The sequence below is a fragment of the Gymnoscopelus braueri genome (genome assembly GCF_963280865.1).
Source record: "Gymnoscopelus braueri genome assembly, chromosome: 7".
NCBI classification, from domain to species: Eukaryota; Metazoa; Chordata; class Actinopteri; order Myctophiformes; family Myctophidae; genus Gymnoscopelus; species Gymnoscopelus braueri.
This window is the reverse complement of record NC_137608.1, coordinates 20963537-21035625: the sequence shown is the minus strand read 5'-3', so window position 1 is coordinate 21035625 and position 72089 is coordinate 20963537. Positions and strand designations below refer to the sequence as shown.

General features: G+C 41.3%; 2 protein-coding genes across 3 annotated transcripts; one reads left to right on the top strand and one right to left on the bottom strand.

Annotated features, from left to right (window-relative positions):
- Positions 1-1088: 1088 nt before the first annotated feature.
- On the bottom strand, positions 1089-22572 carry agpat9l (1-acylglycerol-3-phosphate O-acyltransferase 9, like). Of its 2 annotated transcripts, none has more exons than XM_080433313.1 (14): positions 22521-22572; positions 21747-21933; positions 21315-21381; positions 16125-16273; positions 15280-15425; positions 15095-15169; positions 13359-13448; positions 13163-13256; positions 12964-13079; positions 12152-12207; positions 11888-11973; positions 3821-3949; positions 3151-3230; positions 1089-2769 (listed from the first exon to the last, which is right to left on the bottom strand). In XM_080433313.1, exons 2-14 carry the CDS (start codon positions 21888-21890, stop codon positions 2664-2666), a joined length of 1338 nt encoding a protein of 445 aa, XP_080289439.1. In that variant the 5' UTR covers positions 21891-21933; positions 22521-22572; the 3' UTR covers positions 1089-2663. The 2 variants fall into 2 exon arrangements, with proteins under 2 accessions (XP_080289439.1, XP_080289440.1); XM_080433314.1 differs by having other exon boundaries at positions 21747-21915; positions 22521-22570.
- Positions 22573-31386: 8814 nt separating this feature from the next.
- Positions 31387-70391, top strand: LOC308088424 (A disintegrin and metalloproteinase with thrombospondin motifs 12-like). Its single transcript, XM_080432875.1, has 24 exons — positions 31387-31685; positions 32108-32472; positions 40432-40606; positions 40985-41187; positions 42335-42418; positions 43097-43221; positions 43540-43689; positions 44288-44431; positions 46102-46246; positions 47082-47174; positions 48099-48244; positions 49754-49923; positions 52221-52354; positions 52911-53031; positions 56830-57074; positions 58493-58634; positions 58863-58989; positions 60228-60438; positions 62052-63212; positions 65133-65285; positions 66873-67049; positions 67919-68065; positions 68723-68876; positions 69367-70391. Exons 1-24 carry the CDS (start codon positions 31559-31561, stop codon positions 69480-69482), a joined length of 4815 nt encoding a protein of 1604 aa, XP_080289001.1. The 5' UTR covers positions 31387-31558; the 3' UTR covers positions 69483-70391.
- The last annotated feature ends 1698 nt before the right edge of the window (positions 70392-72089 follow it).

Below are 72089 nucleotides of genomic sequence, written 5' to 3'. Positions count from 1 at the left end.
GGGAACTATATCTATATATCTATATATATATATCTATATCTATATAATGCCATTAGACTGCATTTCTGAATATTTCATATTTCATGAATTAAAAACATCACTATATGTTGTAATATTGCAATCTGCTACTGGGAGTTGTCTATGCAACTAAATGTGGTATACTGTTGAATATGTGATGAGTTGAAAACTATGTTATACACACACCAGGACAGAAATGGTTCCACTTACAGACCAACTTCAGATTTAGGGTCTCAAAATGCTGAGCAATGAAACCATGTTAGTGTTAACACTCTGTCAACATAAATAGCAACCAGTTTGTCATCTGAACTGTGCAATGGAGAGATAAGGATGTCAAGCACTAAAACAGGCTCATAAATGGTTCACCTGATCAAGTTTGTCCTGGCCGCTTCTGTAAACAAGATGGTCTGAGGACCGATGGCACGTACTCACTTCCTTAACTCTTATTTATATAGTTTCCGATTTTTGAGCACATTTCACCTTAGATTAAGCCATTAAGACCGGGAACGCATCGGTGTCACTTTGATTTCTTTGGCTATTAAAAAAATAGCAGATATACAAGCTCATAGCGATAGAGAGCTTGTAGATCTGCCATTTTTTAGACAAAAAAAAAAGGAGTGAAAATGTGTGAAAATCTTTGAATGAATATATATATATATATATATATATATATATATATATACACATACACACATTTTTAACTAAAATCTTTGCTTCTGGGGGTCCCTGGAACAAAATATTTTCAGATGGGGATCCGCGGCCAAATACATATAATTTTTTTTTTTGGGGGGGGGGGGGTCCTTGACATGAGAACCACTGATATATAGCAACATAAGTTTAGAAGACATCCCCAGAAGCAAAGATTTGAGTTAAAAATGTTCGCTTTGAAAGAGTTTATATATATATATATAAGATATATATATAAGATTTTGCGGATCTACAAGCTCATAGTGCCGTGCTATGAGCTTGTAGATCTGCTATTTTTTTATAGCCAAAGAAATCTAAAAATGACACAGATGCGTTCCCGGTCTTAATGGGTTAAGTATGCATCACCATTTTCTACAGTTAAATGAATAATAAACACTCCCGATTTTAATGTGGACACTCATTTGTTCATTCTACCAGGTATCTGGAATCCACACAGAAAACAGAGCAAAAAGGTAACTCACCTGGGGTAAGTGCAGTCATTAGTTAGAAAGAATAGTTGGAGTTTGTAATATAGTTGGGAGTTTGTAATATTCTGGGACATGGTAACACTATGGTAACTAACTTGCGTTCCCATGTCTATGTGATTTAACATACAGAATGACAGGCTTCCCCCTAATGGAGAGATTAATGGTGAGAGCACTTGATTATTTGAAAAACGATATCAATATACAATTGAGGATGACTTCAGTACATGCACCATGCATGTATCCATTGCCATTCCTGTTTCACTCTGTTTAAAGGAACAAGAGAAGGAACCACACAAGAGAATGGAAGCAGCGACTGTGACACCTCAGGAAAGCAGTCCAGCCAAGAAAGCTCCAAAAAGTCCAAGACTTGTACTCTCCTTTAAGGCCATCACATTTCATTATGGATTCATCTAGAATTCATGTGCCAAACCCTTGTGCCTCCGTCTTGAAATTAACACTTTAACCACTTAAACCTTACATAGTATACTTAGTTGACCGGTGTCCACCAGGGACCTGTAGTGGGCGGGCCATCTCCTTTTTTCCCCCCCCACTACACCAAATCTCTTTGCTGAACATCGCTGATCTACAAGCTCACAATATGTCGCATCGTGAGCTTGTAGATTGGCTATTTTCAGCAAATAGTTGGCCGTTTTAACCAAATGTTCGTCTACTGTGACAGGCCCAGATTGAAGAGATAGTTGCACTGATGACTGCTTCTTAACTGAAAATTATGTTCCATCGTTGAAAATTTGCGAAACAAACATTCAAAAGCCTAAATGCATCTCAACTGCAGGATTTTCATAATCAGCACCATGAGGCGTAATCCAAAAATGCTGCTTATTTATAAAAAAACAACAACTATGAACAGTGCATGCATACAGTAAGTGAAATCCTTATGAATGTACAGCAACGACACTCACAGTCAACACAAGACAATTATCATTGCAGTGTGTCTATCAAGTGGTTTAAAGTCTTTCACACTTTTGTTTTCGATCTGAGAGAATTACAGTATTCACAGTTTACCATTCAATTAAAACACTGGCTACCGAGTACCTACAGACAGAAACAACCACTTCACAGCAATTATTCTCTTTCATGCAGGGAGATTGCACTTGTACCTCATGCACATAAATAAGGATCCTGATTTTTTTTCTTAGTTGTGCACCGAAAAAAAATCTGATCTACAGGCTCATGGCGCAGCTAATTGAGACACACCGTGAGCTTGTAGATAGACTAATTTTGATGCGTGACACGGCCCACAACCAAGTATAAATCCGGCATTAGTCATAATGAGTTCATCACAGGCAGCTAAAGGCTCAGAGTCCATTCAGTGTTATTCCAGAACTGGTACAGCCGGTGAGACAGTCCAGAGGCAGCGATGCCCCTTTCCAGTGTTTCTATTCTCCTGTGGGCATGCACCGTACTGTATTGTAAGGCTAACGGGTTCGGCTGGCATACTGAACGAAGGTGTCAGTCACTGTTGCTGCTGTCGTCTCCCACCACCATGCTGCTGAACTGTTTTTGCTGTTGCTCTTTAAACGAGTCCTTCACCTTTCCCCTCTTCAGTCCCCCATCCCTGCAAAGGCAGAAAGGAGGCATTTACAATAAGGCTGTGTGTTAACCAAAGCGTTTTTCCTTCCTCAAAACGCTCTTCTAAGACACTCGGCCAAATGGCCAAAGTTGAAAATATTCCAGATAAAAATGTGCAGTGCAGAATCTTCCAGCATAGTGTAAATACGCAACATTCCCATAGAAAACTATTCAAAACATACGCTGCATGTAGGAAATAACGCAGTGGTGGAAACAGCCCCTTAACCCTGGTAATCACCGAGCCATTTGCAATTCACTGTGCACTTAGTATTATAAGTGTGTGTGTCCACACAGTATGTGTACTGTATGTGAAATCTAAGAACTGTAAATACATCAAAAATGACATAACAAAACATTATAATCTTACCACTGGAGGTCTACCAGCCCTCCCTGTGCAGCGATGGCTGCTTTAACTCTGTTGGCAAACTGGACAGCATTCTCTCCTTCCTGTCATATTAAAACAAACAATTTCTTAAAATATATGTACGTGTCTGAGTTTGTCAGTCTGCACGCGTGTGTGTGCGGCATGGTACAGTACACTGTGTACACATGGGGCCAGTTGCACCACCTCACACTAAGTTCAAACTTAGCCTAGTTATAGCTTAAAAAAAGCCATTTAACCAATTTAGCCGGGAAAGTGTCTGTGTCATTTTTATATTTCTTTGGCTATTAAAAAATAGCAGACATACAAGCTCATAGCGCGCTATGAGCTTGTATGTCTGCTATTTTTAGTTTTTTAAATTTGTGCAAATCTTTAAATATATATATATACATTTTAAAAATATATATTCAAAGATTTGCACTCATTTTCACGATTTTTCAAAAAATAGCAGATATACAAGCTCGTAGCGCGGCGCTATGAGCTTGTATATCTGCTATTTTTTTTTTATAGCCAAAGAAATCTAAAAATGACACAGATACTTTCCCGGATTGAATGTGTTTAAGCTATAACTAGGCTAAGTTTGAACTTAGTGTGAGGTGGTGCAACTGGCCCCTGGTCTGTACGGTCACATGCATGGGGCACAGGTTGTGCACACCTGTTGGTCCATGGCTGGCAGATACCACACGTTGAGGACCAGGGCCCAGCTGGTCATCATCCTGAGCAGGTAACTGACCATGCTGTACTTGGAACTGTTCCAGAAGGCGTCTCCAAACTTGGGGTCATACTAAAAAAGGCAGAATACATAAACGTATAGTTAAAACATTATAACAAATGTATTCAAAGTGTAACAAAATGTGAAGAGAAAAGAAAATACCTTAAAAGTTTTAAAAAGTTGAGTTAAGTACAGTATGATTTTAGTCATGCTTAACCAAACCAAGCCTAATTGACTGTACAATTATTTTAATTTGTGGCACCCCCTGGGGGTAGAAGACACATTAGAAGGAATGTTCTTTAACCCCTCCTCAATGTGCTATTCAAATTTGGGACTGATAGCTTAATGTGTTCATTAGTTATGACAGTTTTTGCTAAATAGGCTGTGCCCCAAAAACTTCAGAAGCCAATGGAAAAACAGTACTGAATATTAAAAAGCTGTGTAAGGGAGGCGCTAACGAGCAAACAATGGAGTAGGTTGTGTGTTTGACAGGCTCCGCCAAAATCCGTTTTAAAAGGTTATTTTCTAGGCACAACTCGACCATAAAAGACCATAAACTATCACCAAACCTGTTAACTTTAGTTTACACTTGTTGAATCCTGGCTTTGTTACCATATGGAATATAATTTGCGAAAATTCAGTTTCGGGCCTTCCGGAGTGGGAACCCCCGCTCCTAAGCCTAAAGCCACGAAATCAGTTGTCTCTACCACCCGCGAAGAAAGCCACTCCTCTCCGCCAGATAGTGCAATGGCTGACGCAACAGACCTGAAAACTGAAATCCTTTCCTCACTGAAAAAAGACATCGCTGATTTGATCAGGTCTGAAATAACATCTGTGATGGCTAAGGAATTTGAGAGTGTCAAGTCTGAGTTACACTTGTTTAAAACAGAAGTGGCAAATAATACTGCAAAAATTAGTTCAGAGGTGGCGGAGATAAAGACGACCGTAGCCGACATGGAGCGGGGCTTAACAACGTGTTCAGACGACGTGACATTGATGCAGACCCAAATAAGCAAACTTGAGACAGAAGTCCTAGCTTTACAGGGGAAATGTCTCGACATGGAGGGGAGACAGAGACGCTCAAACGTCAGAATATCGAACGTCAAGGAGACCCCAGGTTCAAGCTCACCAGCAGCAGTTTCCAAACTATTGAGAGAAATCTTGAACTTGGACCATGACGTTTTGGTTGACCGATCGCACAGAGGGTACCAGGCAAAGGGAATGGAGGGTAAACCCCGTGTTATCGTGGCGAAGATGCACTACTATCAAGATCGTGTCGACGTCATTAAACGTGCCAGGGAAACTGGACCCCTCCACTTCAAAGGAAGCGTCATTTCCATAAACGAAGATTTCCCCCCGTCTGTGGCCAAGGCCAGGCTCAAATACAGAGAGGTGAAACGTCTCATCCGCGACCGAGGAATTAAGGATTATGGCATCATCTACCCATCACGCTTCTTCATAAAGCATAATGGAACTGAGAGGCAGTTCCAGAATGCTGAGGAGGCCATGAAATATGCCCAGTCCAATATCCAGCGGGAGGAACCAACACGAGAAGAACCAACACAAGAAGAACCAACACAAGGCGATCCTGCATAAAGCACAAATTAGAGAGATTCAATCTCTCACACTGGAATTATTCATGGTGTTTTCCCTGCCTGGTGAGTAAATAATATGCACTATGACGACTGCAACCCTTCTAAATACGGCCCGTTTTATGTTCTGATCAGCCACACTAAGGAACTGAGATGAATATGGACGGCTTGAAGTTAAGCCACTATTCGTGTGAGAACACTTTTTTTTTTCTTTTTTCCCTCTCTCTCTCCCCCCGTTTTTTTTTCCCATCATAATGACTTTTCAAAGTGTTATTTCCTGGGGGGATTAAGATGGACGATATTTGACAATGGACTGTTCTTTCCCTATTTTTTTAAAAATTATTTCCACAATATTTGGTTCTCTTATATTTACATAAATATTTCTTTTCATGTCCATGATTTTTGGTTTTACTGTTGGCTGATTAATATGGAAATATATAAATAACTGTTGGGCCCCTTCTCTTTTTTTTCCCTCTCCCCATAATTATTTATTTAAACTTTATATCAGGATAAATAACACCAGTGTAGTGCGGTCATTTCTACAATTAATCATTCCGTTTGTGTGGGAGAGATTGCATCATTAGTTCGATGCTGATCCCTTCGCGTGTGGTTCTCCTCTTTTCTTTTTTTTTCCTCTCTCTGGTGTTTTTCATGGGCCTATCCGGCCGCGCTTGCTCTTTACTGATCGACGTGCTGTTTTTTACTTTTCTGTTTCATAAGAGCGATACAGCGCTACGCCGCTACTGTCATTTGACGATGTCGTTGTTCTGCTGCGGGGTCCGGGGGGGCGGGGCGGGGTGGGGCGGCGGTCCCGTGTGTCTACTACTCTGGGCTTTAGACCTGGGTGGGGGGGGCACGGGCGGCCGCCTCTCGCTGTCTCTCCCTCCGGACTTTGCGTGAATATATTTTGTTTCCCTCTTTTTTTTTCATGTTCTTTCTATTGGCTGTATTGAAATTGTGATAGTATGGTTTATGTTTTTTTTATGGAGATCTAGTCTTGACCTTGAATGTATCCCCAATTGTTTTATTATTTTTTCAAAAGGAAATCTTGGTTTAAGGTTGGCCTGTATATATATGTATGCTATATATGAGTGTGGGTGGCTGTGTGTGTGTGCGTGTGCGTGTGCGTGTGTGTGTGTGTGTGTGTGTAAGAGAGAGAGTCAGAGAGTGAGTGGGGGTGCACAATCACATGTTTTACTATACTAGTGGGGACTTTGATATGACTGCACACCAACCTTGTGTGAATTTGTGTGTTTGAACTTGTTTTCCTATTCTGGTGAGGACTTGAGCCGACTGCACACACCAGCCATGTGGAGTGTGCAGGTGTTTTTCTATACTAGTGAGGACTTGGTCTGACTACACGTTAAGACTGTGTGTGTGTGTGTGTGTGTGTGTGTGTGTGTGTGTGTGTGTGCGCGCGCACCATTATTAGATCATGGAAAATACTAACTCACAAATACATACGCTTTTTAGCTGGTATACATGCATGTATATATTCAACCGAAGGATCTATTAATGATACAGTATGGATGGTATTACATTGATTATTATTTCATCTTTTTCATATTGTACTTAGGAACATTTGGGAGTTAACAAGAAACATTTAACCTAATTATAACTACATTACCTTACAAATTATTTTCTTTGTTAACTTTTCTGAATGTCTTACATCTTTACTTTCACTTGTGGTTTTCCCACAATTTTTTTTTACTATAGGGGATATGTTTTGGGTTGAAAATACTTGAGTTTAGCTATAATGTGTTAACTAATGTGCCTTATTTCGAATTGTGATTTTGGCGGAGCCCTGTATGCTGGGTTTAGTGCACTCCGCCACAAACACTTAAATGTGTGGATTTCTTTACGAGGGGTTTTGTGATCACCCTTTGAGTGGTGACAGGGGTTGGGAACTTGTACCAGATTTAATTTCTTTTTTCTTGTTTGTTTGTTTTTCATGTGTTTTTGTGGGGTCCCTTAACCATTTCAGAAAATTCAAGCCTATTGATTGTCAGTATGCTGTTCACTCTCTCTTCCAATACATGATACCATGGCCAATTTGAATGTTTTAGGCGGGCCAGCTGGCTGCGATGTGACCTTTATAAGCTGGAATGTCAAATCTTTAAACCATTTTGTTAAAAGGAAAAAAGTATTATCTCACCTAGAAAAGCTTAATGTTGGTATAGCCTACCTACAGGAGACACATTTGCGGACTTTAGATCATTTTAGAATTAGGGGCAGATGGATAGGCCAATCCTATCACTCAAATTTTCATTCTAAATCCAGGGGGGCTGCGATTCTTATAAACAAGAACATACCATTTGTCATGTCAAAGGTCGAAACAGATTCTTCAGGTCGATATATAATTGTAATCGGTAGACTATATAACACTCCAGTTATATTGGCCAATGTCTACGCGCCACACTGGGACGACAGCTCCTTCTTTTCAAATTTCTTCCCCTTGCTCCCTAATATGAACACACATCATCTTATCCTTGGTGGCGATATGAATTGTGCTCTATCGCCCTCTATGGACCGTAGTTCTCCCAGGACCACAACCATGTCTAAAACAGCTCATGCAATCAGATTATTTCTTAACACAAATGGAATATCTGATGCCTGGCGCTTCCGGAATCCTACAACGAAATGCTACTCCTTTTTTTCACCCGTTCATGGAACATATTCACGCATTGATTACTTTTTCTTAGATAAGAAGCTTCTTCCGCTAGTCAGTAAGTGTGAATATCAAGCAATAGTTATTTCCGACCATGCCCCATTATCAATGACTCTACGCATACCAACTTCTCACACCAACTATCGTCCCTGGCGTTTTAATTCTTTATTGCTCTCCGATAAAACCTTCGTTGAACTTATTTCAACTGAAATAACTTCCTTTCTTGAACGGAACCAGACCCCAGGTATGTCCTCCTCAATAGTGTGGGAATCGATGAAAGCATATCTTAGAGGACAAATCATATCATATAGTGCTCGAATCCGAAAATTGCTTAATGAAAAAATTGAAAAATTGACGAACGACATTCTAAATCTAGACGCAAGACTCGCACTCGCCCCATCTGATGATTTATTTAAAAAACGATTGGTTCTTCAAACTGAATTCAACCTTTTATCGACTAGACAAACCGAAAACTTAATTAATAAAACACAGAGCAGGACATACGAATTTGGGGAAAAGACTGGAAAGATCTTGGCGCATCAGCTCCATCAAAAAACGGCTAATCGAACTATAGTTGAAATAAAGGATGAATTGGGCGTCAAGCACCTTGATCATTCAGAGATTAATTTGTGTTTCAAGAATTTCTACTCGAAATTGTATACTTCAGAGTCTCTTCGAAACGACTCCTTGTTTGACTTGTTTTTTGGAAAATTAAACATTCCCACAATTAATGAAAGGGTTGCAGCAGGCCTTGAGGAAACATTTACGATCGGGGAGCTTATAATGGCAATCAACTCCATGCAAAGTGGGAAATCCCCTGGCCCCGATGGGTTCCCAAGTGAATTTTTTAAGAAATTTACTGGCCAGGTAGCTCCCATTTTGCTTTCTGTCTATAAAGAGTCCTTCAATGCTGGCTCCCTCCCTCCAACCATGAGACAAGCGGTTATATCTCTGATTCCTAAGAAAGATAAGAACTTGCTGGAATGTGGCTCATTTCGTCCTATTTCGCTCTTAAACGTAGACAGTAAAATTCTATCCAAGATTCTAGCTAGCCGGCTGGAAACTGTTTTACCTTCAATTATATCAGACGATCAAACGGGCTTTATAAGAAAACGTCATTCCTTTTTTAATATCAGGCGTTTATTTAATATCCTTTATGACCCAACTCCACCCGACATTCCCGAAGTATTGATATCGCTCGACGCGGAGAAAGCATTCGATCGGGTGGAGTGGGACTACCTTTTTCACGCTCTAAAAAAATTTGGCTTCGGTCCGAGGTTTGTTTCATGGGTCAAGGTACTTTACTCCTCCCCGGTGGCGGCAGTTAGAACGAATAACAACCTTTCCTCCTACTTCCCTCTTAATCGAGGAAATCGCCAAGGTTGCCCTTTATCGCCCCTTTTATTTGCCGTCGCTGTCGAGCCGCTAGCAATTGCGTTACGCGGTGAAAATGGTATTAAAGGGATCCGAAGACATGGTTCGGTGCATAAGGTATCCCTTTATGCTGACGACATGCTCCTATATATATCTGACCCTTTAGTTAGCTTGCCTAAAACCCTTGATTTGCTAAAAGACTTCGGTAAAATATCAGGATATAAAGTTAATATACAGAAGAGTGAGATAATGCCAGTGAATGATGCTGCTAAATCAATTGCGCTTGACTCATTCTCCCTTAAGGTAACTACACATAAATTTAAACACTTAGGAATTTGGGTTACGCATGATTTTAAAAACCTTTTCAAAGAAAATTTCCCCCCACTGATTCTTCGTTTGAAACAAGATCTGGAGCGTTGGAACTTATTGCCATTGTCATTGGGAGGTAGAATAAACACGATCAAAATGAACGTTATGCCCAAATTTCTATATTTGTTTCAATGTATCCCTGTTTTCTTATCCAAATCCTTCTTTTCTTCTATTGATAAGTTGATTTCGGAGTTTATATGGAATAAGAAGAATCCTAGAATACGTAAGAGTATGCTACAGCGGCACCGCCAAGACGGCGGCCTATCTCTCCCTAATTTTCTATATTATTATTGGGCTGCCAACATAAAGGTAATGTTGTGTTGGAAGGAGCTGTCGTCCCAAGGCACTCTCCCCAAATGGTTGCAATTAGAAGACCCGTCATGTGGCCCCACCTCCCTACATGCCCTGCTTTGCTCCAAGCTTCCGTTAGTTGAACCTGTGTCCAAATACACCTCAAATCTAATTATTAAGCACTCCGTTAAGATCTGGACACAGTTCAGACGCTCCTTCTCGCTTACTGACTTTTCAATTTCTGCCCCTATAGCAAGAAATCATAGTTTCAAACCTTCAATTATAGATGGAGCATTTAACATTTGGACTAGAAATGGGATCACCTCAATCAGTGATCTTTTCTCTGAAGGCGTTTTTATGTCTTTTGATCAATTACGGCTGAAATTTGATATACCCCGCTCTCACTTTTTTAGATTTCTGCAGCTTCGTAATTTTGTAACGTCATCTTTTCCAAATTTCCCATCACGACCACCAGATTCCCTTTTAGACTCTATTTTAAAACTTGACCCGTGTTCCAAAGGGGTGATTGGGTCAGTTTACTCTTTATTAAACTCATTTAATTTGGAACCACTAACCTTATTAAAAAATCAATGGGAGGGAGACTTGGGGACAGAGATCTCTAATGATGTTTGGAGGGAGGCCTTGGATAGAATACACTCCTCTTCAATTTGTTTAAGACATACTATCATCCAGTTTAAGGTTCTGCATCGCCTCCACTGGTCCAAAGTAAAACTAGCTAAATTTGTGCCTGACATGGATCCAATATGTGATCGTTGCAGACATGATCAAGCCACCCTTGCACATGCATTCTGGTTTTGTCCAAAGTTATTCACATTCTGGCAATTAATATTTAAAACCTTCTCAGAAGTGTTAGAAGTGCCCATAGAACCTTCTGCTTCTATTGCAGTGTTTGGAGTTGTTCCACAAGAAAGAGATGATGTACAACTTAGTCACCAAGAAAGAAATATGATAGCCTTTGCATCCCTTTTGGCTAGGCGTCTGATACTGCTTAAATGGAAAGAAAAACTCCCACCAACTTTCAAATCATGGGTTAATGATGTTATGCATCATTTGACTTTGGAGAAAATTCGCTACTCCACAAGGGGGTGTGCTCTGAAATTTTACACCATCTGGCAACCTTTTTTAACATATATAGAGAGACTGAAAGCTGCTGACATTAATGACCCATAAATTGACCCCACTGAATTTGTTTTTGTATTATATTCTTTGTGTATATATATATATTTCTTTTTTTACTTCATTTAAAATCCTTCTTTAATAATATATATATTCTACTGTGTACACTTTATTTTTATGTTATTTATTTTTTGACTTGTTTTCATTTTTCATTGCAATTGTGTCTTATTTTTCTGTATTGTCTTTTGTTTTAATGGTACAAGGAGAAACCAGGGTTGTGGCTCTTTCGGAGCGGGAACTTTGGGGGGGTGGGAGGGTTAACATACATTCACTGTTTTTTGTATGCTCATTATTATAGACCTGTATGTGAAAATATAAAATAAAAAAAACCTTGAACAAAAAAAAAAAAAAGCTGTGTAAGACACATTATCATAGCACTCTAGAGAGACCATGTGTACCACATTTGGAGAGGGTTGCAATTTGTAGTAGTTTAAAAAAAAAGTGTGTCTGGGCACGCAATCTACAAACAAGAAAAAGTCTTAATAGGGATTCATGCAAGTCACTCTTGGACAAAAGTACCTTAATGGCTACAGGGTATATTGTTCCTCCAATTTCAAAACTCCCCTTCTTGAACATCATGACAGATGTGTTGTTGACACAGGTACCTGAAGATGGCAAAGATTAGCACTTCAGAGCCATGTGAGCCCTTTCCAAAATCCACAGAAAAACAGTAACCGTTTTGCAGTCTTCACAGCCAGACTGCCATCAGTACAATCCATGTCAATAAGACTACAAAAATAAAAGTTGGAGGTGACTTCAGCTCTTCTGCATGGGGACACTTACCCTCTGGGAAGATCAATATCGGAAGCTTTGTTTTGTCATTAACGTGATCCCTTAACCTGGAAGTTAAAGCAAGTGGGAACACGGTCAATTGAAACAAGGATTATATAAACAAGGACAGGACAGCAACGTCACCAGTCCAGCTGGCAGATTCATCAGGTACTGAGAGGCAAACTGGAGCTTAAAGTTCCACCGAGCGCATTTAAGTCAATGAGAGGCGGGTGGACAAGCATACAGTATGAATAAACATGATCTTTTAATGATTGTGATCTTTGTTATCCACTTGAACCCCAGCATCCATATTCTGGGGGGGAACATTAGCCAAAAATAGCTGATCTAATCTGCTAAGAGATTTGGTGTAGCCGGAAAAAAAGTGTTCCATGTCCAGTTCTCTAAGAGTGGTGGTTAAATAATCAGGAAAATAAACACTTTGTTTTCTAGTCTCTTGTTTTTCTGTGTGCACACTATATATAATGTTATTGAGGTATCAAAGGAGCACAGAGTAAGTTTGTAACTGGGCTGTCTAGCCTGGAACGTGAGGAATCTGCCAGAGCAAATACTACCCAGTCAGAAACGTACTCTGTGGCCTTTAAATACCTCAATATAATTATATAGTGCACATATCGAAAAACAAGATTAGAAAAAAAAATAGAAAAAGTCTTCTTTTATTTTCCTGAACTGATCTGACAAAGGTCACAATCATAAAAAAGAAATTGAGTTTATTCATAAGCTGGTCCAACCGGCTCTCACTGGCTGCTGTTAACACTTAACAAGCATGCAGAGCAGAGGCACTTTGCTGAATGTGGAAGAATCACCTTTTGGTCACTAGATGGCGATCTTTCATTTCTGCCCTCTCAAACCAGACATGGGGACAGGATCTCACCATGGCTCTCTGGACCACTCCCATCAGGCCTCCATGAATCTGTCCCACCTGAAGAAAAACAACAAACCCCACGCTAGTTTTTTTCCTAAAGTTAAAACTATGTTACATTGCCTTGTGTTAGTCTCACATACCATAGCATAACATCCGTCATTGCAGAGAATCACAATGTCAATGGGGCTGGTGTGATTGGCAACACAGATTCCTCCCTTTTTGGGTCGGTTTTCCCTGCGATGATGATGAAAGCATTGTATATATATATATAACACAATATGAGAGGATGAGCACATTTCCTGTTGGGATTTAAGAAGGTGGACAGGTTTCCCTTACTTGTTGTGATAGTGAATGGTGGCAGAGAGTCCCCTGGCACAGATTCTGTAGCACATGACATGAACCCACTCACTTAGCCAGTACTTTATCCTGAGAAGAGGCGGGTATACAAGAGAGAGTCTGAGTGTTTATTTGATCTGTGGTACCCCACATTGGCATTAAAATTCTCTAAGCTTAACCACACGTTCGAAAATCATTCAAAAATAGCACAAATCTACAATAACTAATCTAACTAAAGTTCACAATGCTCACTCTCTACGTGTTGAGAGCTTATAAATCAGCTATTTTCGCTACTTTGCAGGGCACTAATTTACCAAAAAACATATGTTGAAATATGGAGATACAAGGTTTCTGCCCGACAGCAACGATGTATGAAACACGCATTAAACGCACATACAGCAACTGAGAGATTAGGTGTAGAGGGAAAAAAGGAGGGTGCCAACTGCCAAGTACAAACCCCTGGGAGACAAAGTACAAAGTACAGTGTATAGGGTTTAAGTGCAGTGGGTAAAAAGAGAGGATTTATAATGATATAAAATAAATACAAGATAAAATACCACTGTATTACTGGACTGTGGAAGGAGGAACTGAAACAATAACATTAAATAATTTAATTAAACATGAACGAACATACTGTACAGCATAGCCATGGAAAGGCTGTAGGTCTAGTTTTCAGTGCATTATTCTGATCGTCTTGCTTTTGTTTTGATTCAATTTGAGAGTGTAAACACCTTTTTCAACATATTGGACATGAGTATAATTTATTAATGATGCGATTGTCATTTTGCAGACAGTTTTATTTATTTTGTTTTTTTAATTGGGTTTGTCTCTTGTTTTTTCTTACTCATTATAAAATGTTAAAAATAAATGAATCTATTAATATAGCAAGGTAATTAAAATACAGCCTTGTGGTGAACGCACACTTAAGACTAGTTCAGCATACAGTTAGAATTCTCACCAATCCTGAACCTTTGTGTGGACTGAACATAAAAAATCCATTGATTCACACATGTCAAGGCTCCTTAATCAAATTTAGAGGGGATCATTTAATTAAAGGCTTTACTAGTATTGACGGTTTAAGTGGTTAAATGTCTGAAAAATACATATTAACATGAATCCAAAATACACTGATGATCGTGCCGTCAAACAATGAAACTATATGGAATCTATGAAAAAGTTGAATCTGCAACAATTTTATACAATATGTAGTGGGGGTCCCTGCTTCATCTCTCTCTCAGCTAGGAGTCCTTGGCCTGAAAAACATTGAATACCCCTGGATTAGAGATTGCCATTGGGCAATAGTCATTTTAGTCAGTAGCTGGTGTCTTTTTAAGAACCAGATGTTCTTCTTGTTGTTTTCCAGTGATAAGTTATCACTGGAACCATGAACCCTAGTGTCCCTATTCTGGGGTCAACATCTCTGAAAGTAGCTGATCTACAAGCTCAGTGTCGCAATGTTAGCTTGTAGATCAGCTAGTTTTGCCAAAGACATTTGGGGTAAAATGAAAAAGGATTAAAAGGATCAAGGATAGAATAGTTAGTTAAACCAAGGCACAGTTCGAGAAAGTCATCTTTGAAATTACTTTAGACTTTTTCACCATCCATTTTTAGGGATTTGAAGTTAAAAGGGAGGAATATAAGTAAAAGTCAAACTGATTACAAATATTGTCAAAGACAAATATGATTGGACAGACAGAGAGACAGACAAACATTAGGATATTAAGTGTTATATTCACCTCCAGTCTGGCAGTAATCCAACTGCAGATGTACCTATGACAAGCCAGCTGAGGCCAATGGTGGCCAGGGTTATCCTAGAAGACAATAAAACGCACTAAGCGTTTTGCTATTGAGAAACCTTGAGAGAAGGGAAGCACAGTCTGATAACGAGATTAACAACACAGTATCTCTGGTGTGTCTGTACCTTAGTGGGGCAAGGATGCAGTATCTGACAATGACACCCAGACCATAGACCAGAGTGAGTTTCGGGCTTATGTATCGGAAATGGTTGTTGGTGCGAGTCAGCAGGTTCCACAACACGAGCTCTTCAGATGTGAAACGCTGGGTCACCTAGCAGCAGAGGGCGAGGGGGTAAGGAAAACTAAAAAATAATTACCAAAATAAATCAAGAATGGATAGGCTTGTAGTCTGCCCCGGAAAGATTTATAACTTTTGGTGTGCAAAGGTCAAGGTCACAATTATGGTCAACGTAAAAATTACATAATTGCTTAGTAGTTAGAGAGGCTTCCTGGACAACAAAGTCACCGGTTCGCCTCCCGACCCCGGTCTATGTGTTCAAGTATCCCTGAGCACACTTAAATGTGCTTTTTTGTGATCTTTATTTTGAAGTTCTCTTCTGAAACGGATGCGTTTTTTCAGCGAATCAGTCCCAGCCGACCGCCCTGTCAAGCTATGGGATCTACACGCAGCTAGTGTTCGTGCCTTGCGGACGGCGGGGCAGAGAGGGAGAGGCGACCAAGGCTGGAATTTCATAATTTTAGGGGCAAGGCCACATGGTGTTTGAGGGCACAAAGGCCAAATGCCAGGGCAAATATAGACAGACACACACACACACACCACACAATTTGAAACATGTTTTGTTTTAAATGTTGTGCACATGGCTAATCCTTTTTTATTTGGTCTATTTTGTGCTGAACATAATTGTTGTTGCATATTGCTGTATGTTTAAAGCATATTGCAGGTCAGTGCAGATTTTGGATTGTGTTGCAAGAAACATTGTCATAAATGTTATGTCAGAATTAACTTTACCTCGTCGTCCACAATGCTCTCAATGCCACGGCGGTAGAAATAGAAACAGTCGCTGAGAGTGAAGTCTCCACCCACTGGTGGTTTGGGGCGACTCCGTCTCAACTCTTCAAACTCTTTCTCCATAGAGTCATCATTCCTCTGAATGAGATCTGACATACACACAAACACACACACACACACACACACACACACACACGATTATACATTGTCATCGTACCCAACTCATGAGCAAAGTCAACATCTGATAAGAATGGTTCTCAGTTGTAATCTGAAAGATAAATCAGTCTTTTATCGTAACTTGTGCTGGCACCATGCATTGACTAATCTTTTGAACCAGTGAGAGAGGAAATAAAACATATGTTTATTAATCACAATGGGGTTTTCAACTGGTGGTCCATAAAGGTATTGCACATATGTTTAGTTTTTCATCATTTTATTTTGGATAAAATTTGACCGCAAGTGTTGGCATTTGTGTGGTATGAGGAGTTAAAGACACCATCATCACCATAAATGATATGGTGATAATATATGGTGTTGCAACTCTATTTGATAACACCTTGATACTCTGTTAATTTTATCCTTTGACTTTACCGTCTGACGAGGCTTGTGCTTCAATATCAAAAGTACTTCAAGCTCAACTAATACAGAAGAGGATCCTCTCATTAAGATCCACAGGCTCTGTCAAGATGAAACGCATCCCCTTGTGAAGTTTTGGATGAGTTGTTGTCAAGACAGAATGCAAATTAATCGCGAAAAAATAAACGCTCTAGGTGTGTACAGACCTTTATTTTTTCATCTTTATCATCATTTATCAACGGTGCATCTGACTTGGCCAACAAATACAATTGGCCGTGTTCCCGAGCGAGAAGCAGACAGGGGAGGGCGTTCTCTGTGACCATTACAGGTTGGTTGGGGCCTTTTCAGCAGGGAGCAGAACTGGGAGGGATGGATAGCATGTTCCTCTTCATGCGTTTTACGCCCTCCGCCCCTCCCAGTGAAACTCATCACCATCAGGTGAAAATAATTGGCTGGCGAATCCAAGACTCGCATAGATCTCCGCCTGGGGAAATTAAATTAAATGTAGAGCAGGTAGGGCTGTGAATCGTCTGCTATCTCACGAATCGATTCGATTCCGATTCTTGGGGTCACGATTACGATTTTTTCAAAACAAACAATTCTTGATTCAAAATAGATTTTTTTCGATTCAAAAGCGATTTTTTTCCCGATTCAAACGATTCGATTGAAAACGATTCTCGATTCAAAACGATTCTTGATTCAAAACATAGGATTTCAGGATCTACTCCAATCTGCTGGCATGAGAACAGAGTACATGTATGTAGCTTTTATAATTGTAAAGGTTTTATCAAAAGATAATAATGTAAACACACAAAGGTAAATCCATCGATAAAAAAAAAAAAAGACAATTCTGAATCGTCCAACAGTAGAATCGCGATTCGTATCGATTTTTTCCGACACCCCTAAGCAGGACCCCTAGAAGGTTCTCAGAGTTACTACAGGGGAGCTGCCAAATGTTTGTGTGATAGGAACCTTTTACCTTTTTTACATTAACCACTTAGAACCCTTATTCTAGAGGGAACATTAGCCGGAAATAGCAGATCTACAAGCTTGTGGTGTGATACGCCATTTTCGGCAAAGAGGTTTGGTTTTCTACGTATTGATGGTTTAAGTGGTTATAACGGTCTGAAAATACACATTAACATGAATCCAACACAATGCTACACAATGACAGTGCTGTCAAAAGAAGTCTATGAAGCCATCTATGAAATCTATGAAAAAAAGCTTAATCTGCAACACAATTTTATCCAATGGGGTCCCTGCTTCATCTCTCTCAGCTAAGGGGTTCTTGGCCTGAAAAACCCTTGTAGAGGCTAGGACATTGATGAACCTGCACCCACTGCTTTGAAAACAAATCATCTCACCGTCCCAATATGAAGGACCGCTCTAAAGCTGTTGCGTTGCATGTCGGAATTGTTTCCACCCAGTTTCAGTCCCTACTGTACTCTGAACTTAGATGTCACATTTACAATGTAGGTATTTAGCAGACGCTCTTATCCAAAGAGACACACATACATCAAATGCAGAAAGTGTAGTGCCACAGTAAACTAGGACCACGGGTAAACCAAGAACCTAGCATTTGTCTAAACAACATGATGAACTGAATTACATCTTAACCTTTGCTTAAAAAGGGCAAGACCACTTGGTAGGAGGTTTGGGTTGTGTAGTTACCTTGCCATGATGTAACTCCAAGGTGGACAAGAAATACAAAATAATTGCTCCATTGATTAGAAATTGATAATTCAAAATATGCTCCTCATTGACTTACATTACATACTGTGAAACAGCTCTCAAAGTCACTCTCTTAGCCAAACAATCACAAACAAAGCACTTACATTACATACTGTGAAACAGCTCTCAAAGTCACTCTCTTAGCCAAACAATCACAAACAAAGCTGATTCAGAGAATATAGAACATCACCAAACCCATTATTGTTTATTATTTTTAATAAAAATAACAACTTCCTGCTGATTTTACCATTTGAAGATCAGGACCGGATCCGCGGATCCAGTCCGCGTTTTCTTCTTAATAAAAATAGCAAAATCAACAGGAAGAACAGTACTGGGTTTGGTGATGTTCTACATCGTCTGAATCAGCTTTGTTTGCATTCTTTTACGTGCTAAAAGAGTGACTTTGAGAGCCGTTTTATTGTACAATGCAAGTCAATGAGGAGCATATTTTGAATTACTTATTAATTATTCTTGTCCACCTTTGGAGTTACATCATGGAAAGCTAAATACACAACCCAAACCTCTACCAAAGTGGTCTTGCCCTTTAAGTCTGCATGGTCATCAAAACTAGGTCAAGTGCTAGGGGCTAAGGTGGAGTCTGAAGAGGTGAGTCTTCAGATTACAGCGGAAGAATCTGCAGTTCTAACTGCAATGGGGATGTAGATCTTTGACTACATGAGACTAGGTGACTCCATGAGTATGAGAGAAGACATGGTTGTCTAAGGGGTCTTCAATGTTTTTCAGGTCAAGGACCCCTCAGCTGAGAAAAATATGAAGCACGGACCCCCACAACATATTGTATAAAATTGTGTTGCAGATTTAACTTTATCATAGATAGCTTCATAGACTTGTTTGACAGCATTACCATTGTGTAGCGCCTAGCGTTGTGTTGAGTTCATGTTAATGTGTATTTTCAGTTAGGTAGGGTAAGTGATATTTTTTGGTTAAAACAAAAAGTATTTTGTTAAGTAAAAGCACTATATTCTGATAGTAATCATTGCTATAGAGTGTTTGTTCAGTAACAGGAGTCTCCCCGTCTCTCCAGCTCTTTAATAAACAGAAAATACATTTTCCGGTAGGTGTCAAAATCTCTGCCAATCAGGAGAAAGTACCCATTTTTAAGCTTCATTTTTATAGTGTTCCAGTTCCAATTTTGCCTGCTCATTTCTTAGTGTCATCACTTCCAATTTCATTCGTTTAATCTACATCCTGATTGAGTTCTCTATCCTGATTGGATAACATTGGAAATGAAACTGAAACGAAAATGCATTTTCTGTTTTATAAAGAGCTTTTACTGAACAAACAGTCTATAGCAATGAGTACTATCAGAATATAGAGCTATTTAACACTTATTTTAACCAAAGAAAATCACTTAACCTACCTTTAACCACTTAAACCCTCATTACTTAGAAAACGTGTACTTCTCTTTTTTCCCCCCTCTACACCAAACCTGGACAATACTGTACATGGGGGGGAATTTGCTATTACTAAATTGGGGAGAAAAATCTGAATAAAATACTAAATCTTTTTAATTAAAGTACAATACCATTCTCACAGGTGTGCAAAGAGGTTTGAGTCACAGAAATGACACCACAGACTGTTGGCCTTTCACACAGTTACCTTAATTACAACATTTAGAAGATGAGAATGAGAAGATGATATATATATATATATATATATATATATATATATATATATATATGGCAAGTGACACAATATCCTCAATTCCCATTTAAAATGCAAGTTCTTGACCAGCAATACATTGAGCCAAAGTTGAACTCATCATGGATGACATTCCCCTCTAAACAGGTCTGAGACCTGTGGGAAGTCTCCACTGAATCTGATAACACAACTCAGGGCAAAGTCCAAGCCTCAGAAAGAAAGACTCCTGGCATATTCAATGTTCTGTCAAATTTACAATACTAAATTCCCCAGTCTTTCCTCAGACTTGTCCCTTCTGAAATCTTTGACACACTTTGGACTTTGCAGTGCTTGCTAGTTTCTAGACTCTAGAGTCTTTCTGGGCTATGAGTGAGTGTAGTACTACCCTCTGCACCCAAGTGAATGACAATGCACTGAATAATGACTTCTTGTCAGATAGGCAGATTTCCAGAGCCACATGAAACGGTTATCATAAAGCCTCTCTGGTGAATCACTAGATGGTATCATGCAGTCTACCCTTTTCACAATCACTGCACAAGCCAAAGCCCTGCACAATATATCCAACTTAAATCATTTTATATTTATAGAATGCAATGCACTGCAGATGTTAAAAAATACACAGCCAAACCTTTTCAGACACAATGATGTTGGCCTGTTGCAGTTGCAAATGAAAACCAAGGATTCCTCAAGCAAAAGGGCTTGTCCAGGCTTGAAAGACGTTACCAATCATGAAGATACAGGAAACAGATTGCACAACAACCACAATATTTCCAAATCAAGGATATGAGTAAGTAGATGGGTTAAAATAAAAGCACTGACTGTCACTTATCTATTTAACTTAAGATACACTGTACATACTGTACTATTGTATGTAAATATTTTACTTTCTATATTTTGTTTTTTTATATTTCATTTTCTTTCTTCTTGTTTATCCTCCCACACCCCACTCTCAATCTATCTATCTATACAGGCATTCATCCAGTGGTTCTCAAAGTGGGGTACAGGGACCCCCAGAGGTCCTTGAGGAGATCCCCAGCTAAATTAACTATTCATAGTTAGGAACCAAGTGGACCCTTAAAACTCTGCAACTCTGAGAGACAATTGTCCATTCCATTTGTACACTCTCAGAGTTATGGGGGTCTGTGCCCCCATACCAATGTGGGAGTCACTGAAAAAAAAAAAAAAGTAATAATCCTACCAGACATCCAGTCTTGTGCTCACCATTCGATGCAGATGCTTTGAGTGTCGTCTCATCTCTGTTTGCCGTCTGTATTTTCAGAGTGGCCCACTGCAGACACAAGACATTCACATTGACAGCCACTCATTGCATTCTCCACATTACAGTATATGTGGACTGGTTCTCAAAGTCAGGTTCCAGGGACCCCCAGGGGTCATCAGAGGGAGGGAGGGGCGGGGGTCCCCAACCAAACAGTTTAACCACTTAAGCCCTATTTTATATGATTCAATTCATACGTTTCTCTCCACTGTTATCGCCACAGCTACAGTGGGTTCCAGTATAGTCTAGTTCCGTGATTCTCAAAACTTTTTAATTTCAAGGACCTCCATGACCACTGGTGGTCCCCCGACCAGATGATGAGAACCACCACTTTAATGCACTTCTGGGATGAATGGCAGAGTAGAAAAGACATTTACCTCTAAGGTTTTGACAAGGATACTCATGTAGATCTCAGAGATGCCGAGCGAAAAGCCAAACATGGCTGGCACCATGATGAAGGCCACAATGAGGTACAGCCAAATCTTCAGTCCCTGCAGGGCCATGCTCCACAACTCCTCCATCTCTCTGCAGTTCTCTCTGCAAAGGCTGTAAGTAAAAGGTATCCTTGTAGCCCATATGGTGAAGAAACAAGGAGGAAAAAAAGTCACTTCCTTGTGTTATTTACGTCGCCTTTCAAGATCAGTTAGATCTAAACTTTAACAAAACAGTACTGGTACAAAAGGAACTCCAGGGAGTGTATTGGAAAACAGAAGTTTAGACATGGCATTAGCTAATTGAGAGTAGGACAAGAAGCATAATGCAAAGTGTGTGTGTGTGTGTGTGTGTGTGTGTGTGTGTGTGTGTGTGTGTGTGTGTGTGTGTGTGTGTGTGTGTGTGTGTGTGTGTGTGTGTGTGTGTGTGTGTATAGCAGCATGGTAGGTAGACACTTATTTTTAACTCTATGGTAGACACAAATGGTTTAAGAGATAAAGCTTGGCTAACATTTCAATATCAGACTAGACTATTACTACCCCAACGCAAGGCTAATGACTGAAGCAGTTCTTTCCTCCACGTATCTGTTCCATGAATTAGAAGAATATAAGATGCAGTCTCAATTAGTCTACAAAGTGGCCTGTATTTTGGATAACTTTACATACTTTGTTTGCCCGTCTAAGTTAGCCTAATGCACAAACTTTTGATGTTGTTCTTACCTGTCAAGCTTCCATGCCCTTCCTACATCAGAAACGCACAGGCCTGGGAGCAACAGCCCATTCAACTGAGGTAGTGACACCACACACGCCCTTTAACTACTTCACTACTAGACCAAAGTTCAACCAAGTTGTGCATAGAGAGACAGCACAGCGTCACCCTGTGGCCAAACAGGGAAGCGTCGACGAATATGGCAGGGAGGCAAATTTCGGCCTTTTGATTGATTGAATACTTTACAGTGGTGGAAAAAGTACTCACATGTTTTAATTAAAGGTAGGGTAAGTGAAATTTTTTGTTGTTTTGTTCTGTTTTGTTAAAAAGGTTAAAGTACTATATTCTGATAGTAATCATTGCTACAGAGCGTTTGTTAGGTCACAGGGGTCTCTCCAGCTCTTTAGTAAACAGAATATAGTCATTTTCAGTTAGGTGACAAAATTTAAGCCAATCAGGAGAAAGTACTGAAAATGCATTTTCTGTTTAATAAAGAGCTGGAGAGACATGGAGACTCCTTTTACTGAACAAACACTCTATAGCAATGAGAACTATCAGAATATAGAGCTATTTAACACCTTAATATTTTAACCAAAGTAAATCACTTACCCCACCTTTAAGTAAAAGTAGCAATACTGCAATGTAGAAATACTCTGTTACAAGTAAAGTCTGGAATTCAAAATGTAAAATGTACAAAATGTAAAAGTACATAAGTATTGGTATCAAAATGTACTTAAAATACCAAAAGTAAAAGTACTCGTTAAGCAGAAGGTCCCATTTCACAAGTTTTCAAATGTATACATTTTTTTTTTAAATAGCTGATCTACAAGCTCACAACACGTCGCTTTGGGACGCGTTGTGAGCTTGTAGATCGGCTATTTTCAAATCGCCAAATTTTAAATAAAGTGGTTCTGTAATAATAATCAAAATCTAGTAACTAAAGTTTTCAAATAATTGTAGTGGAGTAAAAGTACAATATTTGCCTCTGAGATGTAGTGGAGTAGAAGTAAAAGTATTGCAAATTGTACTCCACTAAAGTAAAAGTACCTCAAAATTGTACTTAAGTACAGTACTTGAGTAGATGTACTCAGTTACTCCACCACTGATACTTTATTTAGCAGTTTGCAAAAAAAGCACAGAAAATACAGTTCTATACAAAGGGATACTATAAAGGATTAAACGCAGGAAAGTACTATAGCTTGTTTCCATTGGGGTCCTGTGTATTCAATTCATCAAAACATTTTAGTGACAGACAAGACGATACTATGCAAAAACATCATATAAACGAGTAGTACTAAAAAAGACAAATATGTACAATAAACAGTTGGGGGGGGGGGGGGGGGCTTTGTGGTGTAGTGTATCTTGTAGACTAGGCCAATTGCATGTTTCTGTACTCTGTCCTCTACCCTGTCAAGGTGGACATTTACTTTCTAAGAGATCAAATATTGACTTTCCTCCGGCTTATTTTGGAAGAAAGCTGTCTCTCACAGGAGATCACAACCTCTCTGAATGCCTGGATGATCAACCACACCTGAACTTTATTTAATAAGTCCCTGGTGTGCCTTTTGTTTTTAAATGTATTGATTGAATACTTTATGAACAGTTTTGCAATTTGTACAGAGGTACAGTTTACAATGATTGTTAAAAAGATAACAGAAAAAGCCCTAGCCTTGTTTCCATTGTAGTCCTGTGTATTAAATTAATTAAGAAATAGCCTAAGTCCCTGGTGTGCCTCCTTGGGATTTTGTGACAACCACCGCACAATATTATTACTATGTTTTCGCCCCTGTCCGTCTGTCTGATTGCTTTGCAACTGTGCACACACATTCCCACTAGGCCAAGGAAGAAATGCCCTACATTTTTCAAATGGACCTCATGGTGGCACTATAACAGGCCGATTCACGTTGTGGCCTATAACTCTTGAACCGTAGGTCATACAATCAAAAAAATTATTCCGTTGAATTCCTTGCCATTTCTCATATTCCACTCTGATTGGCTTTAAGGTTTGTGGGGATGGCCGTTTTGCACAAAATGACACACATCATGAATGCAGCTCCCTATTGCTGGGAAACTTTGCACACACATTTGCCTACCACTAAGCCAAGGAAGAACCTCCATCCCAACAGCCCACTTCACGTTTTGGCCTATAACTCTTGAACCGTAGGTCGTACAATCATACAACATATTTGTCCCTGATTTCCTTGGATCATGATGTAACGTATAGGCCCTGTTTGTGCCACATTACATTTCCTGCCATTTTGCTACTACTCCTACAGATTTTGTCCAAAACTCACAAATCGGTACACATTATCTCTGGGGTCATGTGATCATGTGATAAGGAGCACGCTTTTGTAGTTGTTATTGTAATACAATACATTGCTATACAAGTAATACATTATTTTTAAATATACTATATCATTAGGCTACTTTGTGTACACTAATTTCCAAATGGCCACTACAGAGGCAAATTCTATACCCACTATTTATTTATTTTTGATTAAATTTGATAAAACTTAACATTTCATATTTAAATATATATAAAAAAGAAAAACAGTTCAAAAGTTGCATAGCAACACATTGTGCGCTTGTAGATCTGCTATTTTCTCTTTGAATACAGGTGTGCCTTGAGATGTGAACTTGCCCATTGGTGCGCTTTGAGCACAATAGGTTTGAAAACCATTGGCCCCCAGTCCAGGCAGAGAGGGTTCAGCAACAAGAGGCCATGGCTGTACAACTGTGATAGTATTTCTCCTTAGAGTAACATTAGCCACTTAAATCCTCTATTCCGGACCTGAATAGTGAACAGTACTTGGACCACTTTTTTCTGTCTAAACCAAATGTCTTCACCAAGAATAACTGATTTACAAGCTCACAGTGAGCTTGTAGATCGGCTATTTTTGGAAAATGTTCCCCCCAGAATAGCCGTGTTGATTTATGTGATAATTATTGTTTATTAGGTAAGAAATTCATGTTGATTTATTTAAGCAATGTATTTTTTTACAGGCTTATAAACTATTATGAACAGAATCAGGAATAACCTTCACAGGTTTACGGGTGTAATGTATTTGTTTTCGTGCATGCTCCATCATTTGTGGTTTTCGTGAGAAGAGAGGAGGATAAAGATACAAGGAAGAGAAATGAGAAACACACAGGATAGAAACAAATAATCAACTATGTCCTTGTTAACAGTAATAAGAATGCTAGCTTATTATCATCTTTGTGAATAAATTAGGCTAGATATGTGATAAACAAATAATCACCCGATATTGTTGCTATCTTTATCCAACCTCGCCTTTGGCTTGGGCCAATAAGCCTACCCTCAGATGGATAAACTTAGGGCAACAACACAATCTAGGTGATAAGCTTATCCAGGTCAACATGCTGTATGGCCTCATGCCTACAATATGACCCACTCACAGCCATGCTGATAAATCGTGCTCTTTCTCATTTGATATTACTTAAATCAACAAGAATTAGATAGCATGCCATTGGTTACCAACTGCAGCCTTTACTTTCCGTTTCCGTATGGAATTTTTCAGGAACAAATACTGTGAAATCCTGAGTGTTAGTGTGAAAATGGATCAAGATAAGACTCCACAAGGGTCCGTTTGGTTCCATTTGTAAGCTGTGAGAGTTAAATTAACACTAAGGATATTACAATGAAGATTTTTTGCCAACTTTCATAGAAAATACAATGCATGGTGCAAGGAATAAAAATACCCTATGCGTCACCCAATGTGTCCTTTTTACTTAGGCTACTCAGAGGACTATTTGTTGCATGACAGTATCTATCTCTGGTCCATCCGTCCAAGAAATACATTTATCTTTAGAAGCCAATTGACCAAAACTGACCTGAATAATTAGTACATTTTGAAACAATAACAGCCCCAAATGACTAAACAGTATGAACTCCCCAGTCATCCTTTATGAGGAATGCTACAACTCTCTCCATGTGTTAATCTCCCACCTAAGACTAACAAAAGGGCCTGATTATTTTCCAAGATCACACATTTCACAGCCTGTTGCACATTACTGTAACGGGGGACTTCAGGGGGTTAGTTTGGGTAATGTCATGATAAGAAAATAATTCATTATTTTCTTTTTTTTTGCACAATCCAGAGAGCTTTCAGAATCTGGTGCTTTGGCAAACAACACATTTTCAACAGGATGTAATTTATAATGTCTGCCTGATATAGTGCATGATATAGTGCATAAATAAATCTCACAGGAGAGGTTCACGTGACCTTTAACCATATGAACCCTAGTGTCCCTATTATGGGCCTGTCATAGTAGGCAAACATTCAGTAAAAATATCAGCTCTATTGCCTTGTAGATCATCTATTTTTGGCGAAGAGATTTGGTGAAAAAGAGAAAAAGGAGTGGGCCAAGGATAGAGCCCTGGGGGACCCCGGGCCAATTAAATATATAGGGTTTAACCACATGAACCGTACCGTCCTCTGGGGCTACGTTTCTGTAAAAATAGCAAATCTACAAGCTCACAATGCATTGTGTTGCAATGTGTTGTGAGCTTGTAGAACAGCTATTGTTGGAGAAGAGATTTGGTGTAGAGGGACAAAAGGGGGGGGGGGGCTGTATTGACCTGTTGGGGACTAAGGTCAACGAAGTACATATAGGAGGGTTTGAGTGGTTTCAATGTCCAGGTGTCAATCTACCATGTCTATCTTTAGTCAAGCTAAACCTACTGTTGGGGCTAATTATTCAATACAGCAATTCTACTGCAGCTGTAGTCATGCCAGACATCCAACAGCACTCCTTCAGTTAACAATGCATTATTTGTCCTTTGATGTTGTTATAGTGAACAAAGCGTGAGCTTGTGTTAGGGTGTGGTAGTGCCAGCAAGGCAATGGTCGTGAACACTGAAATAGCAGTTTTTCTATATCTGTCCTCACGTTAAAGTCTCAATAAAAACATGCTTAATGTTGCTGCTGTTGAATGCTGGTTTTATTGGTTTTTGTGGGGTGGACCAACAGTAAGGGCTCATTCATGTTCATAGCATCTGGCTTGGTTGTAAAAATAAAACAGACCTCAATTGATATGATACATTGTCTTTTGTCAGTGGTTTACCAACTTATTTTTTAGGGCACCCACTTTAAAAAAGATTTAAAAAAAAAATCCTGTCCCAAGGACTGTAACAATTCGGTGTCATGCGCTTCAGCCTCTGCAATGCACCAGCCATGTTTGAGCTACTGATAGACAGTCCTGGCCAGGGTCCCTCAAAGGGCTGTGCAGTCTACCTTGATGACCTCCTCACAAGCAGACTTTGAGGGAGCTCTGGCCAGTGGAGCTGTTCCAAGCCATTTGCAAGGCAGGCCTCCGCCTCCACCTGGGGAAATGCCACCTCCTGGCCCTGGAGAAAGAGAGCAAGGTGTATAACTCCCGGTGGGCCAGACTTGCTATCCTTAACGGCTTGCTGTACAGGACGGAGAGACGCAGCAGCTCCTGGTGCCCTTTGGTCTCCACGACTGGTCCATGGCTCAGTGGAGGTGGACCACTTTGGAGTCCAAGACCCTACGGGCCTGCAGGCCCAGTTCTACTGGCCAAACTGCCGGCTTGATATTGAGTTGTATGGCCATGACCTGTGTATTGTCGAGGAAGGCCCAACCCAATGCTCACATGCTCTACTAAAACAGTACCAGGTTAGATCCCCCCTGGAGCATGTGGGAGTCGACATCTTGGGTCCATTTCGTGTCACGAACCATAGAAATTGTTAATTTACTGGAGGCCAGAGGCATTAGGTGGTTCTAGACCAGAGCACAGCGACCACAATGGAGAAATTGGAGAAACAATGGAGAAATTGTCAGTTTTGGCCCCCAAAGAGGTCAACAGTGGGGTGCAGGAGTTCTGATAGCTGCTGTAGGTGAGGAAAACGAGGACCACTCACCTACAGACCCAGAGTGAAGGGCTGGTTGAGCGATTAAACTGCACCCTGGGCTACCCAGCTCGCCTTCCTCACCGACCACTGGCAGAAAGACTGGGACCTACATCTGGTCCCAGTCATCTACCGTCACTACACCCCTCACTGCGGTACAGGCAGGAGCCAACACAGCACACCCCAGCAGCTCTCATGTTCGGAACATGAGTCGGAATTAAGGGGGGAACCGAGGTTGATTACTTCATGCAGCTATGAGAAGGGCTGCGAGAGACACTCTAACCAGAAAAGGGCCTACTATTCCCAATGTGTGGGAGAGGACTTTTCCCCACTCTCCAGGGTGTGGGTATTTGACCAAAGCTTTGCAGTAAGTGTACTGGGCTGTGCACTGTGCTGGGAAAGCTACTGGACGTGGACTACTGCATGGGTGCAGCTGGTAGAGGGTCACAAGGTGGTCCTCCACCAGGGCCGGCTCTCACCGATATAGAAGAGAACCGGGTGGAGGAGTACACACAAGATGTCTCTCACCATGAGACAGAGATGCTAGACCAGGGACATGAAGAAAGACGTTTACCCCAGCACCTCAAGGACTTTATTTTGGGTGCATGAGTCGCTAGGGACAGAAAGACCCCTGAGATGGGGGCTGTGTACAGTAGCATCCCCGGGGTTTGCAATAGACAGAGGACTTCCCAGCATGCCTCAGGGCCCACACCGTTTTAGTTATTGTTTTGATATTGTCCTTCAATTACAGTACGTTGTTTAGCATGGGAATGTGTTGGGGGGACAATTTATGTCACAGTAGGCTATGTTGTGTTATGTTATCATATCTGTATTATGTCATGTGTGTACAACCCTATTTGATAGTTGCAGGGAGCACCTCTCCTCCATATTTGAGTGGGTGATGAGACGCAGTTTGCACTGTGTAATAAATCTTCAAATCACCACAATGAGTCTCATTGAACTGGATGACGATACCACTTCTTGGCTGATGTCCCAATTGCCTGTGTAGCCCTACACAAACGAACTATCGGGTAATTATTTGTGTGACAATTATATAGTCTGTTTATCCAGACTCTCAGTAAGATGAGATATGGCTTCATATGGATATGTGCAGTGGTGTAATGGTGATTTTTTCCCCCAGCGCGCACGCTCACCGCCACCGGTAATGCAAAGTAGCCATTTGGTTACTTGGCTCATGAATCTAGTGGGTGAGAATTTACCAGTGGAACACTGTGGTATCATGTGTAGCGACCAAAACACCACTGGATATGTGTCACAGCGAGAACAATATAATAATAATCTAAAATGGATAGTTTTAACAAACCAATTGGCCACCTACTTGCAAAGAAGTCGTCCTCATCCTAAAATAAAATTGCCTAGAGGGTGGGTGGACAGTGAACCGATGGTGGACGTCACAAACGTATAACAAGACTTGTGAGGCGTAGCCTACTGTTGCTCCGATCCACACCAAACTTGGCCCAAACACTGTTCAGGGGTCTGCCACGCTAAACCACACACACCAAGGGTCATTGTTCACCCCAGGAGAAAAATTGGGGTAGGCCTATGGCATGATATAATATTCACACAAAAAAACACGAAATTGCACACAGAGCCTATGGGGCATTACAGCAGTGTATAGCACTTAAAATGTCCATAACTTGGTGACCATTGCTCTGGTCAGGGCTAGATTTGAAAGCTGCATAATAGTGTTTTTTACTTGTCTCTATTTTTCACATTGTGCTTATAATACTTGTGCTTTATTTGTGATTTTTATGTTGTTATTATAGGCTATGCGAAACTATTTTGGCCAGTCCACTTGACAAAGATATTGTGGTTAGTTACCCTAGTTAAATGGATACAAAGTATGTTAATGATGTCGGCAAGTGGGTAGAAAAAGAATGTAACCCAACTCTGCAACAATTCCAATTAATTTGACATGCAGCCAATTAAAGGGATATTTCACTTTCAAATAAAATAAACATTAAAAATAAATATTTTTAAAAAATGAAAAAAGTTATGGCAAAATCACGGCCCCCTCACACATTAGTAGGACACTCTAATGCGTGAGGGGGCCGTGATTTTTCCATTACTTTTTTCATTTATTTTTAATATATTTTTTAAATGTTTATTTTATTTGAAAGTGAAATATCCCTTTAATTATTTCACCGCTGGATGCGTTTGCTCATAAGCTGCTGTAGCCCTGGTCCAGAGCGTTAGTGAGTTCTCTCTAACAATGCCGTGCGAGGTCTCCGTCTTTAGTAAAAATAAACCAAACTATTTCGCTAATCACCAAAACAATAGCTGTTTTGTGTTATTGAAAGTCTATTCTCCAGGGTGGGGAGCCTCTCAGCACCCCACATTCTCTGTATAATACACTTTTTGGGCAGAAAATAAAATATGTCCGCCAGACGGAAATTATTGTATTTACTCCACTGCGCCCTCTACAGATCTGGTCCAGGGTAATTTATATTAATCAGATCTGTAGAGGGCGCAGTGGAGTAAATAAAATAATTTCCATCTGGCGGACATATTATTATTTTCTGCCCAAAAAGTGTGAAAGAGAAGGTGGGGTGCTGAGAGGCTTCCCACCTTGGAGAACAGACTTTCAACAACACAAAAGTTTTGTTTTGTTTATTTTTTTTTACTAAAGACAGAGACCTCGCACGGCAGTGGAACTTTCGGTCTATGAGCAGAGCAGCGCGTCTGGCAGGGCGCTAGAGAGAACTCACTAACACTGGAGTCTGGACCAGGGTTAAATCTGCTGCACATAGACTGGGAGCGGTAGCCGGCTATCGTTCGGTATGGAGGACATTCATAAGTGAAGCGTGTTCAGAATGATCTCACATGCTGGAGCTACGGTCTGCAGACCCTGCTCCCCTCACTCCTAGAAAGAAACAAGACACTGGCCCCAAGAAAGACACTCCTCCCCTCCTACATGCACATTTGGAGCTTTCTCTCACTTCAACTATGTTCTGTGATCCCCGGGTCTTCTTCGGTGCAAGTTTCACTTCATGGGAGGATATCTCGTCGCTTACTCTTACCATGACACAAGCCCCTGTAGAATCGAAGTGGTGGTCGTCGCCAGACCTCTAACGCAAGTGGAACTTCAATGCCTAATAATCTTTTCCAGTTTTTTGAATTTGGTTGGATGAAATAATTATGCAATGTCCGCAGGAGAGCCGGGTTCTTCTTGTTCTGCTACATCTTGTTTTCTTTTGGGCAACCAGCCACGCCGAAACCTCCGATTCTGGCACAGTCCTCCTCAACCCCCCCAAAGACAATGAAGGTCAGTGAGATCAGCTAAGGTTTGAATGGGGATTGCTGTGCACGTGCATAAAGATACATCAATGCATCACTTGGTTTGTTGTTCATATTTTGTAAGTGCATCATGCATTGGTTTGATTGATTGATTGGTTGAATACTTTATTAACAGTTAGCAAAAAAAAGCACAGAAAGTACAGTTCTATACAAAAGGATGCTAAAACGATTAAACCCCAGAAAGCACTATGGCTTGTTTCCATTGGGGTCCTGTGTTTTCAATTCATTGAAACATTTAATGACAGACAAATATACAATACAATACTAAATATACAATACTATGCAGAAACATCTGGAACTAAATGTTGTAGCAAAACCACACATTCTCATTCTATTCTATTCTATTCTATTCTATTCTATTCTATTCTATTCTATTCTATTCTATTCTAGGTAGCTTGTTGCAGGCAGAGTCAGATGTGTCCACTGTCCATCCAGTAAAGATTGATGGAGATGGACAGTTCATGTCTCACTCCCTATCTCACCACTTCAGAGGTGGGAGAGTCAAGCGTGACCTGGGACCTTTAGAATCAGAGGGACAGGTTCATTACAGGGTCAACTACAAAGGCCGGGTTTTACTTTTCAATTTAACTGCAAACAATCACCTGGTTTCAAATGACTACATTCTGGAGAGAAGGAACGGGAGTCTGAACAGGACAGAGCATCGTTTCCCTGTGAAAAACTCCTGTCACCTCCTTGGCACCGTGAAGGAATCTGATGAGCATGGAATTGCTGCCATCAGCACTTGCAAAGGATTGGTAAGGAACCCTATTCTGTTACATGCATAAGTTACGGCCCACACCTCCATTCATTCACTTCAGATCTGTGTGAAACTGGATATTTATTTCATGTTCAATGCAAGCTTTCTAAAAGCTACAGCAATATGAATACTGTACCTCCCTGAAAAGCCCCGTTGTTCCTGGCAGGATTGTTTTGTTTCTCTTCATGGAGAGAGGGGCATCACATTGGGGAGGCTGGTATGTGGTTTAGCCCGTCACAGTCTACTAAGCAAACCCTTCCAACTGACAGTGCCCTGTCTGTTAGTTTCCCCTTCAAAGACTTCCTGAGACTGTTTGCAGAACGATTCTGCTGCAGACCCACTAACGGCTGTCGCCTCTTGTCCGACTGTGAGCCTGTTTCTCTTTCCTTCATCTTTCAGTGTTTCACCTATTTTCCTTTATTCCCTTCATCCCCTTCATCATCTCAGTAAGCCAGTCAGTCGAGCACTCCCTGACTCATTCATTCCTTCACTGACTCAGTAACTTTCACCATTCATTCATCTCTTTTGATGTTCTCTCACAAACTCTTAACTTGCTCCTTAACCACCATGGGTGGTGGTTAAGGATACCCTTTTCCACTATTTAGATGAATTTACTAAATTCTTTACACATTTTATCATTTGGAGAAAATAATTTAACCCCCCAAAGAAGAAGACAGACAGACAGACAGACAGACAGACAGACAGACAGACAGACAGACAGACAGACAGACAGACAGACAGACAGACAGACAGAGGGAGGAGCAGGGGATATCGCCAACCCCTTTGTTCTCTAAAAATTCCCACTTTTACTTCCAATGTAATGCTTCAAATAATAAAAGCACTTTCATCTACAAAGGAGAGGAAGACAGCTGGTCAGCAGAGAGAGAGAGAGAGAGAGAGAGAGAGAGAGAAAGAGAGAGAGAGAGGAGCACACTGACCATAATATACTAAGAGAGTGATGATGTACAATAATGATTAGAAACATCCAAATAGGAAGGGGATGTGAAAGGAAGGACTTCCCCCTCTGAAAGGATCAGACGTGTCAGTTTTTAGCTCATGGAGAATGCCTCTGTGTATCTGATTCGGTCACAGCAGGAATGCCTATCCTGCAGGGTCTTGCCTCCTGCCTGTCAGTCATGTTTGTTTGGCTTGAGGTGCCTCATTCGGCCAAAATCTTCTAAATAATAGACTACATCTGCTGCAGCTATAGCTGGCAATACAGCCTGTTGTAAGTGAACAAGTTTCTTGACCGAGCAAAACACACACATACTGTAATTTATATGTGTGACCTACTTTACAATCTCTCAAGTAATCCTCAATGGAAACTATGTTACCTTGAACCTTCACTCAAAGGTTCTCACAGCGGTGTGCTGCCGTTGTCGGAAGCACAGAGGGGTTGCTCTATAGCCCTATAAACCCGCCCACCCCCCTGATCCACTAGGAAAACTACACCAATTCATTAAGGCATTTGTGTGCTCATTGGAAGAAGATTCATGGCAGTGGAGACCACAGTGAGGCTGCTGAGCAGTAAGATGTAGCCAGCCAGATGTGGGAGTGAGGGGAACACTGCCAGCTGCTGTTGAGGTCAGTCACAGATAGAGATGGAGTGCTTGGAATTAAGTTGGAAATATGAAAATAAACCCAAGCCTCACATACCAAACCTTACTTCCACTACTTAGAGAGTGGAGGGAAGGATTGTCTTAAAAATAGAATCAATGATAGATTTCAATGTCTATTATCTCCCATTTCAATGCTGCATGCATGGTTGAACTGATCCCCCTGTCATGTTTGCACAACACAAGTGCCTTGAGAATAGCTGCATACCTGCTTTAAACAGTCAGGCTGTAATTGGGCAGAGTTCGAGAAGGAGTGGTGTTGGCAGTGGATGGGAGTCAGCTTAGGTGAGCCCCACAATGTTGTTGCCGTTAATACATTTGCACAGTTTCAACTTCTGTTTCCAGCACACTGGTCTGGTCAAGAAAACTGTTTAAACCGCGTATAAATCACACAGGTAATGCGTTATTTATACTAAAATAGCCGATCTTCAAGCTCACAACATGCCGAATCAGAATCAATCTTTTTTTGTCATATCACATTACAAGTAAGGTGGGTGAAAGTCTTAGTTGTGCAGGCTCATCATTGCAGTTAAAAGATAGATGGAGAGTCATCTCTGAGTTTGTAGATCAGCTATTTTTGGTGCACGACACCCATGAGCAACTGAGTATAACTCTGGGGCTTGAGGTGAGAACAGCGCTGACATCATCACAGCTCACCTGTGGGGAGCTGCGTTGACCTGCATTGAAAAAGTTCTCTCTCTCCACCAGCAGCATTATTGTGTAGAAAACTGTAGAGAAACTGCGATGGCCAGAATAGCTGGGAGGTGGTTTACCGTCAGGATCTCCTTTCAGTGTAGGAGACACTGAAAGCACGTTTTCAATGGAGAGGGTTGGGAAACCCTGAGGCAACGCACAAAACAAGTAAATGCAAGTTCTTCTTCTGCCTCATTATTTTGGCATTAGTCTATCCTTTTCTGAAATGCATACTTCTTTATGCTGTCCAGATGTGAGCGACGATAGCTCTTAGCTGCAGGGCAGAGAAATAATCGTGCGCACATAATCATTTATTTCTGAGATTTACTTCCATTTCTTGCAAGTGTTGCAAGAAGTGTGTGATTATTGCAGGGAGACGTCTGAATGGCGAGGCCCTCAGAACGCACAGCAGGTTTGCCGTTCTTGTTGAAAAGCTCTGTGTTTATAATGTGATGATCCTAGGGAATAAGAACCATCCGCCTCCCATGTGTCCCAGTGATCACTGTCATGGCTCTGTGCAGGGAGCTTTGTGGCCTGGTTGGCCTAGACTTACAGAAGCAGGAAACAGCGGTAAAGTAGTACCACATGGCCTACTGAATTTAGCACACAGGCCTTTGTTATGGTAACCTCCCCTAGCTCTGCCACCTCACATCCTAACACGCTTCCTCTGGGTCAAATGAAGGGGTGGGCAGCGTGTAGGTGATGGGGATTAACCCTAGGGTCCCTATTCTAAAAAAAAGCTGGTCTACAAGCTCACTTTTGAGCTTGTAGATCTGCTGCTATCAGCAAAGAGATTTGGTGCAGACGGGGAAAAGGAATATACGTAGTTGAAAGGAGTCCCTCAGCGGTGTATACTAGGCCCCCACCTGTTTTTCTGCGTTGTGAGCTTGTAGATCTGCAATTGTTTTTTTCTGAATGGTTGCCCCATAAAAGGGACACTGTGGTTCCTGTGGTTAAGTGGTTAATTGTCAGAGGAGGACAAGGGCAGGTGGAGGGTGGAGGCAGAGGTACAGTAGAGGCGGTGTCATGAAGTGGACTCTGTGCGCCGCTCTCATTCCATCTGAGTTTTAGTTGGCAGAACATTTGGGATTTGGAGGGAAATTTCTCAGACCGCAATAATCTTCCCTAGTTTGTTGTGGGCGCCGTCGAAACTCAAAGACAAACTCTGGGTGCTGTCCTATCAATTTGCATGCCATCGCTGAGCATAGACATCACTCAGCGGTCCCATGGATGGCAATTTCGGGCTCACAAGTAATACCGTAAGTATACCGTACAAGTGAAGCCAAACAGGAAGCCGTGTTGCACAGTGGGACTTGCGTTTGGCTGCAGCTCATGTACATCATGCAAAGCAAATGAATGTTTGGATGGATTGGCCTCTCCCTGGCAGTCCTCCGTGGTTGATCTACTTTCTACCACCTGGTTTTGTCTTTCTGGATTCCATTCAAATCATAACATTGGGGGAAAGTTATGGGAGTTGGAGGGAAGGCTTTCTTTGAGAGCGCTGCACAGACACTTTTGTATTAACTAAAACCGGGAAAGCATCTGTGTCACTTTAGATTTTAACCACTTTAACCATTATTTTATACTTTGGCTATACAAAATGTGCACATATACAAGCTCATAGTGTGTCACTTCGTGCCATGGCATGAGCTTTTAGATCTGTAGATTTGTGCAAATCTTTGAATATAATATATTAAAAAAATATATATATATATTTTCTATATATTTTTTAAGCAAACATTTTAAACTCAAATCTTTGCTTCTTGGGGTCCCTGGAACAACATATTTTGAGATGGGGGTCGGCGGCCAAATACATATGATTTTGGGGGTCCTTGACTGAGTTTGAGCACCACTGATATAGCAACATAAGTTGTTCAGAAAACTGATTTAGAAGACATTTGTAGAATTGGCCTGCAGGTCTTAATGGGTTAAGAGAGAACATGATTTAGTGCATGCTTAATCTCATAACATGATAGCTTGTCATTTTTCTGCAGGAATTGTACAGTAGACGAGACAATGAGCAATGAAGAAAACAGCTGAACATTTCTTCACAGGGTCTTTGTGTAGCTGTACTAAACTAGCGACAAGCATATCAGCCTGCATGCTTTGTGGATGATGTCCATTACAGCCTTTTGGATGCCTGGCCGTGAGCCATGCTCTGAGTCAGTGATGTCCTGGAGAACCCTTTCTGTCCCAAGTCAAGTATTACATCCAAGCTTTAGACTAGAATAACACAAATTCAGCCATATGCACAGGACTTTGTAGGGCTGCACAATGCATCACAAAAAATACTGCAAGAGGCTGCAATTAGTTTTTCCACAGAATCAAGTGTGTTTCAGACAATTCCCTGTGAATTTCCTAAGATCTGTGCACAATCTCAGGCCTACAAATCAAGTTGCATGTCAGAAGAAAGTTGACTAATTTCTGACCCTTTCCAATCATCCTCCTCTAATGTGAGTAATTTGAGCACAAAAAACTCAATTAGAAAAAGCTTTGGTCACAAGGTATCACAGTGAATTTTACAATATTTAGCAGAAATAACGCATCGTTATTATCGTGTTTTGGTGGCAACAGATTTGTATTCAAAAGAACATAAAATAACGATTGTCTTATCTTTTCTTATTTTATTTAATTTGATAATTGTATTCCAAATTCCAACTATTGATTTATATCCTCCTGAGTTAGCCATTAAATATCCATCTGTCTACAATATATCATCCTTACATCATCTCTCATTCTCGCTGTGAGAAACACTGGGACAGGTGTTGTACTGTAGACTTTCCAAGGGGGACCACTGCACAAGATTTTGCACTTTGTGAACTCCCTGTGTTGAGAAACAAGAAACCCTCCCAGACCTCTGGAGAGTCCTAAATAAACGTGGTTAGAGAATACAGACTGCATGTGCAGTGCAAGAAAGACATGCATAAAACTCAGGTTGACCTAGAAACAAGAGCAGTGCATAACTTCAGTGAACACTGAACAGCGAGGCAGTCCCAGGGACAACCACAAACGCTCTGTTTGTTGGCATTGCTTGGCTTGTTTTCTCCACATCTGTCCTTGGCTCCTCGACCTAAAACACTGGAGTGGAATCCATGCACACAACTGCCTCTGGCAGAGTTCTGCAGAATTCTTTGCAATACCCCAAAACTGCAACAGTTCTTTTTGTACTTGCACGTGTGTTTTAACTTTAAAGTTATACTGTGTAACCTTTTCAATTAAACAAAAGTTATTTTTGATGTAATCTTTTACTGGTATATTTGTCATAATAACCATTTCACATAAATGTGTTTTTTGACACACTATGTTTTTTAAATCTCTAGAAAAAAGTATAGCAAACAAGCAACATAGCTACAAGCACACATCATGATGCATTGTGAGATTGTAGATGTGCAATTTTTGGAAAGGAAATTGAGACGCTTGCCTATAATCACATGCAGGTTTGGGCATACAAGTTGTAAGGATGTAGTGTGCAAAATACAAATGAAATCTAATTAGTCCCCTCCCACCTGCAACCAGCCATTGTGGCTGTGCTTATGCACACCTAAGCCCTATATACTTAGTTGACCGGAATACCCCAGGGGTCTATACTAGGCGCCTCCTGTTTTCCCTCTATACTAAAGGTTGTTGCTGTAAATAGCCGATCTACAAGCTCACAGCACGTGGCAACGTGGCAAAATCTGCTATTTTTGCTGAATGTTTTCCCTAGAATAGGGACGCAAGGGTTCATGATGTGGTTAAATTTGCCTGACTAATCACTGTGGTTAAGCAAACCTGCAAAGGGCTAGCATGGGCAGGAGAACACTTACAATGCATGTGGGCGTCTTGAAAAATTAAAGACACGAGGAAATACCCTGCTATCAATCTCTCTCTTTCCATGTTTCTGTGTTTCTGTGTGTAATGTGTATGTGTGTGTACATACTGTACAATAATATACATTTGTAATGGTGTATGTAGTGTATGCATGAATCGGGTATGTGTAAGTATGTGTGTGTGTGTGTGTGTGTGTGTGTGTGTGTGTGCATGTATTCTTGCGTGTGTGTGTTCAGCAGTGGTGGAAAGTAACTAAGAATATTTACTCAAGTACTGTACTTCAGTACAATTTTGAGGAACTTTTACTTTTAACTTTTCAATGCTCACAATGAGCTTGTAGATAAGCTATTTTTAAATGATGCCAGTACAGACCTTTTACTTGTTACTATAGTATTTCTATATTGTGGTATTGCTACTTCTACTGAAGTAAAAGTTTCAACAAAAGTAAAAGTGAGTGCTTCGTAGCACACACCAGTGAATAGTGGAGATCATAAAGGCCTGCGCCAGTAGGAACATGCATGGCATGCATCAGAGACAGACTGTGTAGCACTCCTGCAGCAGACAGAAAGAGAAAACGTGCCTCAGGGAGGGGGGGTGGGCGGTCCGGGCGAGTTGGGATAGATGGATGCTCTCTCTACTCTGTTCATATATATGGAAATACTGACTAATGACGGATTCCACGCTGATGGAAATGACTCAGGAATGAGCTGTTATGTGGGTGCTGCTAACAAGAGAACTCCTGCCCTCCAGCCTTTAGGGTTTGGATGTAGTCAAACCCTTCCGTCTACTTTTACCGTAAGATTTTGCTTGATGGATTACAGTAATTATTCCACCCATAAAGGCTATGGCAAAATGACACATAATACAACACTGCTTTGGTTGTAGTCATAGGTTGGGGTTTTCAGCTTGAATTAATGACTTTACATAACACTTTCTTTTCTGCAATGCTACTCTTTCTCTTTAGACCCTTATGTTACTCTTTCACATTTACAGTGAGCCTTCGGCGTATGTACTATTGTAAAGCACCTTGATTAGGACTGGGCGATATGGACAAAATCACAATAGTTTTGACCAAATACCTGGATATCAATATTTTGATGATATTGTGGGGATGACTTGTTGCTTTCACAAATTATTTACACGATGAGTTGTTTGATACAAAATAAATTATATCAAGGTTATATCAAGGTAATACCTATGTAATAAAGGCAAATAATAGAACTGGAACAGTAAGTAAGTTCAGGTCTACAGTTACATTGATTGACTGTAATGCAGCCTTTAAAACCAAGAAAAAACTGCATTTAGGCCTATGCTATATTATGTTTGGTAGATTATGTCTCTGTTGTTGTAATAATAATGCTCCTTACAGGAGTTCCTTACAAATTTAAAAGGCTTTCCATCTGTATAAAGTGCCAAGAATCATTGTTACAGAGACATAATCTACCAAACACATATTTACAAACGTTGTGTTTGATGTTTATACTGTATATAATGAAAAGAATAATATTGTCTGCACACTGGTAAAGTTGCAAAAAGCTCCGCTTGGTATTTTATTACTTGTCAACGTTTTGGCCTGTTCAGACCTTCATCAGGACATATATGATGAAGATTCATGATTTTCATGATACTTTGTTTGTCTTGCACCTGGGCCACGGATGTGCGTGCACTACCTTTTTCATATACTGTATATAATATGATGATATTATGGTAACCAAAATCCGAGACTATCTTGTGTCATATCACAATATCGATCAATATATTGCCCAGCCCTAACCTATGTTATATTAGCTACACACACCGGCTGATTCTTATTCAAGGTCATTCTCCATTTTAAATAGAGAGGCGTCTTTGCCCTGCCAGAGGGACACTACTTCATAGAGCCAGTCCAGAATCCTCATGGCGATGTGGTGGGGGGTCCCGAGCCCCACGTGGTCTACCCCAGAGTTACAGAAACGCATAGAAACAAACGAAGCCCCACTGCCCAGGACACATCCAGCCCCTGTGGAATTAAAGGTGTGTATGTGTTTATGTGTGTTTGTATACTGCAAAATCCTGAATGTTAATTCATTTCTAGGTCAACCTGAGTTAATTAAAAAATTGTGTGGTTTTATGTATTTGCAAGCTAACATGCAGCTGTTTGTTACAGCTCAAGCAAATGCTCTTAGCCCTCTTGAACTGCACAAACCTAATTTATACTCCACCGTACAGCGGTGTCACTTGGCGTCGATGGCCGACAAGAGCCGATCTTCAAGCCTACAAGGTTAGCTTGTAGCTTGTCAGCTTGTAGCTTGTAGATCGACTCTTCATGTAGGCAAGAGTCATATGATGGAGCATGAATTAGGGGAGAATATTTCTACTACCCTTCGCCCCATTCTCCACGCTGCCCTGTAGATGCTCCCAGTGACTCTGTCCAGGTGGAGAGGGAGAGGGAGGCCTGGGAAAGGGACCACGGGCAATCTCAGGCTCAGTCGCGCTCCCAGCGGTCGGTCAGCAGAGAGAGGTGGGTGGAGACCATGGTGGTGGCCGACTCCAAGCTCATCGACTACCACGGCAGCGACAACGTGGAGTCCTACATTTTCACCCTCATGAATATGGTGAGTGGATGGGTAATCATAGGCCATATCGTTGCTGTCGGGCAGAAACCTCTCATCTCCATATTCTACGTTTTTCTTCTTGCGCCGATCGGTCCAACGGTTGGTTTGCAAGATTAGCTCCGGACACAATGACACACAGATGCACAGACCCTCTTATAGACAGACAGACAGACAGACAGACAGACAGACATAAAAATGTAGGGGAGCTAAACTAAACTCAACTCAACTCAACATAATTGTCTCAACACAGGTCCGATTTCAATATACAGGCAGTGTGAAATATGGCATACATAGGTGCATAATGTATACAGTTAAAATAGCAGCAGATGTAATAATACTGTAGATATGTCCATGCAGGTGCATGGTTTAAGGAAAATATCGACCTATACGTTGCACCGTCGATCCGACCGAGTCATAGTGTTGGGGCTTTGTCAGAGTACCCATTGTACCTGCCTGTCTTTGTCCCTTTTATGCCCATATATGGAGATCCCTGATGTCATCAGTATATGCCCATATATTGGCATGCCCATATATGGGCATATCTGTTGGGGACAACTGGATATCTATATATGAACATATTGGTCGGCCGGATATGCGGTTCTGGACAACCGCATATCCAAACTACTCGACAGTGGTCACTGCACTCCCTCGAGTCCTTGTTGATGCGTGCATCGAGTTTGAAGTCAGACGGTTCCATATATGCACATGACCATACCATATACAGTATGGGCATAGCGGTCGGATCTGTGGCTCTGGACAACCGGATGTCCATACACAGTATATGCCTATATAAGGGCGTATCGGGTTTGTTTATGGTTATGTCTGAGTCATAGTGACATGCCTATATGGGCGTATCGGGTTTGTTTATGGTTATGTCTGAGTCAGAGTGACATGGCCGTAGGCCGTCTGCCCGCCCTCCCATTAGCCATTTTTAATATAGGATGAGGCAGTTAAAAAGCGATATGATAGCAACCATAACAGAGAGCTACACCGAAAAATACCCCCTGTGTGGTGGCCTTTGTCGCCAGAACAACTTAGTGACAGGCTAAAGTAAAGAGTGAGTAATTAAAGAGGAAAAGAAGGGTACTAAATTAATATAATGTGCTTACAGTAATGACTGTAGTGCTCTCTACCATAATGTTGACAGGTGGCTGGGATCTTCCACGATGCCAGTATTGGGAACGCCATTCATGTTGTCCTGGTTCGTCTCATTCTGCTTCAGGGAGAGGAGGTACAGTATGCACCCATTGACCCTATTTATTAGTCCCTATTCTGGGCATGTCATAATAGGCAAACATTCTATAAAAATAGCAGAGCTATGAGCTTGTAGATCGGCTATTTTCTGAGAAGATATCCGGTGTAGAGGGCAAAGGATAGAGCCCGATCAACTAAGTTCATAGGGTTTAAGTGGGACAAAACCTTGAGGAAACTGTAATGTGCTGTAATAGTTGCTCAGATGTTTAGATACATTTTGATGTGCTTTTGAATGTATTTGTAGTATAATGAGTTTCACTATGTGTCAGATGCACTTTGTGTAAATATGATGTCAGTGGTTCTCAACCTTTTCTGGGTCAGGGTAAGGATAAGGATAATTCCTTTTAACAGGACGTTCATGAAAGTCCTTGCGGGCTTGTTTCCAATGAGGGCCTGTGAGCAATTAGGGGTTAAGAGTCTTGCTCAGGGACAAATTTCATTTCATCGACACATATGCTGGCGTGGCCTGGAATCGTACCTGGGGCAACCAGGGCCTCTGGCTGCCTAGGCGGGCTCACTAACCACACAGCTATGGCCGCCCACTTGAACATTTCAAAAGCGTTTTGAGGCCCACCCATCTGACCACTTAGAGCGTGTATATAATCAATCAATCGATTGTGTTCCGGCACTAACACAATGCAACGGTGTTTGATAGAAAGGGTTGAAGATAGTTCACCACGCAGACACCACCCTGTCCAGCTTCTGTGCCTGGCAGAAGAACCTCAATCCACAGAGCGACACACACCCTGCTCACCATGACGTGGCTGTACTGGTCACCAGGTGAGACACACACACACACACACACACACACACACACACACACACACACACACACACACACACACACACGTCCCGACTCCCGAGTAAGGGGACTCGACTCACTGTAACAGCATTCTGCATCATTAACTAGACATTTTCATATAAACGTGTGTGTGTGTGTGTGTGTGTGTGTGTGTGTGTGTGTGTGTGTGTGTGTGTGTGTGTGTGTGTGTGTGTGTGTGTGTGTGTGTGTGTGTGTGTGTGTGTGTGTGTGTGTGTGTGTGTGTGTGTGTGTGTGTGTGTGTGTGTGTGTGTGTGTGTGTGTGTGTGTGTGTGTAGGAAGGACATCTGTGCAGGCATGAACCAGCCCTGTGAGACCCTGGGTCTGTCCCATCTGTCGGGGATGTGCCAGCCACACCGCAGCTGCAACATCAACGAGGACTCTGGCCTTCCTGTTGCGTTCACTATCGCTCACGAGATGGGCCACAGGTGTGTGAGTGTGTGCCATCTATGTGTCAGTTGCAAAAAACTGAATGATTAAACCTGGTGTCCCTCTTTTGGGCATGTCATTACAGGTGAAAATTCTCAAAAATAATAGCCCAGTCCTACATATATGCTGCTTATTACATGCAGCAAAAATAGCCAGCAGGGAGTGTAGTAGTACTTCAGCGGGAGTAGTAGGACAAAGGCTCTTTGTCCTTCGTCCCGGTGGGGGCTCCTCACTGTTAGGTGAGTCAGTAGGATACAACAGCAGTGAAACTGAGAAAACAGCCAGCATCTGTGTGCTGGCTGTTTTCTCAGTTTCATGATATTGTTGAGCCGTGCACCTTAAGACAGTTGTTTAATCTGGAGTGTTTCGGGCATTCTGCATTGCAGTCCTTTTTTCCCAGTACAACAGCAGTGACAACACAGAAATGTGTGTGTGGGGAGGAGTCAATTGGCATAACGACTAAATTGGGGAGAAAAATATTAAAATAAATAGAACGCATCCTGCAGCTGTCATCCGCTGTCGCTGTTATTGCTGTAAAAGAGTTTTATATGTTTTGGAACGATCTCAAGCGGCCATGTTGGTTGTGTCCAAACGCAGCTTTGGGATCCATCATGACGGCCAGGGGAACGACTGTGAGCTGGAGGGCAGGCACCCGTTCATCATGTCCAGACAGCTGATGTATGACAGCTCGCCGCTCACGTGGTCCTCCTGCTCCAAGGAATACATCACACGTTTCCTGGAGTAAGACCAGACACAAGCCGTCACAAGACTGAAAAGCAGTGGTGGAAAAAGTGCTCAAATGTTTTACTTAAGTAAAAGTATCAATACTGCAATGTAGAAGTACTCTGTTGCAAGTAGAAGTCCGGAATTCAAAATTCACTTGAGTAAAAGTACAAAAGTATTGGTATCAAAATGTACTTAAAGTACCAAAAGTCAAAGTACTAAAATGTTTGAAAATAGCAGATCTACAAGCTCGCAACGCGTCGCATCGCGACGCGTTGTGAGCTTGTAGATCGGCTATTTTCAAATAGCCTATGTATAAAATAGGGCTAAAGTGGTTAATGTGTGTTTTATAATATAATAATTTATATCTGCAAAGTAACTAGTAACTAAAGTTTTCAAATAATTGTAATGGAGTAAAAGTACAATATTTGCCTCTGAGATGTAATGGAGTAGAAATTGGAAATAAAGTAAAGTACAAATACCTCAAAATTGTACTTTAAGTACAGTACTTGAGTACATGTACTTAGTTACTTTCCACCACTGCTGAAAGGCAACATGCTTCATTTACTCCCACTGTTTATGCTGTGTTTCTTTCTCCTGTAAACTCGCAATGTCTGAATGTGTTCGTGTGCGTGATGATTGCCTGCATGCATGCATGTCCAGTATGTATGTAAAGCATGCGTTTGTGTGGGTGGATACGAAAACACCAGGGCAAAATGTTTTAGCAAATAAAATGTCATACGAGACATTTAAGTACGTCTGCTACTAATTCCTGTCAAGTCACTATGTGTACGTATACCCAGTCCTCCATTTAAACCCCCCCCCCCCTCGCTCCACCCACTCTCTGCCTCTCAAGCATTCCTTCTGGTTATACATACCATACCATATAATAACAAACTTTATTTATGTAGCACCTTTCATAACAGAGTTGCAAAGTTGATTACGGTTAAGCTAAACAGATAAAAAATAACGTAATTGTAAAAGCTAGTCTCTAGAAAGGTGATTTAAAGGATAAAAGTGCCTTTTCAACCTTCAGGCGGGTCGTTCCAGATTCTACGGGCCCTGGTGGAAAAAGGCATGATCGCCCATGGACTAGACTCGGAAATGTCCAGCCGGGTCCTACCTGAGGATCGTAGGTGTAGGGCAGTGGTTCCCAAACTGGGGGGTCGGGAGTTGAACACAGGGCGGTCCCCGAATAATTTGGGGGGGGTCCCCAGATGATTAGCTTAATGTGCAACTTTGTTTTCTCAACAGTAAACAAACCAACATACAGTGTACAAGGTATCTGCACATTTCTAAAGTGACAATTTAAGGACTTTTAAGACCCTTTTAATACCAAAGTTGGCCAAATTGTCAAATATTACATAAGAAAGAGGTAAACATTGTGAAAATAGCCAATCTACAAGCTCACAACGCCTTGCAGTGCGAGGCACTGTGAGCCTGTAGATCCGCTATTTTCACAACATTTATCTGTGGAACCGAGTCAAACTAAATGTAATGCCTGCAATTCCAAGTGCTTGTCAGGGTGGGTTCAAATATGATTATTTTGGAGGGTCGAGGCCTGATAAGTTTGGGAACCCTTGCTGTTGTAGGGGGTTAAGAGTTCAGAAATGTACTGGAGGTAAGAGCATGTCACACCTTCAGTATGTCATCCACCTAACCTCTGACCCCGTGTTTCTCTGTTCCAGCCGTGGCTGGGGCTTCTGTCTGGATGACCGTCCTTCCAAGAGGGACCTAACCACTCCGCTGGCACGCCTAGGTGTCCGCTACACCACACACCACCAGTGCCAGCTTCAGTATGGTCCCAATGCCACCTTCTGCAATGAGGTTGATGTGAGTATTGTGTATGAATGAATGATTTCTTATTTTTTTCCTCTCGTGTCTTGTCATAAGACAAGACATCAAAAATATAAATAAGCAATATCACATTCACTTCCTGAAAACAAAAATAAATATACATCACATATATGTTTTCTTTGTCCGTTTGTCCCATGCTTTCTCTAAATATTCAAGTGCGAAGCACATAGAGACATACTAACACACACCTATAAAATACACAACTTAACATCTCAGCCGTTTTAGCAGACACTCTGAGAGTGTGTCTCTGAGACACTTTAAGAGTGACTCACAAAGGTAGTATAACCTACCCGTCCAAATAGGTTAAGGGGTCATAGAGCTCAGTCAGTGATCAAAGGAAACACTAAAATGAGTTGAACAGGAAATAATAATGAGGAGGGAGCCCAATTCAGGGCTGCACAGAAATCCTCAGTGTTAATTTAACAACGTAACAATAGACCCAAATGGCTCCAATTTGTTTCACTCTCAGAGTTAATGCTAAGGATTTTACTGTGTGTACGATTGATGATATGAGGTCATTTTTGCAGTTCAAGAGGGACACTTTGATGTTTTGAGTGGAGTTGGAGGGTCCTTCCATCATTTCAGTGCCAGCTCGAATGAGATGTAACTCCAGAGGTTAACTTAAGTTAAATGAACACTCAGGATTTTACAGCGTAGTGGCAGAGCGAAGAACAACGTAAGCTGGTTTGTAGGGCCGATCCCTATATTGAATGATGTTTAGGGTTAAAGTTAGCTTAGGATTTGAATGAAGCTTCAAATGTGTTGCTTTGAATGAAGGGCTCATATTACCTGGCTCGTGTTACTCTTTCAGAATGTTTGCCAAATACTTTGGTGCTCAGTGAACGGCTCGTGTCGCTCCAAACTGGATTCACCCATAGATGGGACTCGCTGTGGGCCTGAGAAGGTAGGCTGATGGGAATGTTTGGGGTTTGATCTCAATGTTGGTCTGGAAAGAGTGCATGGACATCAGCCTGGATATTGCGTTGGGACTTTATTGTGGAATAGTATGTCATAAACAATTTCATCAAGCCTTTATTTATGCAGGGAAGTCTAACCAAGACTTCAACTTCATTTGCAAACCACTTTACAAATCATTTCTAAAAACTGTTATAATAAGAGAATAAGAGAAACACAAACTGATACAACACCTAAGACAGACATTTACATTCAAATAAAGCATTTTCAACTTACGTTGAGTTGAGTATTTTAAAGTGTTTTGAAGTGGCTCTCATGGGCAGTGGTGTAATGTAACTAAATACATGTACTCAAGTACTGTAATTAAGTAAAAGTTTGAGGTATTTGTTTTACTTTCTTCAGCTTTTACAATTTTCAATATTCTTACTTCTACCCCACTACATATCTGAGGAAAATATTGTACTTTTCCTCCACAAAAATTATATGAAAACTTTGGTTACTAACTACTTCAGCCCTATATATATTTCGGCCATTTGAAAATAGCCGATCTACTGTACAAGCTCACATTGCGCCGTGCTGCGACGCAATGTGAGCTTGTAGATCGGCTATTTTCCAAATGGACGAAATTTGTATACATTTTGAACTTGTGAAATTGGATATTCTGCACAAAGAGTGGTTTTACTTTTGGTACTTTAAGTATATTTTGATGCCAATAATTTTGCGCTTTTACTCGAGTACATTTTGAATACGGGACTTCTACTCGTAACACAGTTACATCTATATTACAGTATTGATACTTTTAAAGTAAAAACATGTGAGTACTTCTTCCATCACTGCTCATGGGTGAACTGGATATACTGTAGGCTGCATTGTGAAAGGTCCGGTAATGTAACGTGTGTTTTTTCCTGCCCAGTGGTGCATCTCAGGAGAGTGTGTGATTGTTGGTAAACTGCCCGAGACCGTGAACGGAGGCTGGGGCCAGTGGAGTACCTGGTCCCACTGTTCCAGGACCTGTGGAGCTGGTGTGCAGTCTGCGGAGAGAGAATGTAACAGCCCCAAGTAAGGACTGACTCTGGATCTATCCTCGCAAACCAAACTACCAGTGTCTTCCATTCTCATACTCTTTTCTTCTTTAACCCATTAAGACCTGAGGCCGATTCTACAAATGTCTACAAAAATCCCAACAGTTTTCTGAAAAACGTATGTTTCTATATCAGTGATGCTCAAAACCTTTTCATGTGAAGGACCCCCAAAATGATATGTATTTGGCCACGGACCTCCATCTCAAAGGGACCCCCCAGAAGCAAAGATTTGAGTCAAAAATGTTTGATTTAAAATATATATATAATATATATATATTCAAAGATTTGCACAAAGTTTCACAATTTCTCAAAAATAGCAGATCTACAAGCTCATAGCGCAGCACAAAGTGACGCACTAAGCAGATGCTTTCCCGTTTTTAATGGGTTAAATAGGCCAGGACCTATCAATTACATAATATTCCTTTGCCCTCAAATCGTTCAAGACAGAACAGTTATTATATAATGAAATGATCTGGCATCCATTCTTCTCTTCTCTATCAAACTATACTTCAATCAGACAACTCTGTAGATATATATATGTAGATATATTTATTGAGCATAAATATAAAATATATTGAGGATACATATCTATAAGCATTTGGCATCAAGGCTCTGTCTCATTTCATTCATTCCCTGTAGGCATGGAATTATAATAAATGATCTGCAAAATAGATCTTACAGGGAGGGAAATAGACCCCCTAAGGGAATCGTATAGAAACAGAGCCCCCCAGGTGGATGCTGGGGTGGTGGTGGGAGCGCAAAAAACTTCTTAGAGCTAAGCACAGAGAAGCAGCCCCAATCAGATGGAGTGGGCGTGTGACTGATCACCTTATCAGGAGTTGGCTGGCACTATACCTTGAGTGAGAGGGAGCAATGAAGCGCATTGGATATGCTGGCCGTTCATAGGTACTGCAGCCTATTATGGCTGGGGCCAGACACATGAACGAGCGCACAGGGTTGCACAAAACGCGTCACATAGGCCCCAAATAGGCCCCGCCCGTCACATTTCCCAACCCGGATGAAAAGGGAGTATGCGTTGGGTGAGCAACTCCATACAAGTGGATGAGCGGGGATTTCTCTATTATTCTTTACTCTATGGCCTGAACTAGCTCCGCAGGCTTCGCAACACAATTGGCCCGTGTTCGGGGGAGGGAAGCCGCGGGGAGGGTGATATTGGTCATTGCACGTACTCCTACGGGCTGGGGCGGCACCTGTCAGCGGGGAGTGTTGGGCGGGAGGAGTAGGACGAAAGCTCTACGTCCTCCTGGTGGGGGCTCCTCACTGGCAGGTGAGTCAGTAGGATACGACAGCAGTGACAAATACAGAAATGTGTGTGGGGAGGAATCAATTGGCATGATGACTAAAATGGGGAGAAAAAGGGGTAAAAAATAATTGGCTACTCAAAATGTTTAGGAATAAAAAGTAGAAAAATAAAAAGCTATGATCATCCATTTAATTCAAAATGTACCCTGTCTTCTTCTCTCAGACCAGAGTTTGGGGGCAAGTACTGCACCGGGGAGAGGAAGCGGTATCGAACCTGTAACACCAAGCCATGCCTAAAGGACAAGCCCACCTTCAGAGAGATGCTGTGCAGTGAATTTGACACGGTGCCCTACCAGAATGAGCTCTACCAGTGGATTCCTGTGGCCAACACCTGTAAGATTTCAAAGCAACTTATACACACACTACACAGTGATACTACACAAAGATTAGGTGCATCTGAATAGCCTTTTTTTGCTTAGCCACTTGAACCCTACCATCCTTGTTCTGGGCAGGTCATATTATGCGATCCGCTGAAACTAGGTGAACATTCGTTGTGAGCTTGTAGATCGGCTGTTTTTTGGGCGAAGAGATTTGATTGAGGGGGAAAAAAAGGAGGCGGCCAAATACAGATCCCTGGGGGACCCCCGTCAACAAATTATATAGGGTTTGCTGTAAGTGGTAAGGAATGTTCCCAGCTGGGTGAAATCACCCGGAATGATCTAAGTGGCAGCCATGATAAGAGCCGGTCGAATTCTCTACATGCTAACGATAGGTGCTTCATAGCTTCCTTTCTTATGTCATTTACCAAAGGGTACACTGACTGGGCCATCCTTTATGAAAGGAAAGGGCATTCCCCCCCCCCCCGACGATATTATAAAGGCATTTCCAAAATCAAACCAGTAATTGTAATTCTTAAGATATTGTATGCATAAGCTAAGCTTGTAATCAGATTGCCTATCATTCTGTCCTAACTCTGTTTTGCAATGCTGTCAGGGAAAATGAGAGGAGACATTTTAGATTGTTTGTATTTAAACAGTATAGAGCAGTAGATTAGCGGGTGTAATACATATCTTGAATAATTATGACAATCACTATATAATACAATCAAACTATGCATGTAACTTATGAAGAATAAGCTTCAGGATTCACATCAACGTGAAATAATAATCTCACACTCCATAGCACACATAAACGACCAAATGGTAGTTTATGTATTCCACATGATATGACACCAAGTGTGTGTGTGTGTGTGTGTGTGTGTGTGTGTGTGTGTGTGTGTGTGTGTGTGTGTAATAATAATTGTGGCGTTTAAAATCGTGTGTGTTAGTTTAAAGACAATAGACAGACAAGAGCATTTACTGTATGTATACTTAGCTGTAAAGGTCTGTCAACTGAGCATAGAAAAAAAGGTGCTTTTTCAGTCCTTCTTCAGGACATTGTAGCTTATCCATGGCAGACACACATCAAGCCTAGTGTCTTTATATGCATTCTCCTTCACACAGAAAATGACGTAAATGATGTAGAATATCTTTTATACAGTAAAGATATATTATATCTTTACTGTATTCAGATGCACTCACACTCAGCAATCACTTCCCTTCCTGCCATGTACCTCTATGTGTGATTATACAATATGTGCCAGCAGAGGGCACCATATACACAGTGGTGGACTCAAGTACTGAACCCAGTACTTGAGTCAAAGTATAGATACTCCTGGTCAAATAATACTCCACTAAAAGTGAACTTTGCTCTGTCAAATTTATACTTGAGTTAAAGTACTGAAGTACTTGCCTTTAAAAATACTTGCAAAGTACATTTTAATTTAAAGATATTTGCATTGCTGTATTGAAAATGTAAATAATTGTGAAAATAGCAGATCTAAGCTCACAACGTGTCACATTGCTACGTATTTTGAGCTTGTAGATCGGCTATTTCCACTATATTTGAAAAGGCTGATGTACATTTTACTTCCTTAGAAATATAGTGGAGTCAAAAGTACAATATTTGTCTTTGAAATAAAAAACCACAACGCCACAACTATTCAAAAAGAGCTGATCTACAAGCTCACAGACTGTGGGTCTCGCCTGCGTTGCCCAAAATACGGTCGCCACCATCAATGTGATTAAAATGTGTCGGCAGACGCACCGATTACTTTCTAAGTTGACATTAATCATGGATTAAAGTTCTCAGTCGTCACGACTGATTTCAGTCATTTGGATTCCATAGAAGTTGGCATGTCTTCTATGGAAGCATGACGTGCAGCCAAAGTATCTACAAGCTGACGATGCATCACAGACGCATTGAGAGCTAGTAGATAGGCTACTTTCGGATATTATTATAAGATTATAGCATTTGAAGTGGTCAAGCTAGCAATATGTGCAGATTCTGCAGAAGCATCTTCCATAAAATCCTAATGGTATTGGATATTTCATGAAAGAAAAATGTTAAAGCCTCAATCTGTGATTTATTCACCTGGTTGGCAGTATGTAGAACAGCAGGAACAATATTACTAAAACATCATGATGTTTTAATTTAGGAAACAACACTAGTGTGGGGCGCTCCTTTCACACTGTCTCCCAAATCTCACATTAGGACACACTTTTTCAGTCGTGAGATTTTATTTTGCTTTAATCCATTTGGTCATGTTGGGTCCGCCCCCCCCCACTGCCCCCCCCCCCCCTTCTCCCCAGTGACCCCCTGCGAGCTGAACTGCAGACCGGTGAATGAGCACTTTTCGGAGAAGATGCTGGACGCTGTGACGGACGGAACGCCATGCTTCATGAACAACAACTCCAGGAACATCTGTGTCAATGGAGTGTGCAAGGTAGTGTGGCTGGGTAAGGCTGCAACTGGGGGTGGCTGGCTGGGGAGGATTGCACTGCAGTGATGGACAGTAACTAAGTACATTTACTTGAGTACTGTACTTAAATTAAATATGTGGTGTTTCAGGTTTTTTTTCCTTATTTTTTGCAAGCTAATGACTTTCACTCAGCTACATTTTGAATAAAAATTGTGTACTTTTGACTGCACTACATTTCTAGGAAGGGACTCTTGGGACCGAAACTACTTATGAATTAGCCACTTAAGCTCTATTTCAAATATAGTGAAAAAAGCCAAACTCTCAACGCGTCGCTGTGTGAAGCGTTGTGAGCTTGTAGATCTGCTATTTTCACTATAACAAAAAACTATCTGTCATATGACAAACCATCATATGACAAAGTATAAATCAGGCGTTAGTGAAATCAGCATGTTTGAATGACATTGATAGGGCAAGAGAAAGCTCCCCTCATATTGTGTCTTATTATATTTTGTGTGTATATTTTGTTTATGTTTTTCTGTGTGTGTGTGTGTGTGTGTGTGCCCATGTGTGTCGACTCCAGGAGGTAGGCTGTGACTATGGGATAGACTCAAACGCAGTGGAGGATCGCTGTGGAGTGTGTTTAGGAGATGGCACGAGCTGCGAGATGGTCTACAAGACATTCGACGGAGGAGAAGGTTTCGGTGAGCTGGGCAAAAAACTAATAATTAGCCATTATCCATTTAACCATGTAATCAATTTAAAGTGTTCATTTAGCTCAGAAAATCGTGAAAATGCACCCTAGTTCTCAGTTTCAGTCAGGTCACGCTGTACAAAAAAAAAAGCAGTAGATAAACGAGGTCTGACAATCCAAATCAGTATGCCCATCAGCATGAGAAGCAGCTCACAACAACCCAAACATATAAAGCTGCATACAGTACATGTCTATGGGTTGTAATGCTGTTGTGGTTTTTATTTCAGACTCCAGTGTGAATGTGTATGTAAATGGAAATATAACAACAAACAAAAGTGTGGTTGCGCTACTGAAACGGTGAAGGAAAGAGGGATAATAGCAAGGTTTATTAACTGCTGCAGAGAACGAAGTGTGTGTGTGTGTGTGTGTGTGTGTGTGTGTGTGTGTGTGTGTGTGTGTGTGTGTGTGTGTGTGTGTGTGTGTGTGTGTGTGTGTGTGTGCGCGCTCTGCCCGCAGTCAGTTATGGAGCCGCTACATAACAAATAGACTCACCTGCTAGAATAACCAATGTGTGACATTGTGACATGAGATTAATGAGATTAATTGCAATTCACTGTCTGTCTGTCTGTCTGTCTCTCTCTTTCTCTCTCTCTCTCTCTCTCTCTCTCCTTGCTCTCTCTTTCTTTAATTCTCTTTTCCTCTCTCTCTTGCTCTCTCATTCTCTCTCTCACCCCGTGGTGCTATGTGATTTGAGCCACAGCCTAGGTAAATTGCACAGCCATTTCTGTCAATAACAGTCTTTTCTTTTTGCTTCTCTGGCTTGGGTCAGGCTCGGTCTTCAAATTGCTCGGGTCAGTTCGGGTCGGCTTTGAATTTTCGCTCTGTTGTTAACTCCACCATGAGGGGAATCCATTCGACTTCCGCTCGGTTCATAAATGACCATAAATTACGATCTGCTGAAAGCCACGAAGAACAGAATGCAGCATGGGATCACCAATATGTAAAACCAGCCAACTAGACCAGTGGTTCTCAAAATTGGGGTCTGGGGACCCCCAGGGGTCCTTGAGTGGATTCCTGGGGGGTCCCCCGCTAAATGATTTATAGTTGGGAACCAAATGGACCATTACAGGTCTGTAACTCAGTATACAGATGGTTTGTACACTCTCATACAGTAGTTATGGAGGTCCGTGGTCTAATGCGTATTGGGGTTCTGTGAAATTAAAAAGTTTGACTGAACTAGAAGACCTTCTGGAGCAAACAGCTCCATAGTAAGACATTTCTGACAAATAGCTCGGACCTCCCTGGAGGCTGTGAATGGGGAGGGGGGGGGGGGGCGGGGAGGCGTTCGTTCCTTTTAAAAGTGAATTCAGACAGAGCCTGAAACATCAGCATTACACCATTTGTGTTGTTTTCTTGTTGTCATGGCAAGCTCTGTCTCTGCACGCCTTTGCAGCTGGTTGTCGTCTTATGCTTGGCTGCGTGTTTGTGCGCGTGCGTGTGTGTGTGTGTGTGTGTGCGCCAGTGCCAGTGCGGGGAAGATACCGTCAATGTCGGGTGGAAACCTTGTATGTCCAAAACTGTTACTTTAGTAACAGTTTACATTACATTAGACCCACTGTTCCAGTGGATCTAATGTAGTTATTTTAGTCACAAGCTATTTTCATTGGTTCAATATTTATAAAATCCACTGGTACACTTTAACAAAAAAAGAAAGAAGAAGCTTGTACTGTAGTTATTTTTCTACTTTTGTGTAACACTAGTATGACAACCGTATTCATTTATGAAAAAACATAAAACATTTAAATGTGGAGATACAGGGTTTCTGCCCGACAGCGACCGATATGCTTAACCCATTCAATCCGGGAACGCATATATGTGTCATTTTAGATTTTTTTTAGCCGTAACCATTATTTTATACTTGCTCATGGTGCGGCTGCACAGAGTGCCGCGCTACGAGCTTGTATAGAATATATGTATTCAAAGATTTGCACAAATTTTTTCAAAAATAGCAGAGCTACAAGCTCGTAGCGCGGCACTCGCTACGAGCTTGTAGCTCTGCTATTTTTGAATAGCCTAAAGAAATCTTAAAATGACGCACAGATGCACAGTTCCCGGTCTTAATGGGTTAACGTGGAGGTTGGCTCAGCTGCACTGGGTGATGTGTGATTGCCGTGTCTCGTACTTGGAAAAACAAGGTCTCAGGATCAACACACTGTAAAAACACACACACTGTAAAAACACACACACATTAACTCTCGCACAAAGCATTTTATTCTTCCACTGTTTGCTTGTTTATTGTTTATGTGTGTATGAGGTGTGCGTCTAGTGTGTTTGTTTATGTGGGCGTATATGCATAATGATGTATATGTCGTTGCTGTCAGGCAGAAACCTTGTATCTCCATATTTCAACCCCCCCCCCCCTATTTTTGCTAATTAACCTTTTTCTTCTTTTTTTTAAAGTGAAAGTGTGTCTGTGGGTTTTATGAATATTGAACCAATGAAAAGGTTCTTTTTTACATTTTCTGAAAGGTAATAGTTTTGGACATACATACTGTATCTCGTCGCTGGTGTGTGTGTGTGTGTGTGTGTGTGTGTGTGTGTGTGTGTGTGTGTGTGTGTGTGTGTGTGTGTGTGTGTGTGTGTGTGTGTGTGTGTGTGTGTGTGTGTGTGTGTGTGTGTGTGTGTGTGTGTGTGTGTGCGTGCGTGCGTGCGTGCGTGCCCCCCTCACAGCATCCTTTCCAGATAACCAGCCCAGATGTGTTAAGACTTCAAAAGACTTTAGACCTAGGGCAAAAGGCGCCCCCCTCCTGCACACAAACACAGAGACACACACACACACACACACACACACACACACACACACACACACCTTCCCACAAACATCATTAAACACCAGAGACCAAGTCATGACTGCTTTCTACCTCCCCCACCCATACACACATACTATAAAACGCAGAGACAGGGCAGCGCCCCCCACGCCGAGTACACACAAAAGCACACACACACACACACACACACACACACACACACACACACACACACACACACACACACACACACACACACACACACACACACACACAGAGACGCACATACACACACACACACACACACAGACAGACACACACACACACACACACACACACACACACACACACACACACACACACACACACTAAGCCCCCGCTCCCCCACCCCGCAGACCTGGCCCACCCTCTATTAAAGATCAGAGAGAATCAGTCTGGGAGTCTGCTAGCTGTTGTGAGTGAGGCAGCAGTCATGGTTCGGTCCTGCATCGCCATGTTCTGACCTACCGTAAGGGCTGGGCCGTGTGACTTCAAATCAATATCACCATTGTTTCAAACTTGTGCCTCGTTTACGATGAATTAAATATCATTTGATCTACTTTACACTGCCCTCCTGGTTCTCTGTCTGCACAGGTCGCTACTGTACATTTTATGTGTGCAACAGTTGACCAAACAAATCGATTTAATGGATTTTAATTGTGAAATAAATAGTGAAAATATCAGATCTACAAGTGTGTAAAAAAATTATTGTAAAAAAAAAAAAGTTTTTAGTGTTGATTCATTGATATATAAGAAGAAAAAGAAAAAAAAGAAAAAAAACGTGCTTGTCGATGATTCGATTAACCTACATGAGCAAGATTAAGTCAGTTAGAGGTTCTTAATGTCACTTTCGATAGCATTTTTGGTCAATTGCCCAGCCCTACTTTGACCCCCCTTCTCTCTCTCTCTATCTCTCTCTCTTTCTCTCTCTCTGTTTCTCTCTCTCTCACTCTCTCCCTCAGGGTACGTGGACGTGGGCGTGATACCCGAAGGGGCGCGGGACATCCTGGTGCGAGAGGTGGAAGAGGCAGGCAACTTCCTGGCTCTCAGGAGCGTGAGGTCGGAGGACTACTTCCTCAACGGCAACTACATCATCCAGTGGAACGGCGAGTACGAGGCCGGCGAGACCACGTTCTACTACGAACGCAGCGGGAACATGGAGAACCTCACCGCGCCCGGTCCCACCAGGGAACCTGTGATGATCCAGGTACTGTGTACGACCGACGCCAGATCGTTGGGTCCGATGCCCGTTTTGGAGAGTCCTAGACCAGTGCTTCTCAAACTTTTAAATATAAGGCCCCCATAGCTCGGAGAGTGTACGAATAATAATAATAAGCTTTACAATGGCAAGATATAAACAGTGGTGTAAAGTTACTATGTACATTTACTCAAATACTGTGCTTAAGTACAATTTTGAGGTACTTTTACTTTACTGGAGTATTTCCAATTTTCTATACTTTTACTTCTACTCCATTACATCTCAGAGGCAAATATTGTACTCCACTACAATTATTTGGAAACTTTAGTTACTAGTTATTTTGCAGATATACATTATTACATTATAAAACTTACCTTAACCACTTTAGCCCTATTTTATACGTAGACTATTTGAAAATAACCGATTTACAAGAGAGCTTGTAGATCTGCTATTTTCAAACATTTTAGTACTTTTACTTTTGGTACTTTAAGTACATTTGGATACCAATACTTTTGTACTTTTACTCAAGTAAATGTAGAATTCAGGACTTGTACCAGAGTACTTCTACATTGCAGTATTGATACTTTTACTTAAGTAAAACATTTTGAGTACTTTTTCCACCACTGCAAATAATAATAATAATAATCTTTATTTATGAAGCGCTTTTTGAAAACAGCGTTACAAAGTGCTTTACAATGGCAAGATATAAACCATCCAGGTATAAACAACAACAGTCAATTAAAATTCACAGGTAAAATAAAACCAAAACATATACATAAACGTACATACGCGTATACATAGTATATTGAAAGTAACACAATTGAGTCAACCAAATGTGCAAGGCAAGGGTACTAAAATCCAAAAGGCCTCGGTATACAAATACGTTTTCAGGAGCGATTTAAAAGTTGACACTGACTGTAAGCTAGCCTTAAATCCTCAGGCAGGGCATTCCAGAGCCTGGGTGCCCGATCACCCTTGGTGATGAGGCGAGTCTTGGGAACTACCAAGATAAGGGAGCCAGGCCTTGCAAGGCTTTAAAAGTCATCAGTAAAATCCATTTGTACACTCTCAAAGTTACAAACCTGTAAGAGCCCCACCAAGGACCCTTGGAGGTCTCCGGACCCTACTTTGAGAACCACTTTCCTAGACCTAGACCACCGATTACCCATGTTTTGAACAATATTTTTTGCAAAGTGCAAAATCAATTCTATTGAATTTGAAAAAATGATTCTATTTGAGGACTTTTAACTTATAAGCAAACAAATGAATTAAATAAAACTAACCTTAACCCTAACCTCACAGAAACTATACTTAAACTTAACCTCAAAACCACGTCCACCTGGGCGAAACACCGGGAAAACAGAGAGACAGAAATGACTAACACAGTATGATGTAAGAAATATGTTGTTGTTATCGTTGTTGTCCAGTTGCTGTATCAGGAGACAAACCCGGGCATAACGTTTGAGTACAGTGTCAAGAAGAGACGAAAGACAGGAAACGAGGTCATTGATCCTGTCTACAGGTGGAAATATGGGGCGTGGACAGGCTGCAGCACCACCTGTGGGTTAGGTAGGTTGGTCAAAATTAACCAAATGAACCCTAGCGTCCCTATTCTGGGCATGTCATGATAGGCGAACATTCGGTGTAACATTCATTGCAAATAGCAGATCTACAAGCCCACAGGGCGATGCGTTGTGAGCTTGTAGATGTAGATAGTTATTTTCAGAGAAATTTTGGCCCCAACCAGGGGCCCATGGACATAGTTAAATGCTATTTTTGTTCTGTTCTTTGCTATAGGTCAGCAGCACCAGCCCGTACGCTGCTTTGAGATGGATGTAGGGGTTGTGGACGAGTCTCTATGTGATCCAGACATCCGGCCAGAAGACAGACACAGGAAGTGCAAGAACATGGAATGTCCGGCAAGGTCTGTACTATCAGTCGCTATTGATGTATTTGATAATTTGATCAATGCGCCTACTATGCCACTGCAATGGCAATACACACAGGAAAAAATATACATACCACAGATATGAAATAATAATAGTTTGTTGTGTTGTCTGTCTATATCTGTGGTTCTCAATGGGTGTGCCACTGGTGTGGCGTGAGACAAGTCCAGGTGTGCTTTGGGTTTTTGTGGGAAACACATTGTTATTAGCAGTATACTATACAAAATGTTATGATTATTATTAAAATATTTTACTATATTGATTGATTGATTGATTGAATATTTTATTAGGCAAATGTGTGAATGTATAACAGCACAGTTACATTTAAAATACTTTGTCTAAAAGGTCCATTCATAAAAGTCCTTGCGGTCTTGTTTCCAATGAGGTCCTTGGTATTCAGTACCACGCGTAACCACGCGAAAGTGCTTGACCTTTTTATTTGGCATTAGTAAATAAGAATAAACATTTATCCAGTGATAAGTGGCAGTCTGTTTGCATTATGTATCTAGCTATCTAGCCCCCAAACTAAATGTTGAAACGGGTGATAACCTATTCTGTCAAGCATGGCTTGGCAAGTTGGACGGCGCGCATGTCGACACGTGAGGTCATTGGCTGCACAGTGAGGGCACTTGCTCGACTAGAGGCTCACTCAGACAGGCCTCACGAGCCTCAATGCCCCTCAATGGTGCGCCTGCGTTTGCATCAGTGGTGGAAAGTAACTAAGTACATGTACTTAAGTACTGTACTTGAGAGTATTTCTCAGAGGCAGATATTGTACCTTTACTCCACTACAATTATTTGAAAACGTATTTACTAGTTACTTTGCTGAAATAAATGACTATATTATAAAACATACATTAACTGCTTTAGCCCTATTTTATGCTATTTGAAAATAGCCGATCTACAAGCTCACAACGCATCACATCGCAACGCATTGTGAGCTTGTAGATCAGCTATTTTCAAACATTAGTACTTTTACTTTTGGTCCTTTTTAAGTATATTTTGATGCCAATACTTTTGTACTTTTACTCAAGTAACATTTTGAACACAGGCCTTTTACTTGCAAGTATTTTTATATTGTGGTATTGCTACTTTTACTTAAGTAAAATATCTGAGTACTTCTTCCACCACTGGTTTGCATTATGGTTGGCTTTAGCAGCGACATTCACCCTCACTTCATCTTCCCGTCCGACTCTCTATTCCTTCCCCCCCTCAGATGGTGGGTGGGGGGCTGGCAGCAGTGCACGGCCACCTGTGGGTCAGACGGGGTGCGTAAGCGGACGGTACTGTGTGTCCGCACCGTTGCCGGGGAGGAGAGAGTGCTGCACCCCATGGACTGCAAACATCTCCTCAAACCCAAACCCGTGGTTCCCTGCAATAGAGATGTGCCCTGTGGACAGGACTGGGCTGTTGGAAACTGGGAGGAGGCAAGTGTTCCTCTGTTTCCTCTCATCCTCTATGATTATTCAATTTTCTTTATTGCCTCCTTGTTTTTATTTCTGACTTATGTCAGAGAAGAACCTCAAAGTGTCACTTACATTGTCCATTGTTTTTGTCCTATATTTATCCTTCAGGGTTCAAGGCGGTGTTGATTTTGACAGCAAATTTTGATTTAGTTTTAGTCATAGTCTTTTGAATACAATTCCATTTAGTTTTAGTCATATTTTAGTCATCTGAGATGTTTTAGTTTTAGTCTAGTTTAGTCGACTAAATATCATAAGATTATAGTCGACTAAATCTGCAGTTGATTTAGTCGACTAAAATGTATTTTGGCGGTGCCTTGATGGCATCCTAATGGCTGATTTTACACCTGGTTGCATGCTGAAAATAGCCGATCTACAAGCTCACAACGCGTCGCAGCGCGACGCGTTGTGAGCTTGTAGATCTGCTATGAGCTTGTAGAGCTTGTAGATCTGCTATTTTTAGAGCGCAACACCCGAGAGCAAACAAACATAAAATGACGTGTCTTAGTTCTACTGGATCTCTTCTCCACTAGTCCCTCACTAACATTTTAGTCTAGTTTTTATTTGTTGATAATTGTCAATATATTAGTCTTAGTTTTAGTCATCGTTGCTTAGTTTTTGTTTCGTTTTATTTAGTTTTCGTCAGTGAAAAAATACATTTTTCGTCATAGTTTTTGTAAACGAAATCAACACTGAGTTCAAGGTTATTCATTTGTCACATTCGCATACAATACAGCAGGTAGCCACATTGCAGGCTGTGAAATTCTTGTACTCTGAGCTTATAGTACGTGTTCTTCCCAGGATGGCTGGCGAAGACTTCAGCTGAGATGGCCTATGATTGGCTGAGACAGGGGGAACGGAGCACATGTTTTGCTTCACGAGATAAACTATTCTGTCCATCACGAGGCCATCTGCTGTTTGGCGCTGGCACTCACTCACAAGCCTCAGGGCCTCGTTTTCGGCGCACCTGCCTTGTTGTCATTCAAGTGATTTAAAAAGGCGCGCATTTGTTGTAAAACTTTGCACATACGCAGGATGTAGATACAATCCATAGTCAAATGAAACAAAACAAGTCCGAACCAGCCAAGAACCACATATTTTGGTGCAATCTGCAATGGTGCAATTAGTGTGGACTAATTTCCCAATACAGAGTCAAATTCTATTACTTAAAATACTTAAAAATCTTATTCTAACCATTTCAACCTGGCATCCCCATTTCGGGATGCGACGTGTTGTAGCTTGTATGTATGCAGGACGTTGAGCTAACAAAAAAAAGTGCTCCTCTTCCCCAGCCATCCTTGCAAAAACAATATAGCTTACTGCAGTACCTCAACAGTGTGGAAAAGATACATAAAATAGATAGATAAAATCCAAAATAAAATAAAATAAGAAAAAGTTAAACAAGTCAGGATAAAAAAGTAAGTAAATAAATTAAAATAAGTACATTTATACTAGTGTATAGCAGCTAGCTTATACACTAGTATAAATGTACCATAGCTATACTTTAGCTGATCCAGTTCTAATGCATTCCCATATTTAAGAGGTTACATGTGGACTGTGTTCTTTCATCCCTGTAGTGTCCAGTGACATGTGGAGGCAGTGTCCGCTCACGGACCATCAGTTGCACCCTGGCACCAAAAAGGACCTGCGACCTCTCAACCAAGCCACGGTCCAGGTCTTTATGCGCCCTGCAGAGCTGCCCGAACTCGAAACTCCGCAGGCGACCTGGGTCTCCCCCTAAATACCGACGCATCTACCCACCGAAGGTCCACTCCACCAGGCATCCCGTCACGCAAACCCGGCACCCGGAGACGACAACCACGACAATAACCGAGAGGCCGACGAGGAGGGAAACCACAACAGCTTTCGTCCCCACCGCCACAACCCCCGAAATCATAGACACGGATGATTATGAGTTCGATCTCATCGTGAGGAGAAACGGCAGCGGGGGAGGCGAGGACGAAGGTTTTCTCCCGACTAAAACCAGTCCTGGCGAGAGGGATGACCACAAGATAAATCCAGGACAGAAAGAGATGGAAAAAGAGGAGGGGGAAGAGACCGGGAGCACACCAGACGTGCAGATGTATACCCCCGGTTATGACTATGTTGTGGAGGACAGGCCAACAGAGGAGGAGGCCATTATTGACCTGGATGTCAGCACCACAGCAACATCACTCAGGACTCCCGTTAAACCCCTCACCACAGTAACGACACATACTGTCGCCACATCCAAGCGGAAACACCCGCGCACCACTGGAGTTCCCACCACAACCACCCAACCGACATTACATACCAGTACTGCTACATGGGCCGAGAACACTCGCCGCTCTCCCCTCCCCACCCCTTACGTCCATCCATACCTCCGCTGGATTCATAGGCGACTCCGCGGCACTCCTGTGCCCAAGGAGCCGTCGGTTACAGCGAAAGCTCCATACAAAGCAACACAAGCTCCAAACCTCGCCACGAAAAGAGCAGTCACCGCCACAGTGACGCCCCAATCCACTGTGAAGATTATTACACTTAAGAAGCCCGCTGAGCTTCCCAACAGAGGTGGCTCGGTCCCTCGCTCTAAAAATCCCACCCCCCGCTCCAAAGGCTCCTCCCATCGCCCCAAGAGCTTGAACCGGAGGCAAGAGCAAGAAAGTCCCGCGGTCACCTCCACCAGTGGCTATGGCAACCTGATGGCCAGAGAGACAGTCAGCATGGGGGTCTTCTGGGTTGCGGCGAACTGGAGTGAGGTGAGGTCCATCATGCTGAGTCATCTTAGAGGACTTAAATCAATCAATCAATCAAAGTTTATTTATATTGCACGTTTCATACATCAAGTGCAGTTCAATGTGCTTCACAGAATAGGTTAAAAAATAAAGATAAAAAAACCTGGAGGATAACAACAAAAAAATAAAAGACATTTAGAAATAATACAAATAGGAAAAACTAAAACTATAAAATTCAATATAGAAAGCTAGAGTAATGCAGAAACCTAAAAAGCAATATTAAAAAGGTGTGTCTTAAGATTTTACAGGGGAAGTTCACCCAAAATATATTATAACAAAAACAAATCGCTTACTCAGAGGGCTATCTATTGATTCCGGGTCAGTTAGATATCTCACGATTTAGATTGAGAACATCTTCAGCCTCAGAACATTTTATTTATAAAATGTGCAAAGTAAATACATCTTGGCGTACAGGCTCTGCTATACATTACATTCCTGCTCAGCACATTAGAAGACAACCATTTAAGACCAAGGAGATATATACATCTATAACAAACCCCCACAGGGGGAAAACGCAACCTTTAGGGAAAGCAGAGCCTACTGATGGTGCTGGGGTGTGGATGGGAGCAAACAAAGTGCATACAACATGGCACTGACAGCAAGAGGAATGAATGAGGTGAGCTTAAATAGCCAATTTGGTCAGCTGCTTGATACGTCACATACAGTACATCGCTCACATAGACATAGTGCTGCACATGCGTGTAAACCTCTCGAGTGCCTCTGCCTGAACTAAACCTCTCTGCCTGAACTAAACCTCTCTGCCCGAACTAAACCTCTCTGCCCGAACTAGCTCGCAGGCTACGTACGCATCATTTCGTTTTGGTGTGATTTGTTGAGATTCCTGCCTCAATGGCATTTGTACCGCTCAAAACACCTGTATGTACAGTATTGTAGTGAAAAAATGTCTTTATTTATGTCTCATTATTTATGTCTGGATATGTTGGCGTTGAACTTTTCAAATGTAATTATTTGGGCAAATTGAGGGCCACAAATAACCACGGCAGAAATAGTTTTGCTCTGTACTTGGTCCTCTTTTTTTCTCCCTCTCCCTCCTTTGCCCCGAAAATAGCAGACCTACAAGTTCAGAACACGACGCGTTGTGACACGTTGTGAGATCTGCCATTTTTGGCGAATGTTCCCCTCAGAATAGGGATGCTAGGGAGTGGTTAAAGGAAAAATATGTTTTTTTTCTCACAATAATGGATGAACACATTTAACAATTTCTACCAGTATCATTTTTCGAACATTGTAGAATTTCTACTTTAGAATCATTTACGATTCCTACTGTGTCTCATCTGATCTCATCTGACACTATTCTGTACAGCAGTTCATTTCATGTGTCACTGACACACAGATAGAATCCAGTGGTGGAAAGTAACTAAGTACATTTACTTAAGTACTGTACTTAAGTCATATTTTGATGTATTTGTACTTTACTTGAGTATTTCTAATTTCCAGTACTTTTACTTCTACTCCACTACATCTCAGAGGCAAATATTGTACTTCTACTCCACTACAATTATTTGAAAACTTTAGTTACCAGTTACTTTTCAGATATAAATGATGACATTATGAAACATACATGAACCACTTTAGCCCTATTCTATACATAGGCTATTTGAAAATAGCCGATCTACAAGCTCACAACGCGTCGCATCGCGACGCGTTGTGAGCTTGTAGATCTGCTAATTTCAAATATTTTAGTACTTTTACTTTTGGTACTTTAAGTACATTTTGATGCCAATACTTTTGTACTTTTACTCAAGTACATTTTGAAGTCTGGACTTTTAGTTGTAACAGAGTATTTCTTCTTTCGTACTTTTCCCACCACTGATAGAATCCAAGTAATGATCAAAGCATCTGTCCCTCCTGCTGCCCCCCTAGTGTTCTACATCGTGTGGGATAGGTGCGGTGTGGAGGACAGTGCAGTGCAGCTCCCATCGTGTTGAGGACTGTGCCAATCTGCAGAGGCCAGAACCCGCCCGGACCTGTCACCTACGGCCCTGCGTCTCCTGGCTCAGTAGCAACTGGAGCACGGTCAGTAATCTTAGGTCACCTACAGTACAGACAAGTGGATTTGAGGATTAAGGTGGTTACACACCGGCGAATTTGCGAATATACGCAAAATTCAGACTCGTTCCGAATAATTAAAAGACGCTTTTTTCGCTCCGCGAAACTGGTGTGGAAGCTTGCATTGACTTTATAAGGTTTTTTTAAAAAACGTATTATTCGCATGAAAAAAATCGCCCCGGTGTGTAAGGACCTTAAACTTCACCTTTGATTTGTTTTTGTTTTTTTGTTTTTTCAGTTAAAGGGATAGTTCACCCAAAAAATGACATATTTTCAATCAATTACACGCCACCCCATGAAGCCTTGAATTCATGGAGATCTTTTTGTTTTTGGCGCATTCCTAAGCCAATAATTTGATGACGGGCGGAAACACTTTGAGTCTCCTACTGGAGCCGCCGCCGGTAACCAAATTATCATCAGTGTTTGTTGGATTCATGTTAATTTTGCTGAAAATCGCCAATCTACAAGCTCACAATGCCTCGCAGTGCGGGCCTTTGTGAGCTTGTAGATCTGCTATTTATGGCTAATGTTCCCTTCAGAAAAGGGATGCTAGGGACACACAAAAACTAAAAAATATCCATGAATTCAAGTCTTTTTTGGGTGAACTATCCCTTTAACTCGGTATATCCATGGCCCCCAAATCTCTTCATGGGAAATACCCGGTCTACATTAAAAATGGAATGTTCACCTACAGTATTATGAATGGGGACGCTAGGGTTCAAGTGGTTAACCTGAATTCTATCTCTCGATCTCCGCTTAGCCTATAATAAAATGATGCATTCCTCGTGGAGATTTTCCATGCACCACCTTTTGAGAGAGAGAGCTCTCAACACGTGGAACAATTTCAGAAGCATTACACAGTGTGTCAGATTTTGACATCGCAATAGAACAATATGATCAGTTGGAACAAGGATTCAGGGATGGGCTTCACCCTCACACTGCTCGTGTTTGGACAGCTGTGCAGTACGACCGCTGTCTTCCACTGCGGCCGTGTCTTGCTCAAGGGCAGTGGTGGAAAGTAACCAAGTACATTTACTTAAGTACTGTACTTAAGTACAATTTTTAGGTATTTGTACTTTACTTGAGTATTTCCAATTTCCAATACTTTTACTTCTACTCCAAACAGTACATCTCAGAGGCAAATATTGTACTTTTACTCCACTACAATTATCTAGATCTAGATCTACAAGCGTGAGCTTGTAGATCTGCTATTTTCAAACATTTTAGTACTTTTACTTTTGGTACTTTAAGTACATTTTGATGCCAATACTTTTGTACTTTTACTGAAGAACATTTTTAATTCTGGACTTTTACTTGTAACAGAGTACTTCTACATTGCAGTATTGGTACTTTTGCTTAAGTAAAGAATTTAAGTACTTTTTCCACCACTGCTCAAGGGCACCCACGCAATGGTGGTTGAGGAAAAAATTCTCATTTCCCCATTGGGATCTTTCCAGCCAGTCCAGGGATTTGAGTTGGCAGCCTACCGGTAGCAAAACCAGCTTGTCCATAATCCCCAGGCTCGGGCTTCATCTCCTATTCTGTGTTCTGCAGTGTTCAGAGGATTGTGCCGTGGTGGGCCGGAGGCAGCGTGACGTTCAGTGTGTCGACTCCCAGAGTAACCGTCCCCTCAGACCCTTCCACTGCCAGGCCCTGTCCTCCAGACCGTCCAGCACCATGTCCTGTGCCTCCAAGACCTGTATGCCCTGGAACACGTCGCCCTGGGGACAGGTGGGGTGCACTTTAACTCACTTCAATGTCTGCTGAGTATGGGCTGGGCAATTACCCCATTTAGAACTAATAAGCGCCTTAATATTGCTCATCTACTGTAGGTTAATCGAATAATAGAGAGGCTTTTTTTTTTCGTTTTCTCGAATCGACACGAAAACATTCTAGTATTTTTTTTTTATAATCGACTAAATTGAATTGATTAGTCTGATTAACCACTTAACCCATGTATTATACTTCTTTGTACAATGGTGGTGTACAAAAATAGTGAATATAGCATATCTACAAGCTCACAACGCATTGCAATGTGGCACGTTGTGAGCTTGATCTGCTATTGTCACCATTTTAAAAATAAATCCTTCACTAACCATAATCAAGGCAAAATGTTCGTGTACAAACATGTACAAATAATCGTGATGTTGATTTGAAGTCATGTCGCCCAGCCCTACTGCAGAGATTCTGCACTATTGGTGCCACAATGTGTCTTTCCTACAACTCTACTTACCTACAGAGATATAGGACAAATGTTTTGATTTGAAGAAGCTGAAAAGGCGCGTCTTCACACATACATTGTTCCTCTCATTTCATGATATACTCAGTTACGTGTTCCACATTGTTGCTCTCCAGTGCAATGGTTCTCAAACTTTTACATTTCAAGGTCTCCCCTTGACTCTGACAGCATACAAATGGAACCAAATGGACCCGTTAGGGTCCATTTGGTTCCATTTGTATGCTGTCAGAGTTACAGACTTGCAAGGGTCAATGTAGACCCCCTTAAAGGAACCCAAGGAGTCCCTGGAATCCACGTTGAGAACCACTGCTCTAGTGAGTTAACGGAATCACATGATGAACCCTGTCGACTTCTTCTTCAGTGCTCAGGCAGCTGTGGCGAAGGACTCAGAGAGCGCCTGGTGTTCTGCCCGGAGCCCCAGCGCTGTAGCGCCCCACTGAGGCCAAACAGCGTCGAGTCCTGCAGGCTAAAGCCCTGCTCTCACTGGGACCCCCAGGACTGGGAGGAGGTGAGGTGGCGGGGGGGGGGGGGGCACACATGATGCGGGGACACTGGATGTTTTTAACCCATTAAGACCCATTGAGGCCGATTCTGCAAACGCCTTCTAAATCAGTGGTTCTCGCGCTTTCAAGAGTTTTCAAAAATCTTCGAAAATAGCAGATGTACAAGCTCGCAGCGAGGCACGAGCTTGTATATCTGCTATTTTTGAATAGCCAACGCAAAAACCTAAAATGACACAGATGCTTTCCCGGTTTTAACGGGTTAAAACGTGAAATGTTTTGTGTGAACAATATGTACTGTAGGCACGCTAATGGTTACAATAGTCATGAAAGCAGATCTACAAGCTCACAACCTGCCGCATCGCATCACGATGTGTTGTGAGCTTGTAGATCTTCTATTTTCACTAGATTTTAAATTAGGCATACGCTTCCTTTTTCCCCCCTTCCTAGAAATGTAGTGGAGTCCAATGTACAATATTTGTCTTTGGTGTAGTGAAGTGGAGTGAAAGTCATAAGTATCCAAAAAAAATACAAACACTCAAGTAAAGTGCTGATACTCAAAAGTAAAGTAAATGTACTTTGTAACTGTCCAACCATTGATGAAAGCGGACTAAATACTAAATAGTAGTGCATGTGTGTGTGTGTGTGTGTGTGTGTGTTTACAGTGCTCTGTAAGCTGTGGCGGGGGTGTGCAGCATCGTGAAGTGAACTGTGTGAGTGAGGAGGACTCGGCTCTAATGCCAAACATCCTCTGCGAGAAGATGGACCAACCACAAACACTCAGGAAGTGCAATATGCAGGAATGTAAGACCAACACAGGTATGCCAGCAACACTGCCTGCTAGGGCGCGGCGAGATGACTCCAAACCAGTACTTTTGCTTCGATTGTGGTTATATAAAATAGCAGAACTATGTTGTGAGCTTGTAGATTGGCTATTTTCCCTTTTTTTTTGCTCCCCACCATTGCTCAAGTTAAGTGGTTAATCGGATGAATCAATTTAGTCGATTAAAAAAAATCTATTCGAATTTTCATGTTGATTTGTTGATATATTCTTTTATTACATCAAATGGATTATTCGATTAGCCTACATGAGCCAGAATAAGTGGTGATTTATTGGTTCTAAATATCGGCTTTCGACATATTTCCGGGTTAATTGCCCAGCCCTACTGCCTGTCCCTCTCTGCCGCATGCTTTCACACTACAACTTTCAGCAGACGATTGCATGCCAACAGTCAGTCCTCACTGTGTGCATTGCAAAGCACATCTGATGTACATTACAGCCTCTTCTTTGGTCTTCTGTGTCGAACAGGTCCAGCGTGCAGGAAGAACAGCATGACGTCCCGCTTCTGTGACAAGTTGAGACTCTTGGGTCGTTGCTCCCTCAGGTCGGTCCAGAGACAGTGCTGTGTCACCTGTGCGGCGTAGACGGAAATCACGCACCCCCATCATACACTAACTGCTACATCCCCCCCCACACCCCCCCAAGCAGTGGTGGAAAAAGTACTCAATTTTTTTACTCAAAGGAAAAGTATCAATACTGCAATATAGAAATACTCTGTTACAAGTAAAAGTCCAGAATTCAAAATGTACTTGAGTAAAAGTACAAAAGTGTATAAAAAATCTTTGGAAAATAGCAGATCTTCAAGCCCACAATGTGTCGCAGCTTGTAGATCGGCTATTTTCAAATGGCCGAAATGGACATAGGGCTGAAGTGGTTAATGTATGTTTCGTAATAATAATCTAAATCTACAAAGTAACTAGTAACGAAAGTTTTCAAATAATTGTTGTGGAGTAAAAGTACAATCTTTGCCTCTGAGATGTAGTGGAGTAAAAGTAAAAGTATTGGTAATTGGAAATACTGAAGTAAAGTACAAATACCTCAAAATTGTACTTAAGTACAGTACTTGAGTAAATATACTTAGTTACTTTACAAGTGGGCCCCCAAATAATCGGCAAAACAATAATATCTTTATGATAATATATCATTGACATAAAATGATTTAATGTAAGAAGAAATGTCATGGTATTTATTCTATAAAACTTTTTTTCCCCCATTGTGATACAGCTAAATAGGAACTTAAAATATACCATGTTGGGTTCCTTTGAATCAAGCCGTAACTCAATGGAGTGATTTGATCATTCAAATAAACATTCTCTCAGCCGAATGAATGGCTGCCGTGTTGAGGGGTCAGATGGGTCGCACTATATAACTGCTATGGCCCCTTTCTAAACTACTGGGGCCAGTTGCACCACCTCACACTAAGTTCAAACTTAGCCTAGTTATAGCTTAAACACATTCAATCCGGGAAAGTATCATCTGTGTCATTTTTAGATTTCTTTGGCTATTAAAAAATAGCAGATATAGAAGCTCATAGCGCGGCACCGAGTGCCATGCTACGAGCTTGTAGATCTGCTATTTTTTTTTTTATCGTGAAAATGAGTGCAAATCTTTGAATATATATTTTAAAAATGTATATATATATTTAAAGATTTGCACAAATTTTCACATTAAAAAACATAAAATAGCAGATATCTACAAGCTCATAGCGCGGCACTCTGTGCCGCGCTATGAGCTTGTATATCTGCTATTTTTTAATAGCCAAAGAAATCTAAAAATGACACAGATACTTTCCCGGCTAAAGCTATAACTAGGCTAAGTTTGAACTTAGTGTGAGGTGGTGCAACTGGCCCCAGTAGCTCTTTGGATTTAGCTGACACTATGATCAGTAATCCCACCCCCCTCCTCTCTCTCCCTCCCATAGATGCACACTGTTAACCCATTCAAACCCAGGAACGCGTCTCTGTCATTTTTAGATTTCTTTGGGTTATTCGAAAATAGCAGATATACAAGCTCATGCTATGAGCTTTTAGATCTGCAATTTTTTTGGGGGAAATCGTGGGTCTTTGAATATATATATTTTTAAAGGAAACATTTGTATCTGGGGATTCTACAAATGTCTTTTTGAAGAAGAAAAACGTATGTTGCTATAATATCGGTGGTTCTCAAAAATTACATGTATTTGGCTGTGGACCCCCATCTCAAAATATTTTGTTCCGGGGACCCCCAGATGTTGTAACAGAGTTAAAAATGTTCTCTTTAAAAAATATATATTCAAAGATTTGCACACATTTTCACGATTAAAAAACGGCACGGCACCGAGTGCTGCGCTATGAGCTTGTAGATCTGCTATTTTTGAATTGCCAAAGAAATCTTAAAATGACACACAGATGCGTTCCCGGTCTTAAAGGGCTCTAAAGCAAGGTGGTTTTTCATTTTTGGAGCATCCTTGTAGTGTTTGGCATGCATTATATCCCTGTGCCACCTCCTGCACCAGTATACTTTTGCTCAAAGTGTTATCAGCTGTGCTGTTGTTTTGCTTCAGTCTAAAAGTTGCACATCCTTCTATGGGTTATGTAAGGATTCTTTACCTAGTCATTTCTTTTGGAAAGGTTATTTTGTTTGTTTGGAATCACATCTAAAACTAAACAGTAGTGAATACATGTTCAAAGTACAGCAAAAGTGACACTTAAAGGAGTAGTTCACCCCCAAAATGACTTTTTTTCTATCAATTACTCATGGATATTTTTTTTGTTTTTGTCGCATTCCTAGGCCAATAATTTGATGACCAGCAGCGGTTCCGGTAGGAGACACAAAGAGTCTCCTTTGTGTCTCCTACCGGAACCGCTGCTGGTCATCAAATATTTTTTGAAAATCTTGCAACATTTTGCCCATAATGACATGCCCAAAAATAGGGATTGCCAGGTTGTTTTAATGGCTGACTGCTCATGCGGACGGCCATGTCAAGGTGATCAGACTGGAACATTTTAAAAGCGAGGTATCACTTTGAGAGCAAGAGACCCTTGTTTTCTGCTGTATTCCAATTTCAGATCGGGGTGGCTCTAACCACAGTTGTCTATTAGCCTTTCTGTCTGAGAGGCAGAACATTTAAGTGAAATAATTGCTCTGTTTGCTGCTTTCCTACTTTGGTGAATGTAGTTCAGAGTTCTAGACTAAATGTGAGTTTCTAGAGC

What these genes read in the sequence shown, in the direction of transcription:
- agpat9l (XM_080433313.1), bottom strand. Translation starts at nt 21,890, where the DNA reads ATGGAGGAGTTGTGGAGCATGGCCCTGCAGGGACTGAAGATTTGGCTG. An exon ending in GGATTACTGCCAGACTGGAG is followed by an intron (nt 13,449 to 15,094) that starts GTGAATATAACA and finishes GCCTCTTCTCAG; the next exon opens with GATAAAGTACTGGCTAAGTG. An exon ending in TATACCCTGTAGCCATTAAG is followed by an intron (nt 3,950 to 11,887) that starts GTACTTTTGTCC and finishes TGCCTTTTTTAG; the next exon opens with TATGACCCCAAGTTTGGAGA.
- LOC308088424 (XM_080432875.1), top strand. Translation starts at nt 31,559, where the DNA reads ATGCAATGTCCGCAGGAGAGCCGGGTTCTTCTTGTTCTGCTACATCTT. An exon ending in TTTTCACCCTCATGAATATG is followed by an intron (nt 41,188 to 42,334) that starts GTGAGTGGATGG and finishes TAATGTTGACAG; the next exon opens with GTGGCTGGGATCTTCCACGA. An exon ending in CTCGCTGTGGGCCTGAGAAG is followed by an intron (nt 47,175 to 48,098) that starts GTAGGCTGATGG and finishes TTTCCTGCCCAG; the next exon opens with TGGTGCATCTCAGGAGAGTG.